Raw genomic sequence first — 71,558 nt, 5'->3', positions numbered from 1 at the left:
GAAATGCCAGACCATGCAAAAGCTCTTCCCCCAAAATGCATCCTGATTATATTCAAGTCAGCAAACCCTCAACCTCGGAAGAGCCGCTGTTCAGCAATGAAAACTCAATCTCTCCACCTGGCTGTCTGGATGCCCCCTGTCGATGTGGGCGGCTACCCTTTTATCCACTTTCAACAAAGTTCTCAGGTAACTGAAATGCACAGGGGCATCCAGTGTATGTACTACACTAGTGTCCAGTACTGGCAGTACCCACTGATCACTTCCTAGCAGAAAATCAATCTCAAGCCAAGAGTTGCCACATTTGCGCATGAAACGCAGTCAGACCAAGTTGTTCGCATCCATAGGAACACTGAGGTCCACCCTCAAGGATCAAGGCGTATATGCAGCTCCTTCAGCTGTTATTTCCTTCCAGTTGCATCTTCCTTTCTGCTCTGTTTTACCTTTCTCTTTTTTCGTTTGTCCCTCTTGGTATTTGTACTTTGTACTGTCGAGGCAACGAACTGAAATAATAAAAACCAAACCAAACCAAGCTATGGGAGGTGAGTAGATCACACGCACCACAAAGTGATCTCAGAAAATCACATTCACTGCATCCATCCATCTCGCCAGGCCACGGGTTCCCAGTCCCAAGGACCTAAATCTCAAGCCAAGGGAATCACAAAAAAAAAGGATACGCTAGGAATGCGTGCATCGGACCTAAAGCAATAGAGATGTTAAGGATATTCTTAGAAAGCAAGCAACTAGTTCATTCAATTGGCTAGCTTACCGGTATCTAGAGCTACATCTGATGACTGACTCGATAGCCTTGGCGCCGAAACCTTTTGCGGAGGCTCGACCGATGCTTCATCCGCATCCAAGTTGCTGCTCCGTGCACGTTTGGCAGGATACGTTGTGACCGGTGTCGCCGCAGGTCTTGTAACATAGACTGCACTTGGGGGATAAGGCGCATGAGGATACATCCTAGGCATAGTAACATGTGGATGTGGATGGTGAGCTGGCCCCTCTCCGTAAAAGGGCGGGCCATGCCGACTTGGTGGATGATCGTTTGCCCGATGGTGAGGCATCTGCGGATCGCTAGCCCGATGATGAGGCATATGTGGATCGTTTGCCCGATGGTGAGGCATCTGTGGATGTGTATGCGACGGTACATGCAGGGGCGGACGTTGTGGAATATAGGGCTGCTGGATGTAATCTGGAGGCTTCACCTGTTGCGGTATGTAAGGTTGGCCCTGGCCGCTGGTTGCTTGACCATCAGGCATCAAGACGTATAAGCTACTGTGCGCAGCCTGCGGCTGTGGTGATGTTTGATGAATAAGATGATGATGACCTGAATGGGGATGGGCTAAATAGTAGTTTTTAGATTCACTCGCTTTTCTTCTTTCCGCTCTCCTTTTTCTATTGTACTCGGAGTGACGTAGGTTTTCTCTCTGGATAGTTTGGCATTTGCCGCACTGGCAATCCTTCCACGGACAGCTTCCTCTGTGCTCCGATGTGGAAAGTTCCTCTTTGCCGTGTGTTCGGCATCGCTGGCATATCCTTGGCTTCTTGCTCGGCCGGGGTATAGAATGCTCCATTCTCGTCTCAGTTCCCACTCGCAATTCAGCTTTGTGGGGCACTAACAAACACTGAGAACTAACTCATATAATACCATTTGATTAGATGTTTGTCGAAAGCAGCATTCGACTCGTGTTGACCGTGTAGCGAGAAGAGCAGATGAAGGGAAACGGAATATCAAGAAACTGCGCTCGAATCCACCGGTAACATAGAGAACCCGGTCGCACTGATCTTCACCACCACTCAAACCAACTTGACATGTCACCAAACTGTCGAGGTCGACACTGAATACTGCAGACACAACACCAGGTCGAGAGGAATCCAAGTTTGATCTAGCTGAACAAGCGGCAGCAAACTCGTAGGTGATTGTGTCCCTGCTAAGTGGTTCCTGCGAGAGGTTTGGTGGATCAATGTTGGATTCGTAGCTCTTCGTAAACAAACTTACACGCTATTGCCGGTTAGCATTGGAATCTGTTTGCCCGTTACCTCCTCGCTGGTGGCACTATGCCACTAATGTATCAGCGCGTAGCTCTTTCCGAATGATGTTCACTTTGGGTAAGAGGCTCACGTTCAGTTTGGAAGATACGCCGACACGTACACATCGACACTACTGGGTGGTTGGCAGCCTGCTCGCGATGAGTACCGCGCGGTTCATGCACTCAGCTAGCTGCAGACAGCTCCCACTGCTAGCTGCGTAGCGCTGCAGCGCAGGTACACATATTTTCTAGAATACGTACACAGACCCGAGGTAGTGTAACGTGGACGTGGGTATCGATCCCGTTCAGATGATAGGTATGGCCGAGGGCTGCGGATGAACGACTTCGTCACAGCAAGCACAGTAAGCAATACGGGGGATGAGTGCGTCGTTTAGTCCTCTCTCGAGGATCTCCGCTCAATGACAAACGGTCCCACCACAGCACTAAACTTCTAAAAGATGCCGTTTGATTATCGGGTTGTTGGAGTCGCTCTCTCTGTTTCAGCTCAGCAGGTAAACCTGCGAAAAAGAGCGTGACTTACAAGCCGATGGAAGAGTTACTGACTAGCTGCTAGTATCGAGCACGTGGCACTGGTAGATTTGTGGTCGGTTTGCTAGCTAAGCTAGCCACCACCTCTCACAGTTACACTCCCCGCTCGCGCGGGCGTCGGAATCTCTGCGAACACGGCCGTTTCACACTCTGGCAGTTCCACGAGTCACACGGCACACTGCCAAGTGCCGAGTATTACGAGTAATGTCTGCATGTACACATGGACTAAAAGTGAGATGATATTGACGACGACGATCATTCACTCATAACTCCCCACTGATCTAGCAAGTGTGCTAGCTAGCTGCAGCTCATGGTCCTGCTCCGTCACAGACCGTACGGTACGGGTTCGATACGTAATGTTGTTAAAATGTGACACTGGCTTGCAAATGCAGTGACGGTGTGAATATTCAGCTGCCACTGACGCTGCTCCGATCCTCACCTCCTCCGTGGGATGTATTTCCTCAGAGTAAGAGATGCACTCTGGCCAGCCGCCGGCGCCACACCGATCCACCGTTGCCTCACCGCAATAATTATGTTTCCACAATCCTACTCCCCACTAGTAGTAGTACTTTAGTAGTAGTGCCACTGTAGTCCTAGCATGCTGTGCTGGATCGGTACGGCTCACACTCAGTGTTGAATTGTTGGCTCGTTGCAGGTAACAGTTCGTTTGGTATGCTTCCCCCCAGTCACCACCACGCATTGGTTCGTGATACCTGTACTAGTACCACTACTACCAGTAGATCTACAGAGTACAGTAGCTAGACAGCAATCAGCGCCACTTGTGATCAGTAACCAGAAGCTCGATGCCTGGCAGGTGTCCGAGGCGATGGGGTCGTATTTGTCCACTAACTTACTTGCAATTGTGGCTGAGCAGAATTATTCCAGAGAGCTGGCAGTTGCTAATCTGAAGTCGTGAAGACTGAACTGAGCCCTTTCCGAGCAGTTCTCCGCTCTCTGGGTAGATCTGCACCGTGATCAGTGGAATGTCGATCATACACGTACGTAAGCTGACTGTGTGTGCCTCAACACGACAGCCAGTTTGGCGAAATGATTAGATGTCGAGTAGATCTACTCGTACACGTCTGATTGCCTCCGAAAACAAGGTTACAAACTCACATGCTCGTGATCGTGAGCCTAGCCGTGGTACACGTGGTATGCACAAAGTGTAAAAATATGTTGTGGGTGAGAGATGGCAGTAATACCATGAATACCGCTATTCGATCACTATCACTACTGTCAGTACTAATGCATCTTGCCCTCTTGAATTTTTGGGTTGTGACTTGGATTTCTATTTTCTAAGCAGAAGATTTGCAGACGATTTGCTATCGCCGCCCTTGCTCTATCAGGTTTCAGTCGGTGCCATGCGCCGCGCGCCAGTTGAGTGCAGTAACCACGGCAGTGCCTAAAAGTGATACATTAATAATATTAATTTTATTATTTTCACTCGCACTGGCCGACGCCCAATCCCGGACTAGTCGACTGGTGGCGCGCTGCCTACGCTGATCATAGTACACGTCCATACGCTCTCACTCTCTCTGTCATACAGTTAGGCCCTGTGTTGCTCTCCACGCCCAAGCCACTCTCTGCAAGTATATTTACAGAATGTAGCCCAAGCCTCGGCTGAGCTCAGGTTCATGTTCAAGACAAGAGCCGTCATTGTACACGGTTGTCTCCTAATCATGCTAATGACATCAGTACAGGCACTACGTGTACCCATTCATATCATCACTGGCTTGTGCATTCAAAAAAGCACCTTCTGGCTTTAGACTCTTACGTTTTAGTACTCCGTACAGTGACTGCATGCTAGCTAACTCACTGTGGTATTTCACTCACAAAAGCTTGGTGGGTACTACTAGGCTAGTGTAGTACTGCACCCTGCTGGGCCTAGCCTAGGGCCCAGTAGGGGAGCTCCTACATTTCCGAATCCCTGGCTCATGTGTAGATCTACCACACACTGCACCCCGCCAAAAGGCAAAACCATCAAAACTCTTCAGTCATATTGTAATGATGTGAAGACTGGAAGAGGCTAGCCGGCTACAGTTCAACACGGTACACCTGACCCCAGTCCCCAGACCAGCGTCTATCATAGTAACTGTTACATGTATGATCTAATGCCAGTAATGGTACACTTGCTTTTCTTCCACCTCCTCCTTGGATATTTCCATCCACCCAAACCTTGAGATCAGACATCTCCACATCCATTCGTAAGAAACACAACTAAGTTACTTCCTAGCAAACAGTGCAAACATACCTCATTGTAGTCAAGAGCTAGTCAAGATTGAATCAGAGGAAAAATAAGTCACTGAGCGGTGCGTACATGTACGTGCGTTAGATAGGCTTTGGCAGCCTTTGCACCTACATGTACATTTTATTTATTTATTTATTCAACATCTTATGCATGGCTTCCGATGGCAGCCAAAACGAGAAGATGTGGGTGATAGCCAACCATGGTAAAAGAAGGAGAAGGTTATATACATGAAAATATACATGAACAAAGGTTACATGAATGTACATGTACATGTACACTATAATTATGGGATCAACGGATTTATAACATGATCAGTAGGATCATATACACGAGCATGGAGTAGCGACAATTTACATGGCTGTACTCTAAGTACATTGCTTTCTCATTGAACACGATTGACGAGAAAGTCAGTTTTCGCACTCAACTTGTGGTACTCAGACAACTCAACTGGTGTTACTCAGACACGAGGAGAGACATGGCGGCCCGCGGAAGCGGCAAATGTGTTCTCCCAGCTTGCAGTTACACACCGCGCAGGCCACGCACACATCACACATACATACACCTTTGGACGCCCATTGTTTCGTGCAATGATAGCATCTGTGAAGTTGCAGTATCTTCTGTATTGGAACGACTGAGTGCACACACACGTACGCACACACTTGCACCATGTACGCTGCTTTGCAAGAGAGGCAGCAAATCTGCGAAAGTACTGGATCAGTGGATGTACAATCCACAGAATTTTCCCTTCTACTAGCAACGTTAGCGACAAGATCTGAATGAGACAGATCAAGACTAGCGCCAGATAACTGCCCAACCCACACAACTGGCGACGCCATTTGAATCGATCCCCAATGCACAGGAACACACACACATACAATTGTGTGCCCAAGGCGAAGACAGATTAGGCGGCGTTCCGACCATGAAGTCAGTTATAGCACTCCGACCCACGATGAGGTCGAAATGGAACTTGTTCCCATTACATGTAGGGGAGGAAGTTGGACAACTTCCACTGTGGTCTGCGCTCCTAAACACTAACTAATTGTAACTCGAACTAATTTCAATTCGAACTTCAATGCGACACCTTGGAGGCGAACTTTACGGCTTTAGAGTTTAGTACCCAATGCATTGCAGAAAACAAGCTTGTAAGTGTCATGGATAGGGGTGCTAGGAAGTACACAAAGTGACTTGGTCGTGATGTTGGCCTCTCGTCCGCTATTCGTCGTGCTGCGATTGGTAAAGCTCTCATCAAATCTACACGACTGCTTGCGCTGCGAGGAATCAAAACCCGATCATAAAGTGTTGGTGTCAATGTCACATGGTCACAAACATGGACTTCTTTGTGAAGTACTTTCATCAAGTGATGTTTGTGTGAGCGGGATCGTGTTTGTGTGAGCGGGATCGTGTTTGGTAGCAGTGCACTGTTTGTCACTGTTGTTCAGTGTTCGTTGGGATGCCTGCTAGAAAAATACCATCAAACCGCTCAAGCTAATACAGGCACATGTATAATCAGTCAGAGATGGATGAGTGGTCATTGGTATCAGAGAAAGGATCCAGAAAATATGGTCTGTTCTTTCTTCTTGGTTTGGAGAATCCCTTTTACTCAGAGGTTCGATAATTCCAGTATCGCGTTCTGCATAGCGCAACGATAGACATTGTAGGCACAGTTAGTTGTAGTATTGCTGGGTGTAATAATTGCATGCCATGCACCCAGGCCAGCAGATGATGAGGGGGAGGTGAGGGAAGTGATGAAACACATTTTGTGCCATAGTGGCAATGGACTGCAGACATCTGCAGTGATCCCAAACTTCAAACGACTAGACTTTGAAAGCTCAGCTGAGCGAGTGCCTGCGGGCTGCAGTGCAGGTCTTTCACACCGGGAGCAGACGCCTGTTACGGGCCGCACACTACCACCGAGCGCGCTAGCGAAGGCTGGTTGACTCATGGCGGGATTGGTGTGACAGGCCACACGGTTTGCGCGTGTCAGGTCACGCATATTAGTGATCACCTAAAGACACGAAGCAGATTGTCTTTGGGTCACCCTCGTGTCACGGGCCTGTCACGGTGTCGCGCCTAACTTGAATCTTTTGACGCTTCTGCTTCTGCACAAGTAGGCCTAACCCGGCTATCTGCGCTGTGGTAAGATCTGCAGCATGAAACGGAATGCTGCTCATGCAGTATCGTCTACTAGTATCGGTTGTGCTCGGCGGTTTTCAGCCAGCAGCAAGTCGGCGAGCAAAGCGACCAACCCAGAGCGCCATCTGCTCTTTCCTATTTTTTCTTTTGACTTCGCGTATACCAACTTTGTAACCAAGTACTAGTAGTACACCAGGTTCCAGCGCCACTGTACTCAGTGGTACTGGGCGCTAGCTGCTCGCATGTACAACAATTAATGGGAGTTGCAAGTCACATGCATGTAGCTGCAGAACTAAGTACTGTACATACATCAGGTACATGTATGATAAACTGTCTGAAGTCCTTGCTCAGGTGCTGCAATTAATTGTGCTCAATAGTCAATACCCTAACAAGGGCAGAGCGTACTACATAAGGCAGAACAACAGAGACCAAAACTTGGCAAAACTTAAAGCTTTCTCGTTTATACTCCGAGTTTCGTGTTCAAAAACACCCATCAGACGAACACACGTGCATGACGTAATAAACGTTAAGGTGGCAGTCTGGGTTCGCGGCCCGACCGCATGAACACAGCCGTAACTTCCATAATAATTGATGAATTTTGCTCAAATCTTGACCACATACCCAGTGTATTTCACTAAGTCCAATGAAGTATAAATCAAGCTCACACATGGGAATCCGCAGACACAATAGTCAAATCTGCGATTATGCCGTACCACCAATACCTTAGACGCAATATGCAAACGCAGAAAGAAGCTGGGTAGAAACTGAGTGCTCCACAGGATTTCCTTCACATATACCTAGGTGCTAAGTGGAGCGGAATTTTGAAATCATATTCAGAACAAAGTACTCAAGCTGTCAAACAAAAATCATGCAATCGCGCAAAATTTAGGTCCTCGATCAGTAGCACTTTACTCAAAGCTACTAGACAAATATAAAAATCCATGACACTTAGCACCTTGATAAATGCTCACAGTTTCCAAAAATGTATGGTTTACGGGGTCTGTGACTTACAGGTTCTTCGCTACGCTGTCTAAGAGGTACGGGACTCAGTGGAAAATGGAGAAAAAAAGTGCTCTGTGCAAGTACAGATGGAGGTATGTCTGTCCAACTAGAACTTACTAGAACTTAGTCGAAGCCACCAGCTTCATATGTCAAACCTTCTTCCTCTTGCTGCTCATCCTGGATGCCTTTCCTGATCCTCCTTCGCTTCTTTCGTGACCTCTTCCCTTCTTCTGACTTCTTTCTGGCAGCATGTGCCTGTCTCTCACGGTCTAGCAGCTTGATGAGACGTGTCGTATGGTGTCCAGTAGGGAGGCCCATCTCGTCCAGAACGCGTTTCACTGCCACACCTCCATCATTGAACCAGGCCACGGCCAGGTAGACGCACATCTGGACAGTGGGAGCGGATGCAAAGCCTGTCTTTGGACACAACTGCCACACGAGTCCATTGAACGCTTCGTTGCGATTCTGCGTAGCACCCTTCTGGCAGCGCTCGAGCAAACTCCGGTCGGACAACCGAATGTAGACCGGCTTCAGTTCCTTCCATACTGCCTCTGGCAGGATATTGTGGTGGGCGTAGACATCACCACCTGCCTGTTGCTGCTGCCATCTACACCAGCTGTTAATTCCAGGCGGACAATACTGGTGCTGAGGTTTACTGTCGCTGGATGCACGATGCATGAGGGATGCCCATATGGCCCTGGCCATGGCTTGCAAGTCTCCGCTGTTGTTCCGCACAGCCATGCCATAGTAGGCTTGCAGCTTGTCGATCATGGCATCCGTGAGGCGACCACGTCCGCCTATAGTGCGCCCATCAGCAAGCTTCTTGCCCGCAAGGTTTTTCTTCAGCTTTCTTAGGCTGGTACCGATGCGTTTTTGAACGTGGCCGACACATTCCTCCTTGACTACAGGCACCTCGGGCCCATACGGACAAGCGTCACGCACAGCCTTAAAACTCTTGGTATCTCCATCACCAATGTAGGTGGTGTACCTCAGCTTGCGGCTCTCAAAGGACCTGGCCCACAGAGTCTTGGCGGCTGCACTCTCCATGGCAGGAGCTGATACAGTGGTGTTGACTGAGCAATCGTGTTCGGCAATCTGTCGATCATAGTCATCTTTGGTTAGCTCTCCCTTCTCTTTTCTAGACGCCAAGTGCGTGCACTTGTGGCAAAACTTTGAAAGCACTTCGCAGTCCACCACTTTGCCGACATCATATGCAATTATAGTGAAGGCTCCGAAGAGCGATGCGAATCCTCGGCGCATCCAGGTACCGTCATAGGAAGCAGCGATATCGCTACCCCCATCTGCTGCGGACACTGCTTTCTCAGCTGCCTCAGTCATGCTACGCTCAGCGACGTTCTTGGACGCGGAATGCAGGCCTTTAGCATGGCTGTAAAATGTCGACCGACTCATAGGTGATGGCATATTCAGTGCACCCGCCAGCTTTACCATTGATTGACGTCCACGGCCAATCAGTCGCATTCCGAATACTGCTCGTCTGTTCACCTCCCAGACCCGATTGAACTTCTTGGACATAAATTCGCTTGCTATGTCGCCGCAGTTAACACAGGAAAGCTCCAGGCATGATGCAAGGCCTCCCCGTTGCGATTCGCTGATCGTGACTGCGCCATTACAGCCACTGCAACAAACTGCAGCTGACAAAAGCTGCTGAAGGCACTCGAGATCAATCAGGCGAAATCCATGCGCCCCTTCCTCACACTCTTCATCCAAGTCACTGTCGGAGGAACTGCTGTCGACTTCACCGCCACTTCCATCACTATCGCTGTTTGAAGACGTGGCTTCAGCTGACACTTCAAGGTCGTCATCAGACAGTGGCAAGTCAGGAATTTGTTTTGCAGGCGAAATTTCACCAGAGGGAGCCTTCGGCGCCTGAGACACTCCATAGAACGTTCTTTTCCTTTTCTTAGATCGTCCGGGCTTTCCCTTGGCTCTAGACTTCCCCATAGTAGCCAACGAAGGGGTTAGCTCCAAGAAACAATTACTCCAAAACAATTACTCCAAAAGTAACTAGTTTCAACAGCAGAGCGATCAGCTGAGATCATGAGAGTCGAAATTTGAATTTTTTTGAATTTGCGCATGCGCAAAAGTTATCTTGGTTGCCATGGTGACAAACATCGTGCGCGGCTGTCAGTCTGCAGCGCAGAGGAGTACCAGGAGTCGCTCCAGAAAATTTTAATGAAATCGCTCAAAGATTGACGGTAAAAATCGGAATAGTGTGCAAACCTAAATTTTGTAGAAATTTGCTGATATTTCAGTATTTCAAAAACAATTGTGCAGACTTTGCGCGGCTATATCTCCGGAAGGAAGCACCCGATTACGCTCAAATTTTCAGGATAAACCCTTTGGACCATACACAAGACGCTGCCAGTGAAAAAATACAGAAAATCGAAACTTTGTTTTTTGACCCTCTGAACCCAGACTGCCACCTTTTAAACGCCTAGTCTTGTATCGGCAGAACTCAAAGCAATGTTGCACAATGACTTGTACACATGAAGTACATCACTACATGATATACATGTATGATGGGTGCCAGGGTCTTCCATCAATCCATGTACGTCATGTGCATGATGTAGTCATAGGAATTAGGATGATACATGTACAGACATGTTTTTATGACCTGATGTTTGTTTTTTATATTTGTAGTTCTATTGTTGACATCTTTTGTCTTTTCTTTGGGTTAAAAGGTTAACTTCATCCTCGTTTTCTTATTGCCTTGTATTGGAATTTGCCCATAAAAGTGGCTACGGTGTGATAATGCATTTTTATATTTCGTGTTTTAATAAAAGTGGCTAGGGTGTGATAATGCATTTTTATATTTCGTGTTTTAACATTATTTTCAGAAAATTGCTCTTACAATACCTTGAAGTATACTTGTGAAGACAAAAACTTTCAAGATGTTTGTAATGAGCCTGAAGTGTGTCCTTTTTATGAGTATTATCGCATTTTTGTCTCAGAGGAAACTGTTTACAATACCTTGCGTTTTATATTCATAATATTGTTGCCCGTAAAAGCGGCTTGGTCACATGATACATGTACATGTAATGATGTAATGATGTACATGTACAGTGGTGGACAAAAGTTTTGACCCACCATGCAGATTTTTCGAATTCTGAAGGTTTGGGCTGTAAGCTACAAAATATTTGGTCGAGGACCTCTGAATCAGGCTGAATAGTGAAGTAGAAATGAAAAATGCTGAAACACGGAGTCATCTGGGGACTACTGTGGTCAAGTATATGTAAAAGGTGGGTCAAAACTTATGGCCAACGCCCGCACTATCATAAACCGCCAATAGGATACACGGAATAGTGTGATTTCTAAAAAGTATTCAACTAAACTAAAGTCTAGAAGTCAGTCCCGGCCTATTCCAGATACATCCACCACTTTGTAACCCCTCCCTTGGCCTTGATGATCGCTTGCATACACTGCCGCATTGAATCGACGATCTTCTTGCGCTCGTGAGGAGAAATCAACTTCTATGCCTCCCGGCACACTCGCCACAGCTCATACTGGTTTCTGGGGGTGATTTCGACATCGTGCTGCCTCAGCCCAGCAATTTTGCAGAGATTCTCAGTTGGATTGAGGTCAGGTGGCTGCAGGGGCCATGTCAGGACGGTGATGCCGTTCACCGTCCGCCGCGCCTCCGTTCTGTTTGCGGAGCGTTTGCGGCCATAAGACACCACCCACACCACCCACAAGCTGCATCATGCTCAGCAACATCATGTTTTCGGATGATGCGAGGTACTGGTCCGCATTCATCGTATCCATCACCCGGCAAATGCGCGTTACGCCGTTGCTGGCCATGGCTCACATACATTGATATTGCCGTCGCGGCGCTTCACAGTTTTGCGGGTGCATGTGCCAGCCAGAGCCTATCCTGTCCACCTCCTGACGTAAACTGCATCACCAGAGCCCTTGAGGTTGATTTTAGACTCATCAGTCCACAGAAATTACCACCAGTCATCACTGCTCCAGTCCTTGTGCGTCTATACAAATTTAAGGCGTTTTGCCTTAGTCACAGCACTGATGAAGGGCCATTTGATGGCCATACAGCCACGTAGGCCTGCTCTCTGCAACTTGCGTCTCACAGAACGCACAGAAATCGCGTTATCACCGTCGCTCACCATCTCAGCTCGCAGGCAGTGACGGATTTGAGGCGATTCGCCATTGACTTCATGATATGGTGGCGATCTTGTCTTGCACTGGTCTCTCTTGGTCGGTCTGATCGTGGTGAAATGTAGTCAATTTTTGTTTCCTGACAATTCTACGTATCGTAGAATTACTCAAATCCAACAGAGGAGCGATACCACGCCAAAAGAGACCGTCAACACTCAGCTTCACGACCATTTCCCTCACATCCTTGCTAATCTGACCTCGGTTCACTATCCTGGCTGAAAATACCATCTCCGTCGTCAAAATAATCAAGTTTGATATCGCAAACTCTCAAAGACTGAAGTCAAGTGTTGATTTTCAACTTTCCCGGCACGTGCATCAGCCTGACAACTTTTTTGAAACCGTACGGTACGGTAGAGTAAAATTTGGTCACGTGGCCATAAGTTTTGACCCACCCAAATGTGTGGTGATCCATCACAAATCTCAGTTGACAACGGATTCTTGCAAATTTTAGTGTCCTTGCCAAGTTTCAATCGGCTTTGGCCTCAAAGGAGTCAAAAACGACGTGTTTAGGAGCCAGGCTGAGCTGTACTGACGATTCCATGGGGTGGGTCAAAACTTTTGGCCGCCACTGTAGGTACTAGATAGTAGTAGTAGTAGTAGTAGTTGTAGTAGCTAGGGAGTGACCATGTCCAAGAACTACCAATATTTAATATTGGACACTGATCTTGCGCAGGCTATAAAGCGTCGTTCAGCCCTCTCCACTCAACTCATTGCGTCTGCAAACATTCTGGGGCGGCTTGGCTGCTACATACAGCGTACATGTACATGTACATGTACATGTGTATCATGTGACTGTTACGTGGTAGGTTTCATGGTATCTATTGTCTTGAAGTAACCATGGTAACGTTAGTTAGTTGAACGATTGTGGGGAAAACCCTACCATAACTGCATAACTGTACTCTGTGCAGCCATCCAAGTCAGAAGACGATGTTTCACACAGCATGTGCCTATGGCTATGACTCAGTATGACTCAGTATGAGGCTATGTGCTCCAAAACGGAAAGAACTCACAGTCACATACTCACAGTATTAAATCATTTTAAAATGCATTGTATACAAGTAGGCAACAACGCTATGACCAAGTCGCATACAGTGATAGGTAGATCAGGAAAAGATCTTCATCATGCACTCATACAGTCATGACATTGTCACGAACTAGCAGGGAGTCGTAAAATACCGTATTTTACGACTCCCTGCTAGTTCGTGACAATACATGTAGTGTAATCGTGTAGTGCATGTACATGTACGTCCCCGCAGAGTCACGCGTCTGCACAGCACTGGTGTCAGTGATGGACAGTGATGCCGCTGCGTGCTTCTGCTGCCGATTATGGTCTTGACATTGGATAACTACAGACAGTGCACTAGTGATACATGATTGTACTACTGGTACATTGTATTAGTACATGTCCTTGAAAGTACTGTACCACTCCAAATAATTGACCAATCGCATTTCGCGCCCACACCCCCGCTGCGTACAATCGTGTATTGGACTTAAAACTCAGTATGGAACGCCGTACATGTACTTTCACTTGAGTCACGTAAGCACGTAAAGCACACTGTGCATGTGGTGTACGTGCACCCTGCTACACTGTATTGGGTGGTGAATCGGTGAAGAGCGGAGCAATGTTCGCGCGCTGCGCACGCAGTCTTCCGCGAGAAAACTGCGTTCCTGGTGCTTGTGATAAGCAGTTTTGGGCTGCACGCAGGTCGTGTGTGGCCTCTTCACTGATTCAGTAAACTAGCAAAGGCTTGTCGACCGTCGTGCCGACAAGGCCTGTGAACATCTTGAGCAAGTTGTTGTACCGCCGAGGAATGCATTAAAAGATTGGTAGTTGGCGCGCGCTCTTGTCACCTGTGACCAAGCGTTCCTTGAACATCATCGCCATCACGGCCTATCGCTGCCAGATGGAGTCCGTTCGAATTTGCGGTTTCTGGCACACAGGCTCCGTGGCGTCACCGGCAAATGCTCCAGTTGATCTAGAGCTTGCATGCTCAAGCTGTCGGCGAGACACAACCAACACTGACAACAGCAGATCACCAGCGCCGTTTTCAGCAAGAGAAGCAGATGCTGCAGGGCGCAATCAGTACATGTATCATAATGTACTACATGTACTGATGTAGTACTAACATACTGGCTATGACTAGTATGACTATGAGTGTGCATCCGTGTGGTGTGTTTAGTAGTTTATAGTAAACTTTATACTGTCTTACTCTTGGCTTGAAAAGGCTCTCTCTCAATCGACTGGGCTAGACCGGCTAAACACTGTTCCATCTACAAGTAGGAGATTAGTGTGGTAATTCCGTGATGGCCTCCACAATGGAGTCAGTTTTTTAAAGCTTTCGCGCGATTGGATGCCTTCCATTGTCCTGCGTATGCCCCATCCTTCCATTGTCCTGCGTATGCCCCAGGCGCTCAACTATACATGACTGTACATACATGTACGTGTACATGTACATTGTATAGAAAAAAGAATAATATCGTTTTAATGGTACTACATTTTAAGCTCACACCGGCCGTAGCGTGCGTGATCGAAGTGCAGTACGATGCTGATCTAACTTCAGTGGAAAATCGATAGAAAGACAGTACAAGTGTCGCCTTAGCACCGAACCCAATGATGACCAATACACATGCCTGGCTGCAAGGCACTAGTGTTCGGCAAACACTGGATGAGTCTGGAGGACTGTATCGAATACTCGCCACTGATAACCATGGATAAGGAAAAGCTCCATCGTGTAGGAAGTAGGCACAATCTTGTCATTCGATTCTCACACTTAGTCCCAGGATTTACGCGCCATCGAAGATTCCTTTTGTCGGCTTTGTCGAGTGGCGACCAAACTACTAAGTAAGTTAGTTCATACCTGACATTGCTACTCACTCTTTCCAGAGTCCAGACCTCACGTTCACGATATTCACATGCTCGTGATAATGATTAGTTAGTTAGGAAAGGCTTCGTCACATAACAGTTACAGCCTGCCTGGTCACTTCAGCCGTCATCCTGCTGTATCAGGCGTCGAAACGATTTATAATTATTGAGAAGTACTCGTACACCCTCTTATCAGCACAAAGAGTTGCAAGAGTTAACGAAATTGCCATGATCAATTCCTGACCGCGCCGAAATGCCGAAAACCAACAGTGCTGCTCGGCCATGGCCCATGGCGTTGGTGGTGACCCACAATTTCCTGTCGCCTATACTATCGATCTTGATGTGTATAACCCGCATTATCATAAAGCCGCATTACTGTACTACACATACACACAGGATGTTCCGCCAGCCTCGGAGGCAGAGAGGCTCAGATTCTAAGCTGAAGCCAGGAACTTGAGGAAGGTCGTACAACATGGTACAAGCGGACCTAATGTTGATTGATGCAAGGAGGCAATGTACTGCTACTCTCTCTGGATTGATGTGTAGCTCAGACTGAATGCACCGTGTGTACATGTACGTGATTTAGAAACAGCCGGTAAATGTCGACGGAAACCGGCCTAGTGCCTAGCGCCTAGTAGTAGTAGATCTACTAGTAGTGGTAGGCTGAGTATGTCAGGTATCACCATGATATCACAGATCCATACTATACTAGTAGTAGTACTGGTACTTGTGGAGAGGGTGAGTGCATGCGTCTTTCGTGAAGTACTTCAGATACAAGTATCTGGGTACACTCGGCGCGAGAAGGAGCACAAGTTTTTTCTGCGCCTCGGGAACGACATCATGTCGAGTGATATCTGAATCGAAGAGAGATGGCTACGATGCGTGCCTGACTACTAATTAATAGGCAATTTACCATCCTGGCCTGGAGGGCATAGGGGCGAGTGGACGCGACTGTTCTGAGCTCACAGGCCGACACGCTTGGCTAACAGACATGTGAGGAAAGCTGCATGAGCACGTACCACCGTGTACGTGTAGTTCCTCTCTCCACGCTGCATGTGAAGAGGGCGCAAGAATTCGCCTCTCCGAGGCCCGAAACGGCTTGTGAGCGATGTCTGCTCCTGCCACCCACCTTGTTTAGAAACCAATTGATGCCATTGTCACGTGGGCCTAGGTAGAATGGTTTACAAGCAGCAAACTAACCTGTTACTTTCAAGACGCTGCTGGCACTACGAACAAAGCGCTACTCTAATCGTTTCAATCATTCTTCTGGTGGTAACGGGGACACACACAACATATGGCCGCACACTTCTACCTTTGTGGTCAGTCGTCACCTGGACTAGCGGCCTAGTTCCGCGCGAGTGTGCAAATCCGCACACGATATACGCTGTGTGTGTGCCACTAGCACTGTAACACAGCTCCTCCAATCCACTGCTACATGCCGCCAGACACCAATAACTAGGAAGTAAAACGCAGCGTAATGGATGCGTGATTCTTCACAGAACAGTAGCGGTATGTCATCCACCACGGTCACGACTCTCAGCAAGACACGCGTGGGGATACCGATGGTGTCCGAAAGAGGTTACAAGTAACAACGTTAGTTACTTTGTTTCCTATTCCTGATGTGGTTGTGTTCACTGACGCCGCACAGCACACTAGGAACAGACTGTCAGTCACGATCGAGCACTTCAGTTTACAGACTAGGTGACTTTCGTGTACAAATGACTGTGTTTTCAAGAGGTACACACCGGCCACAGACGTCTACTGCGAGTCCGAAACGTCACTGTGTACTGTGCTTGAGTACGGACGGGAATTACTCTTTGTATTGCATTTTTATCCATTGTGTTAGTTTTTGCACCAACCTCTTCTTCACATTGTGTTAGTTTTTGCACCAACCTCTTCTTCACATTGTGTTAGTTTTTGCACCAACCTCTTCTTCACATTGTGTTAGTTTTTGCACCAATCTCTTCTTCACATTGTGTTAGTTTTTGCGGGTAAAAGAGGCTTGGATCACTCTTCGTCTGTTTGTGCGCCTTCCTCCCAACCAATACCCTAGCACTTAGTGACCATGTGGCGGGACAAACTGGTTTCCGAAATCATGCGTAGATGCTACAACTATACATGTACTCTCTCCAGCACTAGTGCACTGTAGACGGTGGTCGCGAGGTCAGTAAGGCCACTGGCACTGGGGCACTGCCACGTTGGTCCTTGTCTTATTCATGCAACGGGCTGAGGTGTTTGTGAGAAAGAGAACGGCGCTTGTCCGCAGACTCTCACTCCTAGCACATGGACAAGTGCACGCCCGTGAAACCAAGCGGATTCCTGCATTGACCGGACAAAATGTTCATGCACCAAAAAAGGTGCTGTGTGCACCCCTGGATCAAGCGGAATCCTGTCATATCAGGACAGTTTCTGCTGCACCAATGCAGGGTAAAGACAGGGAGATGTCGATGATACTGCCTACCTCCCAAGTCCCAGCCTACCTCGAAGCACACGCTTGGACGTGGTGCCGGGTGCAAAAACTTGACAAAATCTAGACAAAGGTGCGATATGCACCGAAGCATGTCTCCAAGATCACGCGTTCACAGTTCAAGTTCTCACTCTCACTCAGGCACACAGCAGGTGCTTTGTCACGTCACACCTAGTACCTGTGACTCAGCTACTCGACTGGCGCGAGCGTACGTACTTCCTACGTGCCCTCTTTCAACCGCAAGCGACATGTATATCCGTTAGAGGTGTTACCAGGCACGCAGGGTCGTGTACATGTACATGTAAGTACATGGCAGACGCACCGCAAAGGCCAAACTGACGCAGTGACCCACACTGACTGCAGGACAGCATCCTTGGAGTACGAGTAAGGACATGTAAGTACGTAGTTGTAGTGTATCGACCGTCATGTGAAAGCGTGTACATGATCACCGCAAGCGAGCGCGTCGAGGTAGGGAATGCATGTTTCTTCGCTTTTTGTCACACGCCGTGCAGTCAGATGGCCGCTTGTCGCAAGTACCTTGCCACTTTCCGTGACCCGTGGCAGTGTGCGATCTGAGCTTGCAGCAGATCATGATAGTCAGCCGCCCTTTCCAGATGCGGCTTGCCCTGCAGGCGCGGTGCAAGTCAGGACCAGACAGTACCGGGCATGCAGATCAGATAGTGATACGCTGTATGTACTGTGTTGGCGTGTACACGTACATCATGGCTGACCTGATAATGCGACTACTTTGTGCGTGATGAATGGTGTACACTGTCTGTACATCCAGCAGTGGACCACAACAGTCACCAGGCGTGTTCCCACATGTTACTAAACAAGTAACAAACGACACCCCGTACACCATTCATTGTATGCTATACCGTCAGTATGAGATTTCCTGCATAGGGATTTGGGGCGAGTACAAAGAGCTACTTAGAAGGGACACCTAGTTAGATAATAATAATATGGAAGTATACACACGTCATGTACAATCAAGTACAATGTACATGCAAGTAACAAGTGTTCAGAAGTGAACATAACAGCGTGAAGAGCAAGGATAACGTCGTTACGTTTCTCACTGAGCACTAGCTTGAGGCCATTGTGCAACCGCGGCTGCATTTTCCAAGCCTTGTAGGGCCAACACAAGCACAATCACGCACAGAACCACTTCTGCACAGGCGCCAGTTGCAGGCAATCTACAGTAACCACTCACTGAGTCTGTTTATCTCCGACTGGATGTTCCAACTCAGCCTCTCCGCTTTGGCATCGGGGAAAAGGAAGAGCTCGGCGAAGGAACTTTGTCCATGTCTCTGACATCGCTTGCACATAATATCATTGTGGTACATGTACTGCACTGAATGGTGATGTCTAGCCTGTAGACTCTACCCTACACTACTACAGTCTTGAGAGTTGAGCCAGTCTTGAGGAGCTCGGAGGAAAGAGAAAGCGGATTTTAGAAGGCAGACAGTTCCTCGGCCAGTGCCTACGCAGACATAACTTCGGAAACACGGGCTGAAAGGATGGATGTGATGTCTGCCAAGAACGTTACCATCGGTTGTGAACTGTTCCAATACAGCATGGGTGGCAGACATTGCAGAACTATTAGTGCTGATACTAGTAGTCTACTGGCTTTGTACACGGATACAAGTAGTTATTCACTATTGGTGGTACAAATGTAGTTGTGTTTGTGCCTCTGCTAACATAGCTAGACATGCAAAACCAGTGGGTGAGTCGTAACAGTAAAGGGCTTTGTTCACGGCTTCTGCTCAATGACATCATGTACATATGGCGGCATTTGCACCTTTTACGAGGGGTCGGCGGAGAAAGACAGAGACATGAGCGTCAATGTCGGGCCTGCATGACGCAGCTTTAGGAAATGCTTGTCGTTCATGTTGCAAAGAAAACAAGCATTGTGCGTTCCGTTCTGTGCCCTACCATTGATTGATCCGTCGCTGATGATCGTTCGGCAGGTCCCATGAACAAGCTTTACTGAACTACTGCATTGTACGAAAATACTCCACGTCGTTGAAGAAGGCCTCGACAAGCTTGCATTTGTTAGCTAGAGCAAAGACAAAATAGAATCTGTATGATTCTGAACAGCGGTTATGTCAGGCTTGTCCCACTTCTCTCCCAAATCGCTCCTAAAAAGGCTCAAATGTGAATTCTCCATCTTACCGTTTACAACAATCTGGCATTCAATCGACCTAGGATTTGATCCGTTTGGAAAACGGTCTGACTGAGAATGCCCCAGCCCCCCCCCCCCCCCCCCCATTATCAACGCCCTCCCTTCCAACCCCCCCCCCCAAAACACACACTTTTCCTCGCGCTCTAACGACCGTTGACAGCAAGGAACGCGTGTACTGCCAACGATGTTACAAGCCATGTATTTCGGCAAAAGACAAAAAGTAGTTCTACATTCGACATGATTAGATCAGACTCAAGACTCAACAAAGGGTTTTTTCGTTGTTTTGGCATGCGGTGACCATCATAATCACAGAGCTGCCGTACAACTAACTATCAGTATTACTTCAATAAGCGATAATGTAATGGCTGGTGTTGGCAGACTTTGAGATTGTACTGGAGCCGATGAACAGCCCACAATATGGCTGACAAGAGCGAAAATGGTGGGACACATTGGCAAAGCGGTCCCGACACTCGCCCGACCGTGTTCGGGCTTGCTTCTAAACTGATCCCGCTCGTTCAACTTACAAAATGTGTGCGTTCTAAAACTGGATAGGATGGATCGGTCAGGCAGCGGACGGTCTGGAGATATACTGCACTCGCCTGTTCCGCTCGTTTCCGATACGAGGCAATCAGCTAGGGGTTGCTGATCATCAATCCCCTGGCACACTGGTCGGAATTATAATGTCGATATGTGCCCGGCGGCGAACTACATTCACCAACAATATGCAGCCAGCGCGACAGCATGCAGCCACTGCGGAACTTCTGAACCATTTCCGGCCGTGCTGGAAAGTTTGCTAGCCCCGATATCACACTTGAACTGATCAAGTACACGCCGCTTGTTGCATTCACGTGGCAGCGTATCCTTACCGGGACTGGAGCCACGACAACCTGGAGGAATAATAATTGGATCAATCCAGAAATGTTCAATCTTCTACTCATTCTCCGGTAGGTGATTGACAAAAATTTAATACATTGCACCAGTGTACTGGTTGTATGTGTAATGATTGTGCGCGGCCAGCCAAATGATTGTAATAATTATTGCAATATGCATGTACATGTATGTGAAGTTTGCTAGCCCCGATATCACACTTGAACTGATCAAGTACACGCCGCTTGTTGCATTCACGTGGCAGCGTATCCTTACCGGGACTGGAGCCACGACAACCTGGAGGAATAATAATTGGATCAATCCAGAAATGTTCAATCTTCTACTCATTCTCCGGTAGGTGATTGACAAAAATTTAATACATTGCACCAGTGTACTGGTTGTATGTGTAATGATTGTGCGCGGCCAGCCAAATGATTGTAATAATTATTGCAATATGCATGTACATGTATGTGATGCGTGTAACCCGTGGGCGCTGCATGCACTGTTCCATGATTTATGACTATGCATTAATTTTGACGCCTGGGGGTTTCACTGATATTGCTGCCAGTCTGACTGTGACACAAGACACTGTGAAAAGGCAGCTCAGGAAGCAAGGCTCACCAAGACTCTTCTATCACACGGTCTGACGCAGGGCACTCCTTGTAAGTGAGTGAACTGAGAAACATGAAAACCAATAGCCAATACACAGTCCACAGATGGATTGAAAAGACCATAGATGCATAACCACCTCAGAGTTAGACACTAGCCACTAACACTGCAACAGACCATGGGACATGATGTTGTTTGTCCACATCACAAATACCGAAATAATTAAAACACCCATGAGTCATGTAAGTGAAGGCATTCAAGAGGAGTAGTGAATACAGCCTCAGCTGGATGCCAGATGCAGATGGGGTGGTCAGGGAAAGTCCGGAAATTCCTCCACTATCTGACACAGCTGTACAGCCTTGCGTGTCAGTTCATTCAAGCTTACACAATATTAGTAGTCTACATTCACTCAAGCTTACACAATGTCGTCCAGAAACACATGTATCTGCCCTGAGGACTCAGTTTCCTGGTCCTTTTCAGACCTCAGGCTACATTTAAGATGGTCATGGCTAGCCATCCAACAGCTGTACATGTTCCATGACCAGGAACAGTGGCAACCTATGGTGCCATATGTTGCTCTCTCACTTACTCCCTTACTCACTCACTCTTTCTGTCTCTCACTTACTCTCTCTCTCTCTCTCTCTCTCTCTCTCTCTCTCTCTCTCTCTCTCTCTCTCTCTCTCTCTCTCTCTCTCTCTCTCTCTCTCTCTCTCTCTCTCTCTCTCTCTCTCTCTCTCTCTCTCTCTCTCTCTCTCTCTCTCTCTCTCTCTCTCTCTCTCTCTCTCTCTCTCTCCCTCTATCTCTCTCTCTCTCTCTCTCTATCTATCTATCTATCTATCTATCTATCTATCTATCTATCTACAAAGGAGTAATTTTGGCAATTGCCGGCAAAGTGCTCAATGCACAAAGTGCACTGCGTTTCACACGGAAAAGAGAAATAGGTCCAGTTTGGATTAGTCTTAGGTTTTTATTGTCAGTCGTCTGATGATTGCAGTGGCATGAAACTTTGAGTCACGACAAATCCAAACTGGACCTATTTCTCTTTTCCGTATCTATCTACCGTATCTATCTACCGTATTTCCTCACTTGTACTGCAGGTACATGCCGGGCGCCACCTCACTTCCTGTGTTGATATCTGACCTTGAGTATACCCATTTTTAGGAGCCATCTGCTGCAGACATATGCAATTGGCTATAAATGGCAAAACGGGTTGTGTCGAAATCAAGTTCCAAGATGCACAAAAATAAATGTCCTGCCCACAGTGCTTCCTGAGCGGCAGGAAGTTCAAGAAAAAGGGGAAATCGAGTTACTCATGTCGATCATATGAACTTTTGGCGCATACGAATTATCATTATTATTTCCTTGCAGCTGCATTCCTGACGATGGGCCTTGCCCGAAATTCGGATGATTTAATTTTTCGATAGAAATGTCAGCACCGGGCCGACGCAATCCACACAGCGGCACAGTCAAGTAAAACCAGTTGTGTAACTGAACGTTTTCGTTCCCTTCTCATCATGGATAAGTATGGGGAATAATGGAAAATGCAACACAGCAACTTATAGAATCAAAGTCCGATAGCATACACGTATACATGTATAACGTAGATCAAAACCTCACACTACATATGTGAAAGGAAATTCAGTAGAAAAGGTCAAAAACAGGGTGAAGGTGAAGAGATGACATTTGATTTGACGTTTTCCATTGCCTCCGGAGAAGGACATAGAAACGTTCTGTTAGAAACGAATTTTTGTATCACTGGATTATTTACATTGCAAGCAGTTCGGACTATCCAGTTTGCATCGGACCGCGTTTTGTGGAAGGTGCCTGGAAATGAGTAGTTGCAATCCAATATTAAAAACCATTGAAAGTGGAAGCACCCCAGAACTTCTTCAGCAAGAACTCCGAGTATTGTTTTTAAGACGGTGTATTTTCTTTTCCAGATTTTGGCCTCGGATCTGCAGTCCCGGTTTGGCTGCAAATTAGTACTGACTAGTTTATGACCCTGTGAAGTGCATACTAGTAGTAAAGATTCTCAGTACACTGGTATTCAACGTGTTTTTGGAGCTGTACAGACTAGCTGTATACAGAGCTGTATTACACCATCATGGTGACTGCCCTCTATAATAACGAGAGAGCTTGGAAGCTCAGGGCCCTACGCTATGCTTTTTTGCCTTGATGACCTAGACAAAAAAAAAAGCATAGGGATGTTATAAATTCTTTAAAAAAATCCTTTTTTAAGACATAACCTGGGATTCGAACCCGCACTATCGCGCGCCCTGCATGCATCCCCCGATACACTTTGCATACATACTAATTCTTCCAAGTTGTTTCACATTGTGATCTTGCATTTGAAAGCCCTATTTGAATATGCATTGTGGCCAGCCGTCTTTGATGGCACGGTACGGTAGGGGATAGGTACGGGACAGGTACGATCGAGGATAATACGACACCGTCTCCCGTACCGTACCATCAAACACAGCTGGCCACATACAGCTGCCCGCAATATTCAAGTAGGGCTTTCAAACGCAAGATAATAACGTGAAGCAACTTGGAAGAATGGGTATGAATGCGAAGTGTATGGGGGAATACATGTAGGGCGATAGTGCGGGTTCGAATCCCAGGATATGCCTGAAAAAATAGGAGAATTCAAAAATTTATAACATCCTATGCTTTTTGCCGTCAGATACGGATAGCGCCAGGCGTGACACAAACAAACACACAAAAAACACCAAATTAAAGCTGTGTGGACCCTGGCTAGCGCCAGACGTTACTGAAGTAACGTCTTCTGCATAGCTACGGGAATAATAATAATAATGTAGGCTGTCGACCACTACACGCCGGTGTAGACTGATCAATTAAAATGTTACGGTTCGCTTGCGACTCGGCTAGACTGAGTTTTCAGCATCTGTAGGAACGCCACCACCCTGCACTGTGACGATCTAAGGCGCAGATGCAGCTCCGAAAGCGGTGGGCGGTGAGTAGATCAGCTCCTACCAGCGAAGTACACTGATAGTTATTAGCTTAGTATGCAATCTGTGGATAGTATCGGTTTCGTCGACTCCGGACCATAAGTACGGCAGAGAGAAACCAAGCCTTTTTTAAATGTACCCAGGCAGCATATTTCGTATCGTATTGTAGCATCGTTTTACTGGGGCATGTCCAACACTGAGACCCTGAGGTATACACGCTGAGTTCAAGGTGATATGAAATGGGGGTATTAGTAATTCGAAGGGGTTTGCCTGAAGTGTTGAGCGCCAATGAATGCAGCAGACATGCGCCCAGCTTGGGAGTATACAGTGGGTATAGAGAGGGAATTGCTGCTTGGTCTTGGGGCCACTCGGAATTGGAACATTCCGCAAAGCTTGAGTTAGCACGACAATATGTTTTCTTTCGAAAATCACATACACTGAGGGTGTGTGGCAAATAGCAACGAGCAGTACAATCGTGCACTGTAAATCAATTATATTTCGCATTCGTCTTAATTTTGCAAATTCCGTATGACTCCAGTCACTTACGAAATTGAAACGCTTACTAAAATTATGTCACACTTACTGAACAGTACTGTTTGCATGCACGTATTAACCCCCGATCGATGGCACTAACGAAACTTACATGACTACAAAGTGTTGTTTTTCTCGGTTTACGAAGATAATGCGCTTGCAAAATATAGACTGATTTACTGATTTACAGTATAAGTATGAACAATGAGCTGCCATGCCAGATGTAGTTTTTTGGGAGTGATTGAAGCCATTCCACGATCATTTGTTATTTGAAAGCTCTGTGTGCTCTGTATTAACATTGTGCATGTACCCTTCCAGCAGGTCTGCCGATTTGTGTCCTTTTCGCGTGCAGTGCCAAGTCCCCAACAGAAACACAACCTGTTGTCCCTGCCCTTTTGGCACGTGTGTGCCCCTTTTGGCACGTGCAGGTTGCGCATGCGTGCATGCTTATCGTGCGCATCCTGGTTGTTTTCGGTGCCTTCTTCCTGAGACTCTCCTTGGAACAACAGTGATAATCTGTCCTCTGAGTGTGGCGTACGTGTGATGGATGAATAAGAGAGTAGTCGGAAGGGCTATCGTGCGAGGGAATAAAACCCCCCCGACGACAATTCTTCTAATTTTGTTTTGATTGCTTCCATCCACAGGAGTGGATGTTTTTTTTTTTGATGGGGGATAGTGTTGTACATGTGGCTGCGCTTGTGTCTCTTCGTTGTACATGCGGTTGCACGTGTAGCTCTTTGTCGTACATGTGGCTGCTTTTGTGTCTCTTTGTTGTACATGCTGCTGAGTCGTGGTACATGCTGCTGCGCTGTTTTTGACTCCTGCGTACATGCGGCTGCACCGTCTTCTGTCCCCGGTGGTACACACTTGCTCGTCTTGTCCCCGTTGTACGCCTTCAATCTAATATATTCTGTTGTCTAGTCTTGTCTCAGTGTCAGTCGTCAGTCGTTCGTTGTCAGTGTTAGTTGTCTGATAACCATGAGTTCTCCATCGCCTACTGAAGCGAGGTAGAAGAAAAAGCTTTCTAACAATTTGTAGTGGTCCTTTGTTGTGTGGCGTGGCGAGGAGCGTGGAGGAAGTTCGTTCACGGTTCTCAAACCCGAGACGACACAACCCGTCATGTATCGGCTTCTGGAAGATACTAGAGAGAAGACGTACAGGTAAATATGATCTGCTTCCAATGTGACTGCTACTGCCAACAGCATTTCCTTCTAATCGGGTGATATTGCTGTCATCATTAGCCAACACACAGGGGCGTGACAGGCAGTGCGGCCGGTCCGGCTTTGGCTGGACCACTTTTTTGCCCAGCCACGAAAAAAGTGAGCAGAATGCAGGATTTTGGACCCTACTATCAAAACCTTTCCCGCGAGATTCCCCCCGGACCCCCGGACCCCCCCCCCCCCTCCTGCCGGACCACCTCCAATGGCGGTGCTACGCGCCTGATACATAGCCTTTCTTTTCATTTTCACATGACATCAGCCAAATAGCTTCACTAGTGGCACAGTAGCCTGTGAGTGGTCTGGATACATGTATTGTGTGTTCGACTCTATCTCTCACAGTCAGGGAGTTGGTATTTAACCCTCTCTACTCTAATACTCTAATGCCTGTGTTGGCTTAATTGATAACCCTGTGCAGATTTCGGTGAATGTAAAGCAACCTGATTTGCTTGGAGACTGATGGCAATACGCAGTCGCAAGGGACTTTTCAAGACACTTTTAGGTAAGAAATAGTGGTTGCGACTTGGGCGTTGATTTTTTTAGGAATGGGTTTGCTCCCACACTGGAGCTCGTGCTATTCCGCCAACTTGACTTGACACTTGACTGACTCACGACTGCCATCCAGAGCACAAGAGAAGTCCATCGAACCTTCGACTCGACTTTTATGTAAGAGCAAGAATTTAGCCACCATTGGACAAGCATTGAGTAGTGGCCCTCTGCTGGCCTTGCAGAGCTCGCCATTGCACTGATTATTGAGCTTTCCCATGTTGCGTGACTATAGTCTTTGGAAGTTTCCACAGTGGCCAGGGGCGGATCCAGACCCCAAAGCTGAGCGGTGCGAGGATGAAACTTACATATTTTCTTTTGCAGTAGTAAACCAAAGACATAGTATGTTATGTGTGTTACTGTATAATATCATAATTACACATAGCACCAACATGAGTACAGTGGTCCCTCTATAATCCGGCACCATTTGTGCCACGAAAATCTGCTGGATTAGGGAGGGTGCTGGATTAACAAATCTGATTTACTGCTGCAATGTACATGAAGAGGACATTTTGGCTACTGAAAATTGTGCTGGTTTATCGAGGGTGCTGGATTATAAAGTGCCGGATTAGAGAGGGACGACTGTAGTATGATTAGTTGCACATTGAATGTCAAAATTTGGAAGAGTTTTTATGCAAATCGCCCAATGTCAAAAGGATGATGGCTCTCACAACGACGCTTAGCAGCAGGCTCCATGGTCTCACCAGCTGGTCCACCAGCTGTGTCCGACATCTCCGCGCAGCATGCACAGAAACGGAGTCGGAACAAGCAGTGAGAATTTGAAAGAAGCTAACACGACAACTGAAACATGCAACGTCAAAAGTAAAGAACTTCGAAGTGAGTTTGTTGCCGGTGAAAAAGTAACAGTTAGTTCCAAAAAAGTTCTATTCCAAATGTGCAGCCCTGGCGCGAGCACGTGTCCAGAACGATCACGTGATTGCACACAAATCATCCGCGCAGCGAGCCTGGGCCTGGCCTGGCCTGACTTTTTTTTTTTTTTTTTTTGGAAAAATCCTGACGGGTTCATTTGCACCCTTCGCACCCCCTGGATCCGCCCCTGGTGGCCATCAGTAAACTACCACCTAGATCATCCTCTCATTGGTGAGGTGCAGGGTCACGTGCAGTTCACTGTCAGATTACCTCTTTGATCCGTTAGCAAACTTCTGCCGGATTTCAGAGAGTGTGTGCTATATGGACATAACAAGTTAATCCAGGGGTGGAGGAGTGCGAGAGCCATAATCCAGGGGTGGAGGGGTGAGAGCCAAAATCGCAAGACAACCCACACTGTACACATACATATGAAGTGTCGCTGAAGCCGAGACCACAGGTCGGCCGTGACCTCAGGTCGGCGAAGATGCTCCAGTTTCACCTCCACAGTTGCGTCTGCAGCCACCTCCATCATGCAGTATTCTGTTCTCGAGGTTCGTGGTTCAAGTTCTTGTAAAAAAATGTACATGCATGCGATTTTCGTCGTCCAGCATAGCAAGCTGTGTTCATTTCAGAGGGAGGGGAGGTGGTCCGAGTACGAAAGGAACGATGTTCGTTTCCGACAAAAAACGTTTGCGACGACCCCTCATTGCCGCACTTTTTACCTGCTGGTACGTGGACACCTAGACATACCTTGTGACTTGTGTGCATTGTTATACTGTCTTTTAGGCACTATCGTGAGGCAGAGTCAAAATTGCAGGATCTGGATGGCTTTAGAGGCAATAAGCAAGTGAGAAACTGGCTGAATGGAAAATGGCTCTCAATCCCAGAGGCACGTTTGTGGTGATTAATCCTGAGGGTCGAGTAAACTCCTACGCTGTACATACTGTATAAGTACAAATTTTCGTTCACGGAATCTTTCGTTAGATCACTCCACCAGCAGGTTCGTTATGTACTGAATTTCGTTTTTGGTCAAGGTCTGTCACCCCGAATGTTGAAAAAACTTGTAGTTTGGTACAAACTTTAGTTATTTCGTGCACCCTAACGAATATAGCGAAAGTTATTGCCAAATGAAACTTTGTACTTATACAGTAGCATCAGAAATCAGGATTGTCGGATATGCCACTCTGAGTTCACGCTGAGCAACCATCAGGCAGCATAATAACGTGGAACGGGGAAATATGCCCTAGCATGTATTGTGAATTTGTAAGAGCAGTCAGTGGTTAGTAATGCGGGCATGATGGTGGGCACTGATCAGGTAGTGAATGGCAGTATAGTATTATAGTGGTGTACTACGACACAAAGAAAACGGTGGGAAATAGAAATGAAGCTACAGTCGCTGTTTTGGATGTTGTGTGATATTGTGTACTCTTTTTCAGCGGTGGGTGAGGGCGTGGATTATCAGCACGATGTATTTTTGAACAATGGAGCCGAAGCGCAAAACAAGGTAAGCTTCGGTGCACTGGTTTTAAATGTCAGTCAAAGAATCACTTATAGAGTACCGTTTACTCTATGAGTAGCGAGTATGTGCCATGACACTGGTGATCAGGTAGATGGATAATTACGACTAGTGTTCCAAGTAGAAATAGCTTCACTGGCTTCCAGAGGAAGTTTATTACGTTTTTTTGATTGTTTAAAAAAAACTTTTTAGTTTTAGACATGTTCCATTTCTGAAATGCAGTATGTGTCTCGTGTCATTTGACTAAGGTCCTGAAATGCTCATTCCTCAACACCAACAAAGGGAAGAAGTGGACACTTAGTGAGACGTTTACAGTTATCGTTGAAAGGCTTCTTCTGGAGGAGCAAAAGCGGAAGCTCGCGGTGATGAATTTCAGCCAACTGAGCTCTTTCCGAAGGTAACTGACTAAAGTAGTGGAAAAGCGAAGAGCCAGGCTTCATTTCAGTGTTCACTGTATCTAAAAAAAACTTCAATACAGTGTACCACAGAGTGGAACACCCTAACATATCTGTGCAATCTGCTCTTCCAATCATGCACCTACTGATACGAAGATTTGGAATTGCAAAAGATCACAAATCCTGCATCGCTCCTGATGTGCCCCTTATTGCATGCTTTCAGCTAGCACAGCTACATACCAAAGCACCTCCACGACAGGCCCAAACGAGTAGTCCTTCACTGTATGAAGCGTAATCAGTCTTCTGGGCAATACTTGCCAGGCATGTCCTTGTGAACACGATGTGTACATTATGCATTGCCTCTGTGCCTTACACACTATGTTTGATGTCCATTTTGATTCTTTTTTTGAATGCATCATATGGGTAGAAGTCGGCTGTGTACTTGCATTTGGTGTGCCGTCCTGACCGTCTTAGTGTGTATGATAAGTCGCATTTCTCTGTACTTCGTCGTGCCCGCTATGTCAATCAGTTGACCGTCCTTGAAGCTATTTGTACTTCAACTATTCGTATGCCTAAGCCTGATTTGTACAAAAAAAGACATTTCGCTTATGCTCGTTCTCTTCATAGCTTGAATCGACTGTCGTCTCCTGGCAGATTGTATTGTTGTTTACCCCTCGTTTTCTTCTCTATTCTTGATGTAGGAGATATTGAAGCTGCTGGGGGCAGCATGTTCAAAGTCAAGTCCTCACAGTGTAAGCTTGACTGCACCATCTTGCTCCTGCGAGGATTGGAGCATCCATGGTTTGCCCTGCAAGCACACGTTTGCAATTTTCAGACATACACCTGGGTACAGCTGGGACTCTCTTCCAGCATCGTCACGGTATTAAGTAGTTCCAAGCTCATGTTAGACCTCAGGTTAGGGAATGCCGAGGCTCAGCCGCAGATGGGAGGAGACGGTTGGAGTACTTCACAACACGGGAGCTGAAAATGCACCGGAGCCAGGCACTGTTTCGGACAAGCTACCAGTCCACCAGGTATGTTCACCTCAGTAGTTGTTCAGCAATATACATGGAAAGAGTGGAATAGAACCCTTTGACTGATAACCTTAACTATTGAGTGGGCCTGCCACTATCGGATTCGGTTTTCATACCCTATATTTAAAAAAAATTCAAGGGTTCAATGTAGGAAAATCCATGCACATCTGGGTAGTCCTCATACACTGTGCCTAGCACAAAGAATTTCAAAGAATTACACACACACACACACACACACACACACACACACTCACATGCACACACACACACACACACACACACACACACACACACACACACTTGTACTTGCTCACTGCCAAAACTGGTCACGTGGGTCTCCCCGGGAGAGGGGAGAGAGACTCAAAAGGAATCTTGGAAAGATGACTCAATTGGCCATTGAACCACCCAACGGCCGGCACCCCCTGAAATCCCCAAACTAGGGTGGACTTGAAATCATCCCACTTATGGGCTCACCATACCTCAGTAAGTGGGTGAGGACAAGGTGCAGAAAAAGGATTGGCGGCATCAGGGTATCCGTCCCGGGATCCAACTGCAGGTACCCCTGCCCCCAGTGAAGGTATTACTTGGTACTAGTGTGGGTGGCTAAATCAGAGTGGATCTGATAAAAGCTTCACTAGCACCATTGATTACACAAGAGTTAATCTAGCCAGAAGCAGTCCATGGTTAACAGGTATTTATACTTCAAACAGAAAGTATATGAACCCTGAAACCAACAAAGGTGGTAGGTACAACAATACACCTTCAAGCAGCCGAGTCCGTCACGTGGCAACAGGCCCAACACTATCTGGCATACGTGTACCCACCAACCAAACTAGCTGGCACACACTCACACTCACATACACCACACACACACTCACACACACTCACATACACACACACACACACACACACACACACACACACACACAAGTCAATGCAGTGCACTGACTGTCACTGGCTGGTATATTAATACCAAGCCGCAAGAACAATAAAGCAAATCCACCTCCACTACACGCGCTCTCAGTTCTTTTTTTGGAATATCTTTATAGACCTCACAGCAGAGGTACCAGCATCATTCACAGCGTTTGCGAAACACGCTCAAGGACAGCTCGAAACATAAACAGAAAAGAAGAAGACGTGTCCAACTAATGAGTTCGGCTTGATCTAGCCTTCAGTAGTGGTCCACATAGCTGCGCGGCTTGACATTGACTCACATGATCCCTAGTTTAACTTGTTTTCAATTTCGACAGCAGGTTACAAGGCGGGGACGCACTGTGCTCCTGACTGCAACCATAACATGTTTTAAACTATCAAGCAAGGCTTCTATATATCCCATGTCCTCTAGTTGTAGGGCATTGCCTATAGTGTTGGAGCTTGGACTTCAAGACTATTACTTGTACGATAGACCATCTTATATTGACGTGGTTCGTGGCATCTCCCTCGTGATGCCGTGAATCAGTTTTGAATCAGTGGAGAACAGCATGTACAAGGGGCTTGTTTTGCGCTAAAAATGGATACGGAACGGTGGAATAAACACTCGGATGAAGTTTATGTCCAAAACTTGCGTGAAGTCAGTGGGGCTTATGAGGCATCCTTTTTTGGCTTTACCCAGAACACGAGCGCCAGTGCCTGCACCAGTGCCTGCGCCAGTGCCTGCGCCAGTGCCTGCGCCAGTGCCTGCGCCAAGGCCTGCGCCAGTGCCTGCACCAGTGCCTGCACCAGTGCCTGCGCCAGTGCCTGCGCCAGTGCCTGCGCCAGTGCCTGCGCCAGTGCCTGCGCCAAGGCCTGCGCCAGTGCCTGCACCAGTGCCTGCGCCAGTGCCTGCGCCAGTGCCTGCGCCAGTGCCTGCGCCAGTGCCTGCGCCAGTGCCTGCGCCAGTGCCTGCGCCAAGGCCTGTCTCTGGTGTGGTAAATACAATGTCATATGTTTGTATACTCTTGCACAATTTTTTCTCTGCCTGTTCTCAGCCACTATTTGGGGCCGGTCCTCGTTAGCGGGGCAGTGCTATAGACCGTCCGTAGGCAAAGGGGTGTGTATACTAGTAGGAAATTTTCTTATAACCAGTATCATGCAATTTGGGAGTTCCTCGGTTACGTACTGAAAATGCAGAAGAGCTCTCCTCCACAGCGCGTGTTAGAAATTCAGCAACGGCGAGCCTGCGCGGTCGACTGGGTCGACCCAGGACAACTCTCCTCTCTGGCCTTTCTCAGGACTGCCTAGCCCGACTCGGCATTCGCCTGAGCATGCTTGGAGGCCTTAATTAATCAGCTGCGGCAGTTGGCAGGGGATAAGTCACGGTGGAATAGCACCCCGTGGCACTCATCTTCCTCTGCCGAGCCGCGTCCTTGACGTATGATAGGCGAATATGCAAAATATTGCGCGGCCGCATAATTTGCGAGGGGGGGGGGGCAGTGCAGTCAGTCTAATGCACTTAGGGCGAGTTTGGTTGGTACAACCTAGAACAGGATTCACCAGAACAGCGCGTTTGGTTGCGACTGCACTTGTTCTAGGTCGGCCGGAACACATGTTCTGCTTGCTCCGGCCTCGAGGCTGGAGCAGACCGAGTAGTTTCACTTTTTCACAGAAAAACCTGGTGGAACATCGATTTTGGTACAGTGGTCCCTTTATAATCCAGCACCATGTGTGCTAAGGAAACTCTGCTGGATTAGGGGGGTGCTGGATTAGGGAGGTGCTGGATTAGGAGGGTGCTGGATTGGGGGGGGGGGGGTGCTGGATTAGGGAGGGTGCTGGATTAGGGAGGGTGCTGGATTAGGGAGGGTGCTGGATTAGGAGGGTGCTGGATTAGGAGGGTGCTGGATTAGGGAGGTGCTGGATTAGGGGGGGGGGGGGGTGCTGGATTAGGGAGGGTGCTGGATTAGGGAGGGTGCTGGATTAGGGAGGTGCTGGATTAGGGAGGGTGCTGGATTAGGGAGGTGCTGGATTATCCGATCTATTTCCTGCTGCAGTGTGCATGAAGAGGACTTTTTCGGTACTGAAAATGGTGCTGGTTTATAAAGTGCCGGGTTAAAGAGGGACGACTGTGCAATATGATCTTGTGCATATGCTTTTGGGCTGGACTTGCAGCTTGGCATGCACTCGTTGTACCGTACAAAGTAACCATGGTGACTCGTACACATTTTGAAGAATGCAAGTTTGGCGTCCTTTTCACAAAAAATGTGCTGTGTTTCTGGAGTACTGTTTGGTTGGCATGACACTGCTCCATGTGCACCAGCTGTTCGATCCTGTTCTAGATCGTACCAACCAAACACACCCCACATTTAAAGTGGTAAACATTTCGGCTATATTCGGCACCGACTCAAAACGTCGAAATTAAAACGCTGGCGAAATTTTCACATCGGCTTTGGTGATGTACAGTGCGTATCGGTTATAGTGTGGTCGTATACAAGAATATACTGCTTACAAGAATGAACACTCATTTTTTCATAATCATAACACATATTTTATGTGTATATTTATTCTTACAAGCAGTATTATCGCATAGTATAATATATCGGCCCTAAGAATGGATTTTGTGTAGCAAAATATGCCAGATTAGTGCAAAGTGTATCGCCTGTAGTAATAACATCTGTGCTCTGTGCATACTCAATACAATAATATTCAACACAAAAAGAGAGTTATGTCCAAGGGAGCATTGGAGAATCACTTTTCTGTCCAGTCGGACTCTTTCTTCCGACTTCTCTCTTATCCGCTGCTCCGCAGCGAGTCTGATTGATCCGTATGTATCATGTGTACGTGTCCACATGCCAAACGTGCGCGCATACATGTACATGTATATCAAGAGTTCATAACCCCCATGAACTCTTGTGTATAATATTATGTATGATATGCCACACGTGATTTATCGTGTGTAAGAAATATCGGAAATAAGAATCAAATGTCGCTTTTCAAACACCCACGCTATAACCGATACCTACTGTACATGGTATTTCCCAGTGTCGAGAATAAATCGCTGCTGAAATGCTAAAAATGTGAAATGCCGAAATTTTGCAGCGCCGGAATCTTGAATATTTACAGCAACTCCATTGGAGCCTCGTCAGGATCATAGCAAATCTCTGCGCACACGGCCGCACTTTGTCCGTGGCAAATCTTCAATCTCTCCAAATTCTCTCCCAGGAGGGCATCATCAGGGAAACGGTTACTCTGGCCCACATGCACATGCACAGGCATCAAGAACAGTATAACTGTGTAAATAACATGATACCTAACAAGGATGCCATTTCAGTGTCAACACTAGGATTAATGGTGTAGACTACGTCACATATACATATACAACGCCCTACCTACAAGAATTTTAAAAGCTACCAAATGTACATGCAGTAGATTGGTCCTGTTCAGACAGGTTGATGTAATAATGCCAGTGTCATTGCAATGGCTAGGGTCTTGAAACAGGTCCTGCTGAATAAGTCGAATAAATTAGAATAAGGGTATAGTGCCAAGCGGAATTTAAAAAAATCAGCCGGGCCACATGAAGAAGCCAGCATCAAGTGCGAACAATACATCGGCAGGGATAAAACAACTAAGAGATAAAACAGGTTCAATGCATGCACATGTTGGAGTAAAGGATACCTACTTGCCAGTTTGTCTAGGGGAAAGACTACTGCTATTACGCAGTGTGTAGCATGCACTCAGGTGTCCAGCACCACAAACTGTCTAAACACATACCACAGCTGCCTACCGAGAACAGCATGGGGAAATCAAAACAAGGAGAAAACCGACGCGACGCAAGAATCATTCGACCAGTTGTCAATCTATTTGGGGACTTGATGTGATTCCCACTCCAGCCATCCGCCAAGGTAGTGACGAGCCCTGTATCACACACAGCCAAACGCACGTACGCGCATGTACATATATATACGTACACATCCACCCACACGCACGCACGCACGCACACACACACACACACACACACACACACACACACACACACACACATGCATACATGCACACACATGTATGCGTGGGTTCAGCTGGATGAGAATGCACCAGGAATTACAGCGCGTATCCCGGTTTGCGGACGGCATGCGCAGCTTCCGATCACAAGTGATCGAATACTCACAGCCAGGCGTTTTATAGTTTTATCACGCCAAAATAGCTTTCAAACGGTGCTGCTGCAGTGTATCAGTACAAATTTGCAGCAAAGAGATGGACTACCAGATCACCAACAGCTAACTGTTCGTAGGCTCACAGAAAGGATTGTATCATTCCAAATGCTGCAGCTGCAGTGTATCAGTACAAATGCTGCAGCTGCAGTGTATCAGTACAAATCAGCAGCAAAGACATAACTACAAATCGGCAAACAGCTAACTGTTAGTGGACACTTACTGTGTGTATCCACATGCGTGTGCATCCCGCAGGGCCTGGCGACTGCGTATGCCGGCACGGCAGTGGAATATCACGTTGGTGTCGTTCTCGTCTGGCTTTGAGACGCCGTAGCGCTGCTCGAATTGACGCGGACTTAGATTGAACGCATCCGGAACAGTACCCACTGCTCGCACAGCATTAAAACGAGCACAAAAAAACATGACAACAAACAGTTTCGGCTTTTAGCAAAAAATGTTAAACAGTGGTGCTGCCCCCCCCCCTCCCCATTGCCCTGCCCCCAGCTCTGCAGACCTTCCTTCCACAGCCTTGGACAAAACACTCAACCACTTCAGAAAAATTGCTTGAGTGCACCAATCTACACTTTAATTAACGTCGAGTCAATGGCTAGACATTTGTTTGGGAGCGAAAGGGCACAGTAAAGAAGAGTCCAGTCTGTGCACCAAAAATGCTGTAGCTTCCCATGAATGTCAGAGAATGTCCCCAGGCACTTGAAAGTACCAGGCGCATCATTTTTTTTCCGGTTGCTATTGTGGAGGGCTATATCAGGAATTTGTCTGCAGATCACTCAAATGCCAAGACGGTCTCCAAGCTGCATAAGGCCAGCCACTTTCATCCTGTGATACACACCTGCAGTGCAAACTGGTAAGTAATAAATGACATTGGCCGCCAGAAACAGAAGCAAACATCAGCGTTGTCACCGGTTGGCAACCCCGATGGTTCTGACCAGCAGGCAAGCCTCGCAAACTCGACAAGCCACACACACGGCGTCCCACAGGGCAGTGTTTTAGAAACAGTGCAACGCATCGCAGACACCAGGCAATCGCGGTGACCTGACAAACAAGGGCAAGATACACACGGTGTGGTATCGTCCTCGACATGCCTGATGGGCTTTGGCACTTGGCCTGTGAATCTAGTCGTATCACATTCACCGATGAGGGACACCACATCTGCCCCTTTGACTATCACACGGGTGATAGCGGCTCAACATACACTGTACGAGTACGTTCCAGAGTGGGCAGTGGAGAAGCGGTATGCCAATACGGTACGGGACGGGAATTCACTTTTTTTCTGGCTGTACAGTCAGGGGCGTAGCTGGTCCCCCTTTTAGGGGGGGGGGGGGGGGTGGTGCACGGCTGCATAAGTGTAGGATGGCTGGTGCATGTCATTCATGGTCATTACGTGCATGCTGAACCTAGGTCGAAAAAAAAAATTTGGGGGGGGGTGCACGTGCCCCGCGTCCCGTGCGGGCTACCGACCTGGTACTCAATATTGGTGAAGAATTGGATATCCTTATAGACAGCTCACGCTATCTGGCTAAACACGTAATATAGTATTACATTGTCGTGGTGATTACATGTATGGACACTTTTTTTTTCTATTTCATCCGGATCCCCATGTCAAAATGCTGAGTAATTTGTACACTTGTGATGTTCTTGGCCACCATATCCCTCAGATGACTACTATACTTACGTGGGATATGGACAGCCCGATCGTCAATTTTTCCAGTCTCTTGCAATTCGTGCCTCTCGCGCACATCGATCAAGAATATATTCCCAGCGGAGAGCATCTGCTTCAAATCGCTGTGTGACACATCTCTCCAAGGTTCAGTGGCGTCACTGGTTGGCTCGGAGCAGTACGTCCGCCATGAGATATAGCACAGGCTGCCAGAGCTACTCCGGCTTACAGTATGAGAATACTGATGAGCGTAGCCTCTCGTGGAACTCCATTGCGCTGGAGCAGCATGTGTAGCAATATAACTTCTACCAGATACGGCCAAGATGTTTGATGGACGCGAGGAAAGAAGTAACGATCGACAACTTCGGTAGGCCATCGTAACGTATGGAGAAGAGAAAGCAAGGTTTAGATCTACCTGCGAAGAGCCACGAGGGGAACAATGCACAAACTCAACTCTCAGCCAATCCAAAGGAGTTACTGATTTCAATTATTTCATTTTCAAAAAAGCAGGAAAGAAGCTCTCGATCGTTCTTTCGATCTACGTGCACGTGATCACACATAGAGTGACTTCATCATCGTGCACGTGAGCATGAGGGAATGCAAGTCCCCCCCCCCCCCCGGGGCCAAGTGTCCTGACTGTACACCTGACCCGATCAAGTCAGTGCATCCGAATAAACAATCCACATACCGGGTACATGCATATCCATGTCTGATGATCCATGTAGATATGTCCACGTGGCTTGCAATACAAAGACAAGTCAAAGGTACTCATGAGCATATCCACTCGTTGTCTGTTTGATGATTGGCCACTTTGCCATCTACATGAAGTAACTCCGAGTGGCAACAATACAAAGTTCCCTGCCATTGTGAACTAACTAACTAACTTGTGTGGCTGGTTTGTTTCATGCATGTTTGCTACATGTACATGTATGTGGATAAAGATATGGAGCAAGGAAGTGCATGCCCGCACAAGCCTTGTGTGGTTCTGCCACATTCACTGCTTTTCGAGAAGAACCCGCCTAGCCCGGGGGGGGGGGGGGGGGAGGGGGGGCTACTCATCACTGCACTACATAATCATTGTTGTGCCAGTGAGTTGTGTAATGCTTGCAGCCCCATTCAGCCATTCCTCCTCCTCCTTCTCCTCCTCCTCCTCCTCCTCCTCCTCCTCCTCCTCCTCCTCCTCTCTCTCTCTCTCTCTCTCTCTCTCTCTCTCTCTCTCTCTCTCTCTCTCTCTCTCTCTCTCTCTCTCTCTCTCTCTCTCTCTCTCTCTCTCTCTCTCTCTCTCTCTCTCTCTCTCTCTCTCTCTCTCTCTCTCTCTCTCTCTCTCTCTCTCTCTCTCTCTCTTCGTATCAAAAAGAAGAAAAAAATGCATAACTAGCCCTTGTCAGATAGTGCTCGAACACTTGGCGGATTCTGCTCGAAAATAGGCTCCGGCGGATTATGCTCGCGAAACTTCAAAAATTGGAATTATTGACTAGGAAGGTGTGGATCAGGCTTCCTCGTTCTGGCTGCATTGGTGGAGCGGGGGGGGGGGGGGGGGGGGAGGGGGGCAAATACTGGGGCAGAGGAATTTGAACTGGATAGAGTGGCTGTCGAGGCGGTCAGTATTATTTATTATTATTAAAAGCATGTCCGGGTAGGTGGCGGGGGTGCCACTTTCGCTTATGCCATTCAGGATTGATGTCTGAAGAGTAATACGATACAATGAAATGACAGAAGTGACGTCAACAAAAGCCGTTAGCAACAACACAAATATGACTAATGGAAAACTTCATCCAAAGTATAAAATAAAATAGAATATGCATACAACATGTCTGGTCAGTCCTGTTAGGTGGGGCGGGCTCCACACCATGCCTGTCGGTCCGCTGCCATTGTGCGGACTGCGTCAACATCTAGCGGCTGGTGGAGGGTAAGTCCATGCCATGATAACAGTTCCGTCTGCAAGACCGTTACCAAAGTCGTCCGAGGTCGACCCCTGAAGCGTTCAGTGCCCTCGTCGTTGGCCAGGCGGTCAGTAAGGAAACGATTTGAAGTAGTCGGAGGGTGTGGGTTGAAGGGGAGAGCGTTGGGATTTAGGCTGCATGTACTGCTCATTTACCTACACTGTCAGAGGAGAAGCGCCATTCGCGAACGGAGGCAGGCCAGAAATTATGACGTTGGACAGTGGTGAAGTGCTCTTCAGGAATCACAACATGGGCATAAGCAAGTCCAAAATAGTGAGTTTCAGCCACAGAGCATTTGATGACGTGGACGTCTTTGCTTGCGCACCCCGAAGACTACAACTGGTGAAATTTTAATTTTTGCCTTAAAGGGGAAGTATACCCTAAAATCACATTTTCACCAGTTGTAGTCTTCGGGGTGCTGAGTCGAATGGTCTTGGTCCGAGGAAGCTGAGACGCTCCCTTCCTACTTGAATCCCAATCGAACTCGCGCACTTCCACCGAAACTGGGTGACTGCGCCCTACTAGATGGGGATTTGTATGCAAAATGTCACTAAAAGCGCCATTTCGTTCTTATAAAAGCACGGATGACCGCGATTGGCCCATATGTTGTAGTCTTTTGGACGCTGAGTCGACTGGTTTTGGTCCGAAAAGGCTGCGATGCAGCGTTCCTCCTTTATTCCCAATCGAACATGGTTGAACAAGCGGTCACGTGCTCCTGCGTACACCAGTCACCTGGTCACCGTGCCTGCAGGGTACAACTTACTAGCCTGTTTGACCTTTTTTGGGTGCAGTCCTGTCACTCGAGTTGAACCTTGGTGTGAAAGTTGTCGCCTGCTGGCGCGGTGACCAGGTGATTTGGGCAACCAGGACCACGTGACCGCTTCTTCAACCATGTTCGATTGGGAATAAAGGAGGAACGCTGCATCGCAGCCTTTTCGGACCAAAACCAGTCGACTCAGCGTCCAAAAGACTACAACATATGGGCCAATCGCGGTCATGACCGTGCTTTTATAAGAACAAAATGGCGCTTTTAGTGAGATTTTGCATACAAATCCCCATCCAGTAGGGCGCAGTCACCCAGTTTCGGTGGAAGTGCGCGAGTTCGATTGGGATTCACATAGGAAGGGAGCGTCGCAGCGTCCTCGGACCAAGACCATTCGACTCAGCACCCCGAAGACTACAACCGGTGAAAATTTGATTTTAGGGTATACTTCCCCTTTAACTTCCCCTTTAATCCATTGTGTTAATTTTTGCCCGTAAAAGAGGCTTGATAATACATAAATATTAAAATAGTCAAACGGATAGAAAAAAAGAAGAGAAAGCAAGTACCATGTACGTACTGATAATAATACATAAATTATATTTAATCATTCAACATCTACCTTCACTGATGAGCTATGTATTAGCGAAACAGCTGTCTGAAGGAGTTTATCAATATCGTCTACCTGCATGGTTTCAGCCCGCGCGCGCCCCGAGCCTAGTCTAGCTAGACCCGGCGCCCTGCCTTTTATTTTTCGAAACCTAGGTCGAAATTTTTGAGGGGGGGGGGGGCGCGCGCCCCCCGCGCCCCCCCCCCCCCCCTAAACCCGCCACTGGCTGTTCAGCTGTGGGAACATTGCAATGGCGCTTCGAAACGTCGGGGGTCCGAACTTCCCGGGTCCCAGTTGACGTGCGATGAGTTGTCGTGGCAGCGAAGTGACGGGTTTCGAAATGTGTCCGCGACGAGACGGTTCTCGACGATATGACCTCTTCGAACTGACGCTCGTCGAAATGTCCCGCACCTAAGTGACGTAGAACCCAGCTGCAGTGGATTCTTCAACTAAAACTTCATTCTCCCGAGTCAAGCTCGGTATGAAAACATCCCAGAAGAAGCCTGATGAGTCTGATGAGTTCAGCGGGGATTACTAGTATGCCACTGTATTGCTGAGCCATCTGCTAATGACTGCTATGCGCCATGCACTACCGGATGCACCATTTACCAGCCTGCTATGTCGGATACCTATCCGCTAACCACGCATCGACTAGGCGCCAGGCGCGAGCTGATGGTGATGGTTTTGAGAAGGCATCTGTGCCGGAATAGCTAATTGCAGCCTAGAGAGCCGCGTATGTGGGCAGGCGTGTATTTACCGCCATATTGCCGGGTGTGCCACCATTTGATTTTGAATCAACCCTAGTAAGTACAGCTGCAGTGGAGTCTTACTTCAACAGTCAACACCCATCTTGGTTGTGCTAAGACTAAAGTAAGATTTAATGTAACCCTTGGACTTGGTTGTACGAGTGCCGTTTCCACGCGCGTGTTGTAAAGAAATGACGTACGATGTAGGAGCGGCACATGTACAACAATGATACATTTCAACAGACATAACTAACTAATTACTTCGTAGATCTACGGGCAGTTTTAGTGCCTGAAAGCCAGCCCCCTATAACCGAAACATCTTGCCACGCCATTGAAGTGTCATGGTCACTGCGGAGCATAGATCTACGACACGAATGGGTTGAGTTTTCATTCGTAGGACTTGAAACGAGTGGAGCAGGTGAGCACTCCTTCCAGAAGAAGTCTTTGTCCACTTTGGAGTTTGGTGAACACGTCGTTTCGTCACTGCACAAGTAAAACGAATAAGGAGTAAAGAAAATGAGAAAATGTCACAAGTCGTACCCATAATGCAGCGCCGAGTCTGTGTGCGTCGAGCCTACGACTCGCACGCTCCACAGTCCAAGGAAATCTTCATGGCATTGTGTATTATTACTATTACTTATTAGTACTATTAGTATTACTAGGACTGTTGGAGCGTAAAACTACCGGTTAGCACGTTCCCGGATGTACTAGTCACACTTCAGGTTTTAGCACCTGTATTGCGCTGTAAGTGTACAGCGCCACGCTAAGTGTTACATCTGCCCCTTACTGGCCTTAGCCTTAGGTCGCGCTGAACCAATGCTTGCACTTCAAATTATTTCCAGAGGCCTTGGCGAGGCTGTTGTTGCATATCTCAGGGGTTTGCGCTCGATATCAGTGGAAAGAAGGTGGCTGCTTCCAGCCCACAGGGCCATAGTCGTGCATAGTCGTGCGTTGTTGAGGACGGATACTTCAAGTGACGTACTTGACAGCCAGTGAAGTGACAAGTACTGTTATACTTGTACTGTTGTAGTCATGCACAACGTGGTTGGAGCTGCTAACCATTATTAGTACTGGTCACAACTATTTCCTAAACGACTAATTTGTGTGCAGCTTTGTCAGTATCATTCAATGATGAAGACGTGGAAGGCACCTACATGACTGTATGTGCCCATTCGAGCCTGTGCTTCAGAGCTTCAGTGCCAGTGCTTTGTGCAATGCTACATCGCGCAGCAATGATTATGTACATTAGCCACCAAACAGTCAGCAGATGACTGTACCAGGAACTTGTAATGTATATCGCGGAGGAACAAAGAGGCGAGGTCTTGTGCACTTCTGTCTGGGAGTGGAATACGTTGCTTGTTGCTGCTGTCCTGCTCGTCAGCAGCGAGTGCCATTTCTTGCCTTGAAACGTCGGAAGGTGCACGGTTTGCTTCAAGACCTCACACCGTTCACTACGACTAGGACTCCGTGGGGTACTCGCATCGTCTTCATTTCCTTATCTAGTTTCAGATCCAAGACTACATTGTACACTATACTGTACTGCAGTCCGTGGTTGACGGAATGAGCCACTGAAGACTATCTTCGTGTCCTCTTGTCAGAAGTACTGTCTAGGCGGAAGACCATCTGCAGCAGAATGGTCCCTCTCAGGGAAGCGAGAGTGAGATTGTTCCGCAGGTCGCGGTGCATTGCACTGTGTTTCCAGTACAGATACAGGTATGTCACCACTACAACAGTACAAGCAGGTAATACTACACGGTCGGCTCCGACTGGACCGACCGGATGCTGTGACCGCGGTATGCGGCGCCGCGTGTAAATAATTGCAAAACGTGTACTGTACACTGTTAATTATTTGGTTTGTAAGTGTGTTTGTGTCGGAGGACCCTTGGCCTTGGGTAGGTCATTGAATACTTTGTACTGTACGGCTACAAACATAGTTTTTATTGAAGTGTACTGGAAAGCAATGAAAGGAATAAATCAATGAATGTCCATCCGCATGGGCTCATTTAAATTCAACTGTTGATCACGTATGGATGTTGAGAAGGGAAATTATCATGGAAAGCAAAACAAAATTATCATTGCGAGAATAATTTATTCTCGCAATGAAATATTCTGTTTTACACCTCCGACAAAGGAAAAATCGTTTTACATGTAAATGTACATTGACGGTGTTTTTCAGCATACCTGACCTCCATACCGTAATTATGTTAGGAGCAATTTGACCAGCCAGAAAGCAAAAAAATGAGCGTTTTAAATTAATGATCGAGATTTAGTCCATTACTAGTTGTGTGTGGAGTTATCCAAAGGCATTGGTTCTGGTTCTGTGCTTGATGTTCTCACTTGCAGTGCTTTGCTACAGCTAGCCATGGCCAGTGCTCTGTGCGCTGTCAGCATCCCAGCACAGGATTGGGCCGACACGAATGATAGCTGCACAGCATCGTGGCCCAGGGAAGACCCTGGCAATTTCTGTAAGCTTCACACATACTAGTGTGACACTACCAGTCTTTGTGGCATGCATATTCATACTACAACTAGAGTTCCAAAAAAAATTTCACGGTTCGCGTGAAAGCCGGGTTTTCCGCATCCGTAGGAACGCCACCACCCTTCAAGGATCAAGGCGCAGATGCAGCTCCTAAAGCGGTGGGAGGTGAGTAGATCAGCTCACCAGCAAGTGGTCAAAGACCGAAAATCCCATTCACTGCATCCATGTTTTCCTCGTGCCAGGCCACGAGTTCCCAATTAACTGTGGGTCGCAGCACGGCTGGAAAAAATCCTTCCGCTTCCAAGCAGGACTTTTCCCCTGGTACATAGAAATCACAGAAGGAGAACCCGTTTAGTAGAACACAGCTTCATCGTTCGTGAAAAACTTCATTTCAACGCTTTCAAAATGATTGACATTAATAATTATTTTCAGGTGAGACCACATTTATACATACATGTACCTTAAAAATGGCACAATAGTCGTGCAGCTTGGCTACTGCAATGGGATTTTGATATCAATTGGAAATACTTTGTTTTCTACTGTGACTTTCAACTACATTGTAAATGTTCTGGTTTGCTTTCAGGCTATCAAGAGATGTGCAGGACAGGCGAGCATATGATAAATCTCCGTGGCCTAGACATTACTGATCTGGCCTGCAGTGAAATAATATCAGATCAGCTGTTGACGGTGGAAGACGCCGGCTGCCCCGCCGGGCACACGCCTGGTCCACCACGCATGGACTTCTACGACACTGGCGTGTTTGTGGAGTACGGTGTACTCACTCCTCATTTCAGCATTGCTGTGCGCTGGAGAGATCCTGACGGTATGTCCCATTAATGTTCATAATAAATCAATATTTTCACTAGTTAGAGGGAAAGAGACAAACGGGAAAAGTCTGAAGAAAAAATTGACTGTCACCACCAGGACTCGAACCAGGGACCCTCGCTTGTAGCTAGCGATGCTCTAACCACTGAGCTATGGTGTAGTTGTCATCCCAGCAGAGACTGTTCAACATTTTCTTCAGACTTCGTAACTCACACTTCCTGTGAATCCACACAGGCGGGTGGGACGCAGCCCTCACTGTACCCACACACTTCACGTACACTCTAGCACGCGGGGATTAATTAATTAATAATAATACTAATATTAACTGGTTTGAGGGAAAGAGACAAACGGGAAAAGTCTGAAGAAAAAATTAAATGTCACCACCAGGACTCGAACCAGGGACCTTCGCTTGTAGCCAGCGATGCTCTAACCACTGAGCTATGGTGTGGTCGTCATCCCAGCAGAGGCCGTTCAACATTTTCCTCAGACTTCGTAACTCACACTTCCTATGAATCCACACAGGCGGGTGGGACGCAGCCCTCACTGTAACCCACACACTTCACGTACAAACTAGCACGCGGGGAGCCCCAAGTCATAAAATATTAACTGGTTTGAGGGAAAGAGACTAATAATACTAATAATAATGATAAAACACAGTTCGCAAGTAGTCCAAATGAAACATATGGGGTTAATGCATATGTCCTATGTATGTCCGTCCCATTGCTCTGCTTACTTCATACTTTAATTTGAAATGTAGTTAACCAGATTGCGCTCTGGGTCATTGGATGTAATTGCCTGTGCCCCCGGGGCACTACTGCACTTGCAGGTGGAGGGTCCTTCCTTACTCCAATGTGTGCGTGTAGTACATCTTCCGGCTATGCCAGAAGAGATGCAGGGACGCATTAGATGTACCAGGCAGTTCTCCTCAAGCAATATCTAATCTTCTTTTGTCACACGGCAGCAGGCTGCCGAAGAGAACTCTTCAACTTGAGCAATGGGGCCACAGCTAATTATTTCCTTCCATTTGCTTCTTGTTCAGATGATACTAACTTGATTGGGTACAGATTGGAGCTTAAGTCTTTTGCGGGAAATATCCTGGAGTCATTCTACTTCTCCAAGGTCAGAGACATTATGCTACTAGTGTGTCGAGTTTTCTTGTTGCCTAGCCAGTGAGTAGTTCGACATGCACACGGGTGGCAGATTTGCCCAATCATCCGATCTGTACTGTTGGGTATTTGTACAATGAAAATCATTCTTGAGTGCCAAGCTCCATCAGCCTGGTTGATTTTAGATAGGCGGCGATGTTTGCATTGTTCAAGTGTTGTACGATCATGTACATGTGCACGTGTGTGGGATTGTAATCCAAATCACTTGTTTCATTGCAAAGCATACCCTCCTATGATTATAGCGTTAGCGTACAAGTATCATGGCAGACACGGAAATGGAAGGATACCTGTTACTAGTATAAGTTTTTTTGGAGACGAAATGCAGTCACACTCAAGAAAAGAACAAATTTCAGGCTCCTCACAGTCAATATTTTGAAACATTATCCATATGTAATTTTATTGCTTTCTAATCAGGTGGAACATGGGCACAGAAATAAACTGAACAAGCGCCCGCAATGCTTTTTATGCAAAAGAAATGAGATTGAAATAGCGCAAAGAGGAGCAGCCAAACATGGCAAATGTGCATAACCTCATACACATGCATGTAGAAACATGTGTCTATTGTTGTCGCAATCGTGTGACATCACAGACTTGTTTGGTTCCTTCGTACTTGCACCTATTTGTCCGATTCCTTATAAGTACATGAGGTTATGCATCTTACCACGTTGTTTCTGGTTCCTCTTCTTAGCACTGTTCCTATCACATCTCTGCTGTATAGAATTTATTGCAGGTGCTTTTTAGTTAGTTTCTTTTTGCATGTGTTCCACCTGATGAGAAGGCAATGAAAGTCCTTGTGTAAAGGTTTTCAAGAATGTTGATTGTGAAGAGTCTGAAACTAGCTCTATCAGTTATCAGCGGGGCTATATTATGTTACAGTAAAACCTGTTAAGGTGAACACTCTGATATGGTGATCACCTGTCCTAGAGGACCACTGCCACTAGAACCAGGGGATGCTATTTCCAATTTTCCAGTCAAATGACCCTGGATAATGAGACCAGCTGTACACAGGGACCACATTTGTAGGCCCCCCGAGCGGTCGGCTCATACTGGTAGGTTTCACCGTATAATTATGTATCGTAACTAGTCGAACTGCCTGTAAGTTATACAAGTGCTACTGCATGTTTTGATTACCTATTGCAGGAGACAACTGCATCACCGGCATATCCCAGACTGAACACAATGGAGATTGTTCCTCACACTGGACTTTGCGCCAACAATGATCTATGGCCGTGCATTGTCACCAAGCTGCTAGCGTCTGGTCAGCTCATTGGACAGTCCACTGAAGCAGAATACAAAATTGTGGTCAGTATGGCCTTAAAAGGTTTCGAGCCTGACCATGCTTCATCAGTTATTACTGCTCTTACTGAACCCATTCCTTTCAGTGTTGAGTCCAATAGTAGATTGCTAGATCAGCTGCCCACCTGAGACAGTGAGTGCTTTCCTGAAATCCCTCTTTATCAATTCGCAGTCCAGGGGCGTCGGAAGGTATTTTAGTGTGGTACGGTCAGCCATCTGAAGTACAATTTGCTCATGGAGGAGGGATGGCTGAGCCGAAAAGTTTGGAAATTTTGAGCCCAAATCAGTGTATTTTATTGATTCACGGGGTATCTGGGGCAAATAGTGGTACGGTCAACGCCGTAGTGACCGTACCGTGTGCGACGCCCCTGCAGTCTGCTTTGTGTTGTTCTTCAGCAGTCAGTTGATTGCGACGGACACTGATGTTGGGAATGTGTGCTAATCTCCTAGGTAACTTCATTGCCTCTGAAAGATGCTACAGACAGCCGTGGGCACTCCGTGGAGAGCACTCTCAACATTCCCTGTAAGACACGTTTTGAGTTTTGAGAGGCGTTGAAACTGCAGTGCATTGTGACCCATTCATCCGTGCTTGTGACCCATCAAGTCTCTAAGGAATATCCACACTGATAATCAAGTATCATGATGAGGTTACAGACTAGGTCAAGCCACCACTGTTGAATACTGTGCACTCTAAGTGTTGTGATACTCCGGTATGCTCCCGTGCTCTAGTGCTCCTGAATTGGTCAACACCTTTATTGCTAGATCCTACCAACACAGGCTAGGACTTAACAGCTTGTCCACTGGGCCATCTCCTGGGGAGCCGTGCTACCACACAATCTCAGCCAGGCCATCCCTTAAAGCCCTCGAACCATAAATGTCACAGTTGCTACTACATGGCTTAGTAGAATCACCTGGCAGCCCCAGCATTAACGTTATTATTATATATTATAGGCTACTCAGGGGCGAATCCAGGAGGGGTTCCCTAAATTTCCTAAATGTACTACTGGCAACCGTATGCATGTGCATGTACATGTATCAGCTATTCAGTTTTGACTATACTGGAACCCCCTGTAGAGATCGCTGGATCCGCCGCTGCTACTTCGAAGTATTTATAGCCTTGCTTTTAACAACTGTGTCGCTGACAACAGGCTGCATGCAATGTAACTTGAAGTCTTTTGTTGATTGCGTTCACAGCATGTGAGGATATGGGATGCCTGCGCGATGTCAGAGTATCTGAACCATCATGCCAGAACCCCTCTCACCGTAAGGGAATATCTGATCTGCAGTCGTGGCTACTACTCAAGTAGTAGCCATGACTGCAGATTGGTACTCATCTATAATTATTTGAAACGAATGGATGGACAGTGGGTCACTATGATTACTAAACCAGTTGTGTTTGTTTGACAAAGGCAATATCGTATTTTCCGGAGTATACTGCGCACTTTAGATGTGCTATTTTCGGCCCTAAATCGCAGGTGCGCACTATGCTCCGATTTTGAAATGCATGTACTTCAATGAAGATTGAAGTGCGCACCCCCAATGAAGATTGGGGGTGCGCGTTATACAAAGGTGCGCACTATACTCCGGAAAATACGGTATGTGGTGTGGGGGACTGTGGTTTGCCTTCTTATCTACAAATGGATAGGCTCTGACTTGTGGCAGCCTGGGTATGACCGTGTACAGGCTCCGTGACTTGCGGCAGGGGTATGACTCACTGTACAGGCTCCGTGACTTGCGGCAGGGGTATGACTCACTGTACAGGCTCTGTGACTTGTGGCAGCCTGGGTATGACTGTACAGGCTCTGTGACTTGTGGCAGCCTGGGTGTGACTGTACATGGCCATGCCCATTCCTATGATGCAATGAATCCAGACCACTCCCTGCAGTACAACATTGCGACAATGCGGCCGTGAATATATTTACTACACTGCTATCCACAGTGTGTGTGTGTGTGTGTGTGTGTGTGTGTGTGTGTGTGTGTGTGTGTGTGTGTGTGTGTGTGTGTGTGTGTGTATGTATGTGTGTACAATGGATTTGTTTCTTGTTGGTGTGTTTTTATGTTTCTGTTCTGTAGCTGTAGTCCAGATGTCTGATCACTTGTGCAAGTGCTGTAAGTCTGTCTGTATCCGGGCCTCAATGGACAGTCCAGGTGGACTTGCCCTGGCTATGTTCTGTCCCACTGGCTCTATCATCAGAGAGTTACTCTGCTGCATATTGGACCTATCAGGCCTACAAGTACAGTACTAAGGCCTTTGTCATTTGTGACCCACAGAAAGATGGCCATTGTTTGTCTTCTTTTGCACTTTGACATTTATAATTTTTTTTGTCAAAAACTTGTCTGGAATGTGCTGTAATATTAAAGCACCAATCCGACCTTGTTCAATGATGAAATGTCAAACCCAGTCTTTGCATCGTGCGTTGTTCTCCTGCAGCTTTTAAGGAACCGATTTCTTTTGCTAACATTTCCGTGACCATTATGAATGCGACAACGGGCAGTGCATATGTCAGCGTGTTCTTGCAGTGGGTGGCTCCTATACAGTGTACACTGCGAGTAGTTGTCTACAGGCATGGCCAGAGACTGCGCTGCAGGTCAACTCAGCGTAACTGTCGTGACCAGCTCATACTCAATGTAAGTAACTTCAGTGTCCGATGTAAGATTGCATGTACATCAGGGGCGTAGCACCCGCTACGACTGGTACGACCATGGCCGTACCACTTTTCGAAAAGTTTGGTCCGTCCGGAACGTGCAAAACCGTAATAAAAAAATCAGGATCCATCCAGATGCATATAATTATGCCCACATATGACCTTTTTCTAGACTCGTACTCGTACTCGTAGATCTGTTATGCATCTGCAGTCGCACTGAGTACTGTACTCAACTCGACTGCACAGTCAGTGTGCCAGAAGTTCCCAGAACGCAGGATTTTGTGTCTTTTTTTACAAAATTTTCACGGGGGACGTCCCCCGGACCCCCCTCCAACAGGGCTTTCGGCCGCGCCCACCTTCGGTCGTACCACTTCCAAAACCCCTCCTACGCCCCTGTACATGTATACTGTACAAACCTGCTATCACTTGTCTCTGGTTCTGTTTGGTGAAGAAGAAAACTCTACAGTGGGCACTAACAGTAATAAAGCATTGCCCGTACCATACATCTATATCTCCTTTAGTCCTGTACGTGTACACATGCGGGCCTAGCGTGTTCTTCGAAGTAGCAGTCTTATTGATCTATTAACATGCGTTCCTCCATTGGATGTAAATGTGAGAAGTCTTGTTCTGGTGTTTTCGTTATCTCTGTCTCAGAGTACGAATGTGACCTCATTTCCACAGGCAGTATATCACATACTCCGCATCGGGCACACACTGCACGATGGTGACCATTTGAAACTGATGGTAAGATGGAATGGTCATGGTCCACATTATTGTATGGGTGACTCAAAGAACTGAATAACTATAGGTATGGTCCTGTTTGGTGGCCATCCAACGGAAGGTTGCGCATGTTGAGGTTAGGGGTTAGGTAAACATAGAAAGGTATCCTTTCCAAGTTTCCAAGCGGCTTGTATATCGGTAGGTAACTTGGACTTTATCTCAAATTCTTTGCCATTGTCGAGCCACCACGATCCCAGCCGGGAATTCTGTGCATTTTGCTAAGGCCCAACATACTGGTTGACTTTGCCTTTCCTTTTCAACATGCAGTACAGAGACCTACTCAACAAAGTGTTGATGGTTGGCTGCAATGGAGTCTTCGTATCCTGGGAAATTTTGTGCATGAATAGCCTTTCATCTGAATCCTACTTTTCATGAGCCATAGAATCTATGCTACTACGTTGTGCTTGCTTGCAGGTTGAGACAGTGGACACGTCACGAATACACACCATAGCCAGTCACGTGTACAGTTCACCCACTGCCTTGGCGCAGTCACCATCAGCACAATCCAAGGCTGCTTTTGACCAAGCTGCATCGACTAGCAATGCAACCCGGCCTTACATTGATGTAACCTCCACGGGTGACAGGGATACCAGCTCCAGTGTGGAACCTGAAACATATTCCGATCAGACAATCATCGTCTATGCGGGTAAGGTTCTGGTCATAAATCCAGCACGAAAATGGCCTTGGCACAACTATACCGAGAGGTGCTGACCCAATCAGCCAACTTGACCGTGACTATTCTCATGTACGACCGAGAGTTGTTATTCACAAGGTTGACAGTAGGTCTCGGTTTAAGTGTTTTAAAACTCCAACCGGTTTGTGATATGTTTATTTGTGTGCTGTTCAGGAATTGCTGCAAGCATCTCTCTTATCATATTGATCTGCATCATCTTGGTCATTTCCCTGAACTATCAATCTGGCCGCCGCAAAGGACACGTGTCATGTAAGAACAGAATGTGGTGCATGTATTCCATTTCTTGTTCTGCCATGCTGCACACTTGAAAAGCTTTGGTACACACCTGGTCAGAGACTGTTATTGAAAAGGTCGAAGAGTGTGTAAAGTTTGAGCATGGACAAGTATGTACATTAGGATGCGTGTGATGTGTGTGTGCGTGTGCGTGTGTGTGTGTGTGCGTGTGTGTGTGTGTGTGTGTGTGTGCGCGTGTGTGCGTGCGTGCGTGCGTGCGGGCGTGTGCGCGTGTGCGTGTGTGCGTGTGTGTGTGTGTGTGTGTGCATGGTCTGTAATCAAACATTTGATAGTTAGTAACGTGTAAATACTGTACCTGGCAGGCAGTGGCAGCGCATCAGGAAATGCAACAGATTCACCAGTGCATGTTCTAACGTTCTTTCTTGTAGGTAATCGCTAGGTGCCATTCCCAATCCATTTCGTTCGGGGTAGTACGGTGACAGATATGTGTGTTTTCATACCCACTTTAGGCTGCAGATGTGCAAGGAGGGTGGTACAGGATGTTACGCTAGCCGGCACAGAGGTATAGTGATTATGCACTGTTCACTGTTTACACGCATATCATGTCCAAGAGCTGCTAGAAAAACAAGTTTGGAGCTGTAGTTTCTATCTGTAGAATTTTTGGTAATCTTGTAAGCAGATGTGAGTAGGGTAGTAATGAAGTCCAGAAGAAATTTACACAATCTGTAGAAAAATAGCTGCAACCAATGAAGCAAGTTGCAAAATACATACCTTGACTGGTGTGAGAGCTATTGCAACTGACCCGCTCATCAATAATCTTTATTATATTGTTTCGAAAGTCTGAAAGGTAATATTTCGGTAACACACCCTTTAAGTTACTTCAGGTACTCTTAGGAAAAGTTGTGTTCGCAGTGGTGTTCAACCAGTCCAACGCTGATGTGGTGTTGGGTTTTGCAGGATCTCAGCGAGCAGTGCAGACTACCGATAAACAACAAGCGTGTGTACATCAGCTATTCACGTATGACGGACCGTATCAAGGAGAACACGCTTCACTTGTATCATGCCCTGAGACAGGAAGGTGTGAATGTCATCTTGGATGCTTACCACCAACAGGAAATCCTCGAGATTGGCATGGAACCCTGGATATCTCACCAAGTGACCTGCTCAAAGTTTGTTATTGTGATTTTGGACGAAGGTCATCCCCTCAACTTGACCCAGTTGGTAAAGGAAGAGCTTTTGAGGACTACAGATTGTGATGAACTGCAGCGTGCATTGGTTGAATGCAGCCTCATACAAAGCGCAATGTTTACAGGTCAGATGAATTTCATCGTTCCAGTTCTCATTGGATCGACTTCAGTGGGACAAGTAGCCTCTGTGCCGCATACACTGCGAGAGAAAACTTTGTACCGGCTACCCGCAGATTTTAATGCTCAGAGTGAAACTTTCCGCAGTTTGCTAGGACGCCTGCACGGCCCAGTTGTTGCCTAGCTACCACCACCCCCCACACCTGCTCTCTCAACCCCAGATTTCTGGCCATATTATTTTTAATTTCAAATTGGCATGGGATGATATCATGTAGAGTGGTGGACATGACCTTAATTGACTAATTTATTCTCCGAGTATCCTGCAACTTCTTGATTATTATAGAGATTGAGACCTTGATTAGTTGATATTGAATCTTGATTCTAACAAAATCACCATTGCATGAAGGGTGAACTTGTCATGTACATAGATGGCAGTTAGCCTGTGTTTCAAATTCAAACTCGAAAATCTTCAAAAATCATCATTAAATTTTCGCCTCAACACCAAATGGGGCTTGTTGAATTTGTCAATTGTCAAGCTCAGTTTCAAGTCGGAAATGAACAGGCAGACTGGACAACTCAATAAGACATTGTTCAAGATTCTGCAATGAAAACCAGCAAATATTCTCCATGGCTTAGTGAAGACCACGTGATCAAGAAATTTTCACACTATAAATCGAAATACATGTACTCCTCCTAGTTCTGTTGATTGAAGTTGACCATTCATTCATTGCTGGTCAATTGGCACTCTGCAGGCTGATGCGTGTAGTACCAGTAGGCTTGACTGGAAGAAAACATCTCCATTGATACTCCGCTCTCTGATCAGTCACCATGATCACGTCACATACTTCTGGCTGCGACGACGACTTGCATGAGCTGTACAACCCCAGTTTGCCATCATGATGTATAAACACTGTTATTGTGTATGCAGCAGAACCTGACAGCTGAGGCGGAGACACACTGGCCCTGGGATATCCGCAGTCCTGTTCTTTTGGCCAATTCCTTTGTCTCTGCAGATGATTCCAAATCATACAGATAGGATATTGCATGGCCAAGTCATCTCGTGTTAGTGAACAATTCTGATGCTTCTGCAAATCACCGAAGACAGGTTTCAGCACAGTACAACCAGCCGAAATAGTGCTAATACTACTAATGTCACTACATAGCAAAGTAGACTCAGCTTGGTTCGACTTGCTGACGAATTTGAAACGGTAGCAGGGTTGTTCTGAGTAGAGGAGAAGGAACCATGACCTAAGGATGTGTGTTGGTGAATGTCTATTGCTCTGTTGCCACTTGATGCATGTCGGGGATTTCCCGGTCTACCGCCACAAACCACCAAATCATCCAGAGCATCAGCCGTTAGGGATCGAGACTGTGATGTGTGTTCGCGTCTGAGCAGTCCGTAATACCGAGCCAGGCTCTCGGACACGACGCGTGTGTCGCAGCGACGAGGCACGCAGATACTCTGCGTGTTGATGCGCTGCTGGTGGAACTTAGTGTAGCGGTGACACACTTGGCCGTCGTGTCGTATTCTGCACTCCTCATTATAAGTATTCCTAGACCGTGAAATACCTCGACAGTCTCTCAGGCACTGATTGGCAAATGCGGAACATCTCGTTCTCAGAAATGATTCGACGCAGTCGCCTTTCTCCTCTGCGCTCAGCCTGGGACAGTACATTGCTAAGTCACCCGAGGTCACTGCACGATTCAGACACTGATCGCGCTTTTTCTCAATGCATCTTATGACGCCTTGTACGCAACCCAGCAATGGTCCAAAGGTCGATACATCTTCACCAAACACGGCATGTGAGGACAGCGTGCACTGCAGTTTTCCGCCAATGGCGCTGTTTGTTGCGAGTGCTGCTCGACTGTGAAACTGCCTACGCGTCCTGGGCACACTCCATGCTGTGCCACTCTGCTGCGGGTGCTGGATCTGGGTGCGTGAAGCGACAGCTGCTGACATGCGCCTGCGACTTCGACTTCGACGTGGCAAGACCGAGTGCCCGGTGTAAAACTTCAGCATTCGTTGCCAGGTGTCGTCGGCTTTGGAACGCCTTACTGCGCGCTTCAAGTAAGCTTGATCTCGAGCTGGTGCTGCACTGCTTAGAGCTACGAGAAGAATCAAATCATCCAGGCTAGGACTTAGCTTGAGGCTGGCTTCACTAGGTTCTGCTGCAGAAGCAATATGCCGCTGGATTGCAGCAGGTTGCATGAGTTTCTGAGGGGAACCTCCACGAGCGGCTGCTTCTTCCGATACACTTCTGTCAACGGCTGTGGAAACCGTCCAAGCTACATGTATGTGAACGAGCAGCACGAAGGCTGTGGCGCCGTGTATGCAACGGACCTGCGACATGGAAGCAGTGATCAGTATTAGCCGCTCCAACATCACAGCTCGCCAATGGCACAACGCCTTAATGTAAGGACTTCTGGGGTGCCTCCTTCTTGAGACAGGAACGGGAGGCGATCTGCCACTTCCACTCTAATACACTGTGGTTCAGCCTGGAGAAAAGAGCAGGAAAAAGCACAGATGGAGAACAGCAGGATGATTAAGGGTCATGTTTAGATTCTAAGATTGATGATTGATAAAAAATCTAACTTGAACCAGCCAGGTCCCAGGAACACAATGCAATTAACGACTAGACATCAGATTCGTTCGAATGTCTACTGAGATATCTACGCTTTTCCTGATAGCACATTGAAGTCCATCTTCCGCAGTCCAATACATTACTGCCCGCCCAGCAAAGTAAAGATTTCAGGCACTGCGAGATCATGATTGTTGCCACATTCCAGGCGCAGAATCGGCCATACGATCTATGTAAATCAAAACCAATAGGTTTCGCTCCGGCGGTTCCTAAACCACTCCACGGCAGCTCACTACCCTCAAGCATGAGCCTGCATTTCTACACCATGTCTCTTAGCGCAGTGCTCGTGCAAAGATACTTCGAGGTACACTTGAGATTCCGTGTTAGGTAGAAGTGGCTACATGAGACAGTGGCGTTGCATGGTTGGATGCTCTGCATTCGTGTAATATCATTCGTGCGCGGGAAGGATACGGGAAGTATAAGAAGACCTTTTGTCCTTGTCCTTCTATCCGTCCTTCGAAGTGCTACGATCCTGTTAGAGTCGGCGTCAAGCCACTGTCAGAGAGAGTATGCAGTGTCTCCGTCCTGACCTGGCCTCATCACAACCACCGCGTACTCAGTAGCTATCACAGTAGTCAGTGTGATTGACACATGGGATCTCAGCGCCATAACTGGCATAAGCGGTCAGATGTTCCGTCCTTCTGACGTGTAGACTTGGCATTCGGCGCCGAATTGGAGAAGTGGTGTCATGGCGTCCCAGCACTAATTTTTTCTTACTTTCAGCTTACCGTAATTCCGCGCATATAAGCCCACGGGCCTATATCCGGATATAAGCCCACCTCCGTTTATAAGCCCATGGGCTAAATAAGAAACGTGTTTTACTAGCTATGTTATCCCCAAAATGCATTATTTCACATAAGCCCATGGGCTTACATGTATATGCGCGGAATTACGATATGCTTATCACAGTGGTACATTGACCTCCATCAATGCACAACAGGGATGAAAGAAAGATGGCGATTAATGAAGGCAGTAGATATGCGCCTAAACGGACTCTAAACATACACACATGTACATACATGCACATGGACGATAGTGACTCGCCTGCCCCGATGTTGTTGGTTGCATGCTTTCAAGAGAAAAGTAAAGTGAAAACATGGTGTTGTTTGCTGTGAGTCATAATAGATAATACCCTCTGATTGTTCGGGGAAGAACTCACAGAATATGAAACCTGAAGTGCACTTGCAATGACACTGTATGCTTGCGGCCTAGTATTATACCCTTCTCTATGTGCACAACTGACAATGCACTGTAAAAATCGGGCATTGTCCTCTGTAGACTGAGGTTGGCGCGTTGCACTCCCCTCAAATTGCTTGCAGTCTACAGGAATGTAATGCTTGATCGTTTTTAAAACTCCCACTGGTGCAATCGAGGATAACGGAGCAATTTGCGAACTAAAACTTGGAGAGCAAGGCATTTTCTTTACCTTTTCCAGGGGGCGTCTGAAGTACATGTACATGGTCGGACTAAAATCAAAGAAAGTCATACATATACACAATCATACAGGTAGATCACACAGGTAGATCATAGATTTGTGGATTTGTGGATTACCCGCTGAGTGGATAAACAGGTTTTCCACACTGTCCTGTGGGATCCTATGTTCGGTCAGAGCCAAAGCGCGTAGATTATTGCTACAAATCTGTGCATCAAATGATCGCGCCACGCAATGGGTTTTGTCACGATGCCAGAACAGACGAGCCGCGTGTCCAGCTGCCGAAAGGCGTTCCCTCTCCTCTATTCCTGGGTTTATCTCCTCACAACATTACACTGGGCTTGTAGGGGCAAGTGCCGTTCCATTCCCGTTATGCATTCTTGCTATAATGGAAGACCTTGTTCGTGAAATTAGGGTTACAAATGTCTTACCAACAGCGGGTGATGTCCACACGCGACTATACAGTGACATCACTCAGCGAGTACAGTATGTAGTCTTGACTGCAGTCGTAGTCGTACTGGATCAGCGTGCACTTGTGTTGCTGCTGCTGCACATCCATTCCGAACTTCATTTCTTCTACATACTTGTAGCAACCACGATCCAGCATAGCAGGTTACTGCATGTCCACCAGTTCTCCGACAACCTTTCACCGCGCAAGAGACAAGGCAAGAAAGCAGGGATCCCCGGGAGTGATCCGCGGCAATTCGTCGAGTACTTATGATGCCTTCGCGTTTTGTTCAACGCCAAGGCTGTGATGGTGGTGTCTCACTTGGGGCGAAAGTGAAACCGAAAGCGACACCAGTAGCAGACGGACTGACACCACAGCATTCGGCTCCTCTCAGTTTTACATGCTGTCCTGTCGGGCCAATCGGTCTGTGCCAGCTACCTATGTAAGGATGTGTCACTGCTGAGTGGGGGCTATTTCAGTGGATACCTGCAACTCTACAAGTACAAGCGCTGGGGGTGTCTCTGGATCGCTTGAAGTAGATGCGGTACTACTGGCGAAGCTCACGAGTGATTTAAAGCACACACCATTGTCGCGTAGTTACGTATCGACGGAACTACAGTACGCGGAGCAGGTACAATAACTGCTCAGTAGCATGGCTAGAACCTTGCAGCGACCATGTGACTAGGCAAGCGCTGAATAATGTTCTAGTTGTCAATCCACACTGGGACTGGAAGTAACTGAGCATCGCTCGATTACCGCATAGCGGCCACTCAATCGAATACTGGCCTCGTCGCTATTGCAACCAGGCACAACAGCAAGTGCACGCCCGTATAGTGCTCCAAGAGGAATCCAAAAGACCTTACCTACTCGCATTGCCTGTTAGCAGGTGTCGTCAGACGTCTCAACAAACGAGCGTGTACAGGGTCAGAGCAGGAAGGTAATGTGCCGTGCGGTTGGCAGCGGCAAGAGCGTATTTCAATACAGGCCAACTACTGCATTGGCAAGTCGGAGACCGGCGGCTGATCAGTACAGGCAGTATTTTGACATTTAGACAGCAACCTGACGAGGAGGCTTCTTCCTGCTACGTTCCAGCTCTGGAAGCGTCTACCCAAGCTACTGATTATTATGATGACTCTAGTATGGGGATAGGATTTCAGAAAGGAATGAGAGGGAACTCTCTTCCTTCGCATCACCAGGAAAGGGCAACCTAGGTTTTTCAAAAGAAGCGATACTGTCCGCGCGGAAGCTTATAACGGAGATGGACAGGAGTGTGTGAACGTTTAGCCAGAGGCAAGATGCGAATAACAGGTTAGAGGATTCGGCAGGGCATGATGAGTTCTATCATTACCCGATGAACACTTTTTTGCTTGGTTGGATGCATGTGTGACCTGAAGGAGAAACTAGGGAAAGGTGAGACTTGATCACGCGTTTAGTGTGTGTGTGCTCATGGTCTTGCTGCCGTTTCCGCAATCTTCAAGGCAATCATCTTCTCACCAAAGATGGATGGTGTGAGAAATTTGATAATCGTGTAGAGTTTCACCACAGTGAGAATATCAGCTTTATCCAAAAGCTCCAGGGGATGAAAAGGGACAAGTGTGAAGAGACAATGTACTGTTACCGCAAGGACTTGAAACCAGGCACCTTTGCTTGTGATCAGCAATGTTCTACCCAGCTCCCAGCTATGGTGTACGAGTCGTCTTCCCAGCAGAGACTGTTCAACAGTCTCTTCAGACTTTGAACCTAACGCACCCAGTGCAACTACTCAGGCTTTTTTTCTTTTTTTTTCTACAAAATCCACATATCTCCAGACACTGGGGTGAATGATGGAGTGTGGTGGTGGGGCCCATTAAGCTCCGCCGACCAGAAGTCTCGGCTTCATAGGTCCATGGACGCACCAAAGGGATATTGGGTAGGGAGGATTAAATTGAAAAAGAAAACAGAAGAAAGAAAATGGAAAGATTGTATTGCTCAGTGAGCAAAAGAATAAGTTGAGTATTGATGTGAACGCTGTTAGACTTCTAAATTCAAGAGGAGACTGTCTGTGAGGAGAGATTACATGTATGTCCAAGCAGCTGGTGTAACTCATACCTCATTGCACCCACATCTCACGCACAAACTAGCAGTACGCGGGGGGTAGCTAGTCCCGATGCATCGCAGTATTCATTAGTTTGAGGGAATGAAATATTAGAAACAACAAAAAACAAAAGTTGAGATCGTTCACTCAATTTCGTACATACTGCCATTCCCGAACAAGCTCTCAGCTGCACAATATGAATGAACGGGCTGTCAAATATTTCTGCCATTGGGCGTGAACAGGGCAATTATTGAGTGAGTAAGGGGAAGCAAGGATTAACTATTAAAGGCAGAGGAATGCTCTAGAACCCATACATCATGCAATTGGCAAGACAACCAAACAGTCTTCAGTTGGAAGGTGAAGAAATGGACAACAGAGCAAAAGAAAAGAAAACTATTACGACGAGTTGAGATATGTGTGCGTGACAACTTGACAAGTGCAAGTGCCAAGAGAGAGAGAGAGAGAGAGAGAGAAAGAGAGAGAGAGAGAGAGAAAGAGAGAGAGAGAGAGAGAGAGAGAGAGTGAGAGAGAGTGAGAGAGAGAGAGAGAGAGAGAAAGAGAGAGTGTGTGTGTCTGTGTGTGTGTGTGTGTGTGTGTGTGTGTGTGTGTGTGTGTGTGTGTGTGTGTGTGTATGTGTGATGTTCCAGGTGATAATTCCAATTGCATAAAGCGTGGGTTCTAGATTATTCCTGGCTTTATACCTTTTCATGCTCGCCTCCCATTCCTCAGCAATGTCCTGAGATGCCCAATGGGAGAAATATTGGCAAATCCTTTCAATCATTTTGTACCGTGACAGCTGAGAGCCTGTTCGGAAGTGGAAGTGTTTACGTGTACAAGTGGAAGGAAAACGCTTCAGTGGAGTTGGAGACTTCTGAGGAAATATTTCGTACAAAAAGTCTAACAATCTCTTCCCACCCATTCTGACCACAAGTCTAGAAACATGGTACAACGACACGAATAAGTACATGTACACATGTTCATGATACATGGATATGCATTTAGTTGACTCTCTCTTCTTCTTCGTAAGTAAAGAGGTTTCATGACCCATTGGCTTCCATCCCAGGGACATACAGCGGCCACCAGAATTCACTCCTGCACACTTGCCTGCACGTCGTGAATGTCTACAACTATCAGGAGTATGAAGTATCCAGGTTGCAGGTAGCCCATAGAATAATATGTTGTGCTTGAGATCACAATGCTAATGTATTGTTAGTCATGTCACATGCATGATCTTTACATGACATGTACCGGGCCTGGTACAGAATTATACATGTACTTTTACATATACATGTACATAATTGTACATGTCATGTACATTGTACACCGTTGTACATCGTATGCAGGCCTGTCGACGCAGGATGGTGCTGGGCATCGGCCATTGAGAACTGAATTTCGTCTGTTTTACGTGGAATTTCTTGGAGTTTCCCAATGTATTGTACTTGAATAAAATTCTATTTTACCTTTCATGGTATCTCAATTTTTTTCACGTCTACATGACTTTATTTTGCCCGTAAAAGAGGCCGTTACCCCCGAAAAAAATCCTCCGGTACATACGCATGTACATGTATACCTAAAATTTCATTATAAAACATCTAGAATTCATTGGCAGGATGATGAAGTCATACTTGAGAAAGGCAGTACTGCATGACTCAGTAGTACTGTAGTACGCGATGTCCTGTTCCAAGGCCATATATGGCCATGTACATGTACATGGCCATATATGGCCATGTACATGACTTTGTACATGTACATGGTTGTATGCTCTTTACTTGCACACAATTATAATGTTGATCCAAAGCAGACATACGCATCGCCCATATTGCCGTCTACTGTCCTTACCAGATGTTTGCATCCGACAGTTGCTACCCTATACTAGATTGCTCGAGATGGCATGCCATGGACATTAACTTTTAGAAGCATCTACCATCACGCTTGCCTGGTCTTGTTTAGAAGCGTGAAGGAGCATTTTTCGGTCTCTCACTCGCACAGTGACACTGTGTGCTTCCAAACGTGCATTCGTGGAGCTTCCGACATACAATGTACTATACTATGTCATATAACACATACATGACTAATGTCTGGTAGCAACGTTACGTGCCTGATGGTTATGCTATGACCGACAGCGTGAAGCTAGCAACAATAATTGACATTTGGAAGGCCTAGGAGCAGTCGGTGAAGCCTTTGACGGCAAACAGTAGATTGTATAAATGTGGTTTCACGTAGGTCATGGGACACTGCGGGATTGGAAACGACTTTTGCACACTAAAGTACGGAGAATCACTGACCTGCACAATGGCTGTAATTGCTGACCTGCCAGTATGCAGGATATTGAATACAGGCGTCAGGATGAAATTGAAAGTTCTCTCCCTAACGCTTCCCAATGCTTCCTCGGCGATGTCGACTCATTCACCGCGGTTCTGCCTCCTTCTCGCGGTGTTCAAGCAGATAATAATTATTATCGAGCTCATTGAGCCCAAGAGAAGCAAAATTATTATTGCTAGACTCGGGCTTCGACTTGGACTAAATTGTTCTGCTACGTTTAGCATAGGGATTTACCGAGGGATACCAGGCTGATGACTAAGGAGTAGGAGTTAGGCAGCTGGGAAAACTGTGACCAACAATAACACATAAACAGCTACGTGAGGTACATGTACATGACTGTACATAGTCATTGCACAGTGTCCACATGTAATGTGCATGACACATGTATCTCATGTCACTGATCCCCATGATGCGCTACTATTAGTATTAGTATTACTGAGTACCGGTATGTGCATGACTCGACTGTCGTGTTGTTCCGTGTGTCCATCATTCTGAATAACAGCTGCTGCTCAAATACGCACGTACGCGTATACATGTATGGGACGTGCCTTGCCTTTGCAGTAGTATACTAGTAGTAACCCATCGGAAGGCCCGAAGAGTCGATGATAACTGAGTAGATGAACCGGAGATGAAGACGTTATCACTGACGCCACGACCAGTATGGAGAATCATGTGTCGTGACCATGGTGACTCGGACTGCATGTGGTATACCTTGGCTGTACTACTAGTATTACATCCTAGCGCATTTACAATGTAGCTTGGTTAAAGCATAATCACAATAATTATAATATCAGCAGTAGCTTCGATATCTTCCCACTCTACTAGGCCGTCAGGAAGTGCTACATCATCAGTACATGCTCGAGTACGTTCGTACCTCGACTTGCGCAGTGCAGGCAAAGCACGAACAGAAGTTTCTAGAATGACTCATTCAGGGTGACAGCCAAAGGAGTGTCGTCATATTGAGTACAATGTACATTGTACATTATTCCAACAGAGAGGGCTAGGGGGGCAACAATAAATCAAAAGAAGAAAAAAAGAATAGCTCAACAATTGGGTCGTGAATGAGTTTCAGTTCACTATGATCTGGTAGTACATCAGAATCAGAATCGACTGGCACAGGACCACCTTTTCTTTCAAGTCTAGTCATTGTTTAGTATCATGTAAATTGATACGAGTTTAGAGTAACTCTCCATCACTGTAACATGATACTATATACAGTCAGAAAGTGCAATAACTAGGCACAAAACTGACAGAGTACTGAAACATTCGACGTCCTGACACCTAGCTTTAACACATCTCCGTAGCGCTAACCGACAGCCTTCCAACTTGGAAGGTTCAAGGTTATGGAAAAGACCAAAGAGGGGAAGGCAAGCGCAACGAAAACGAGCAAAAGCCACAGTCCCAACGGAACAAAGAATGTCGATTGTTACTGGACGATGACGAGACCAGTACGATATTTGACAAAGCGGTCTAACTACAATTCGAAGCAGCAAAGCAGCACACCACCCAACTTGGGTGGGTCATAAATATCAAAGATAAGTAAAGAAAGGGAAGCTTTGCGAAAACGAATTGTACAAGCCGAAAGCCAAACTCCTACAGTACTCCTCATGCATGACATTGTGATGGACTAGTTGACTACAAAACAAGTTGTTTCACACGACGTACGTTTCGCCGTATGGTTCGTGACGGCTCATCAGGTGTGCAATTTGAAACTCGGATGTTGAGCCATAAATAAATGTGGAAGAGAAAAGGACATATGGATACGAGTTTAGAGTAACTCTCCATCACTGTAACATGATACTATATACAGTCAGAAAGTGCAATAACTAGGCACAAAACTGACAGAGTACTGAAACATTCGACGTCCTGACACCTAGCTTTAACACATCTCCGTAGCGCTAACCGACAGCCTTCCAACTTGGAAGGTTCAAGGTTATGGAAAAGACCAAAGAGGGGAAGGCAAGCGCAACGAAAACGAGCAAAAGCCACAGTCCCAACGGAACAAAGAATGTCGATTGTTACTGGACGATGACGAGACCAGTACGATATTTGACAAAGCGGTCTAACTACAATTCGAAGCAGCAAAGCAGCACACCACCCAACTTGGGTGGGTCATAAATATCAAAGATAAGTAAAGAAAGGGAAGCTTTGCGAAAACGAATTGTACAAGCCGAAAGCCAAACTCCTACAGTACTCCTCATGCATGACATTGTGATGGACTAGTTGACTACAAAACAAGTTGTTTCACACGACGTACGTTTCGCCGTATGGTTCGTGACGGCTCATCAGGTGTGCAATTTGAAACTCGGATGTTGAGCTACGGAGATGTGTTAAAGCTAGGTGTCAGGACGTCGAATGTTTCAGTACTCTGTCAGTTTTGTGCCTAGTTATTGCACTTTCTGACTGTATATAGTATCATGTTACAGTGATGGAGAGTTACTCTAAACTCGTATCCATATGTCCTTTTCTCTTCCACATTTATTTATGGCTCAACATCCGAGTTTCAAATTGCACACCTGATGAGCCGTCACGAACCATACGGCGAAACGTACGTCGTGTGAAACAACTTGTTTTGTAGTCAACTAGTCCATCACAATGTCATGCATGAGGAGTACTGTAGGAGTTTGGCTTTCGGCTTGTACAATTCGTTTTCGCAAAGCTTCCCTTTCTTTACTTATCTTTGATATTTATGACCCACCCAAGTTGGGTGGTGTGCTGCTTTGCTGCTTCGAATTGTAGTTAGACCGCTTTGTCAAATATCGTACTGGTCTCGTCATCGTCCAGTAACAATCGACATTCTTTGTTCCGTTGGGACTGTGGCTTTTGCTCGTTTTCGTTGCGCTTGCCTTCCCCTCTTTGGTCTTTTCCATAACCTTGAACCTTCCAAGTTGGAAGGCTGTCGGTTAGCGCTACGGAGATGTGTTAAAGCTAGGTGTCAGGACGTCGAATGTTTCAGTACTCTGTCAGTTTTGTGCCTAGTTATTGCACTTTCTGACTGTATATAGTATCATGTTACAGTGATGGAGAGTTACTCTAAACTCGTATCCATATGTCCTTTTCTCTTCCACATTTATTTATGGCTCAACATCCGAGTTTCAAATTGCACACCTGATGAGCCGTCACGAACCATACGGCGAAACGTACGTCGTGTGAAACAACTTGTTTTGTAGTCAACTAGTCCATCACAATGTCATGCATGAGGAGTACTGTAGGAGTTTGGCTTTCGGCTTGTACAATTCGTTTTCGCAAAGCTTCCCTTTCTTTACTTATCTTTGATATTTATGACCCACCCAAGTTGGGTGGTGTGCTGCTTTGCTGCTTCGAATTGTAGTTAGACCGCTTTGTCAAATATCGTACTGGTCTCGTCATCGTCCAGTAACAATCGACATTCTTTGTTCCGTTGGGACTGTGGCTTTTGCTCGTTTTCGTTGCGCTTGCCTTCCCCTCTTTGGTCTTTTCCATAACCTTGAACCTTCCAAGTTGGAAGGCTGTCGGTTAGCGCTACGGAGATGTGTTAAAGCTAGGTGTCAGGACGTCGAATGTTTCAGTACTCTGTCAGTTTTGTGCCTAGTTATTGCACTTTCTGACTGTATATAGTATCATGTTACAGTGATGGAGAGTTACTCTAAACTCGTATCCATATGTCCTTTTCTCTTCCACATTTATTTATGGCTCAACATCCGAGTTTCAAATCATGTAAATTGTAAAATTAATTGTAAAGCCTAAAACGTAAAAAGGCATGCAGTGGACGTGATTTGTTGCCCTATCATGTACATGTACATGTACATGTACAGTACATGACATTGTACAAAATAAAATACAGTGCCAGTGGTTCAAGGACGCCATGCTCGACACGTACATGTACGTACGTGTACATGTACCTCCCTTCCTGCGCCCAGCGTCCACCTGCCGTCGCAACATGCCATGTGCTTTGTATACCTCATCGGCGCAAAAACGAAGGAATGTGCCGAAACTGTTGAAGCATGAAAATAGTACTGTACTACGTTCCTATTGTTCATCCGTTGAAGTAGTTAGTTGTGCCACTACTACTACATGTAGCAGTAGTACATCCTGACCTACAGTGCAGTGTAAATGGGTACATACTGCAACGTTAGTACCTGTGTGTTGTACATTGTACAATCATGCAAGTCTTGTTGTTTCATTGTTGAGCATAAAGAGCATTGTCATAGCGGTGTCCCACTAGCACTCAACCTCTGCTCATTAAAAACTCAATAACTTTCCACTCATCGCTTTGGATCTAAAACTCACAGCTTGCATGAACGAAGCGGTTGACTGAGTTACAGAATTGTGTATGGTACATGTACGTGTACTTTACTTTTACATGAGTGCATGTACATGTACATGTGTGTGTGTGTGTGTGTGTGTGTGTGTGTGTGTGTGTGTGTGTGTGTGTGTGTGTGTGTGTGTGTGTGTGTGTGTGTGTGTGTGTGTGTGTGTGTGTGTGTGTGTGTGTGTGTGTGTGTGTGTGTGTGTGTGTGTGTGTGTGTGTGTGTGTGTGTGTGTGTGTGTGTGTGTGTGTGTGTGTGTGTGTGTGTGTGTGTGTGTGTGTGTGTGTGTGTGTGTGTGTGTGTGTGTGTGTGTGTGTGTGTGTGTGTGTGTGTGTGTGTGTGTGTGTGTGTGTGTGTGTGTGTGTGTGTGTGTGTGTGTGTGTGTGTGTGTGTGTGTGTGTGTGTGTGTGTGTGTGTGTGTGTGTGTGTGTGTGTGTGTGTGTGTGTGTGTGTGTGTGTGTGTGTGTGTGTGTGTGTGTGTGTGTGTGTGTGTGTGTGTGTGTGTGTGTGTGTGTGTGTGTGTGTGTGTGTGTGTGTGTGTGTGTGTGTGTGTGTGTGTGTGTGTGTGTGTGTGTGTGTGTGTGTGTGTGTGTGTGTGTGTGTGTGTGTGTGTGTGTGTGTGTGTGTGTGTGTGTGTGTGTGTGTGTGTGTGTGTGTGTGTGTGTGTGTGTGTGTGTGTGTGTGTGTGTGTGTGTGTGTGTGTGTGTGTGTGTGTGTGTGTGTGTGTGTGTGTGTGTGTGTGTGTGTGTGTGTGTGTGTGTGTGTGTGTGTGTGTGTGTGTGTGTGTGTGTGTGTGTGTGTGTGTGTGTGTGTGTGTGTGTGTGTGTGTGTGTGTGTGTGTGTGTGTGTGTGTGTGTGTGTGTGTGTGTGTGTGTGTGTGTGTGTGTGTGTGTGTGTGTGTGTGTGTGTGTGTGTGTGTGTGTGTGTGTGTGTGTGTGTGTGTGTGTGTGTGTGTGTGTGTGTGTGTGTGTGTGTGTGTGTGTGTGTGTGTGTGTGTGTGTGTGTGTGTGTGTGTGTGTGTGTGTGTGTGTGTGTGTGTGTGTGTGTGTGTGTGTGTGTGTGTGTGTGTGTGTGTGTGTGTGTGTGTGTGTGTGTGTGTGTGTGTGTGTGTGTGTGTGTGTGTGTGTGTGTGTGTGTGTGTGTGTGTGTGTGTGTGTGTGTGTGTGTGTGTGTGTGTGTGTGTGTGTGTGTGTGTGTGTGTGTGTGTGTGTGTGTGTGTGTGTGTGTGTGTGTGTGTGTGTGTGTGTGTGTGTGTGTGTGTGTGTGTGTGTGTGTGTGTGTGTGTGTGTGTGTGTGTGTGTGTGTGTGTGTGTGTGTGTGTGTGTGTGTGTGTGTGTGTGTGTGTGTGTGTGTGTGTGTGTGTGTGTGTGTGTGTGTGTGTGTGTGTGTGTGTGTGTGTGTGTGTGTGTGTGTGTGTGTGTGTGTGTGTGTGTGTGTGTGTGTGTGTGTGTGTGTGTGTGTGTGTGTGTGTGTGTGTGTGTGTGTGTGTGTGTGTGTGTGTGTGTGTGTGTGTGTGTGTGTGTGTGTGTGTGTGTGTAGCCTCGAGGTGCGTCTCTCTACAGAACTACCCCTCCCCATTATTGCTTAGAACTAATAGAAGAGACCAACAGTACCAATGGCGACAAACGAAGGCATGGACCTGGCTTTGGTTGGCTATGAGGAGCTCATCAAGATCGGCGAGCAAATGTCTGTGGATAAAGCCTCGAGCCTCTCCCGGCCGGATCTGGTGAGCGAGCTGAGGAAGCGTGGAGTGGGCGTGTTGGCGCAGAGTTCGCTACCCACATCGGAGCTCCAACTTGCAATTGTAAGCCTTACTGACTCAATTAGCTGCATGTCACAGGAAATTGTCTCCTTGAGACAGGATAGAGCCGACAAAATCCTGAGTCTGGAATTAGAAGTGCAACAACTCAGGCGGGAAGTTCAGGGGCTCCAACAACCGGAAATCTGTGTACGCCCTCTCGTACAGGAAGCACAGCAAAATTTGGCAATGTCCGGCGGGAAGTTGTACAGCACCGCCGTAGGAGACTTGAATCCCCCACGTGCACGCACCCATATTTCCTCTGGTCCTCTGCAGTACACACAGGGTAGTACGGGTTCTAGTACTCACCATATGACCCCCGCTCACACCACCTCCAGCCATTTGTCGCAGCCTGTTTTGTCAATGCATGGCACCAGACCACACCCACCTGAGCAATCCAACCCAGGGTCGAGTGCTGCAGGTGCAGAGTGGTCGGAAGTCACACGCCGTAGGGTTACGTCACGCTACGTGAAACCACAGCCCAGGGCAGCCGACCCGCGTGTGCTAACAGGGCCTGAACGTACAAAGAAGCTTGTTCTGTACGTTGGAAATGTCAGTCCGGGTTGCAGGGCAGAGTCAATAACAGCGTGGTGCAAGGCCCGCCAAGTTGACGTACTGAACTGTTCGATTTCAGAAAACACGTACCTGGGTACTAGCCATGCTCGCGTAACCGTGGCAGCATCGGACGAGGACAAAGTTCTCGACTCCAAATTCTGGCCGGCCACCATCCAGCACACAGTGCGAAAGTGGCGCTTTGCTGATGCCCAAGGTAACAAGTCGTCTTCTACTTCGCGGCGAGGCAGTGATGATCAATCCTGAACTGTCATGCTAACAAACCAACATACACAACGATGCAGCAACAACGACTAAATCCCAACGCCCCTGTATTCACCCCACGATCGAAACCAGCAACAACGACTAAATCCCAACGCCCCTGTATTCACCCCACGATCGAAACTAGCCCGCCTGCTCTACCCCGCTCAGCCCTCCTCTGGCCGACCCGCACACATTGCATGTCCAGCGCTAAATCCATCAGCGTTCCCTTTTTTCCCTAAATCCCAGCGTGATTTAACCCTAGTATCTCTGAATTGTCGCTCTGTTGTCAACAAGTTGTCTGAGCTCTGCGTTATTGCCGAATGTGCTAAGCCTGACATAATCTGCCTAACAGAGACGTGGCTCTGTCCCTCGAACCCGCTCTCACTGTCAGGCTATATCTGCATCCGCAGAGATCGACCTCCGGAAGACAATCGGTCAGCACATTGTAGCCGTGGGTATGGGGGTGTTGCCGTACTTGTCCGTTCGGACTCCTTTCCGTACGTCTCCCCTCGTGCTGACCTTCAACGCCCTGGCTGCGAGTCTGTGTGGCTTGAACTTGGCTCCCCCTCTACTCAATCTCAGAATCCCATCTTACTATGCTGCATGTATCGACCACCCTCACAGAGCACAATGCAATTGTCGTACTTTTGTGACATGTTTGTTGAGGCATTACAGTCAGTCTGTTTAGATTCTTATGATCTGCTAGTGACTGGCGATTTCAACGCCCACAACTCAAGCTGGTGTCCCACCGATTCTACCTCGAAGGCTGGTGATCTCCTTAGCACAGTATTTGCTGCTCTTGGGCTCCACCAGATGGTTGACTTCCCCACTCATTCCTCGCCTAATGGCTCTGTTTCGTGTCTGGACTTGGTGATCACCAACCGACCACGCCTCGTGCGCTCAATTGATCAAGCACCTCCCTTGGGTATGTCTGACCATATACAGATTGTTTGCACTTTATGTTACGCCCCTATTTCGAACTACTTCCCCAACTCTGCCACTGGTCCTCCCTCTTCACTGTATCGCTTCAAACAAGTACCTTCGCACCTTTGGCAATTAATCAACGCTGATTTAGCTGGCTACAACTGGTCCTCTCTGAACTCGTACACTGATGTTAATGACGCACTTCATCACTTTGATTGTGAGCTCCAGTCCGCCTTCCGTCGGCACCTCACTTCATTCGGAGCCACCCACACTGTGACATCTCCACGACCCCGCATGCAATCTCCACCATGGGTTACTGCTGAGCTCAGGTCTGCTGTAAAACGCAAGCGTGATCTATATAGTGTGTACAAAAAATATCCGACAGCAGTAAATCATGCAGCTTATAACCGACAAAGGAATGCTGTAAAGCACCTGTCTCGGCAAGCACATCGTCAATATATACGCTCCATCCAAGCATCACTAACGTCACCGAATCGACCTACACTCTTTCAGTTTGTGCGAGCACAGCGGCACACTTCCGGCCGTGTCATGCCCCAAACGATGATAGCATCCGACGGTACGGTCGCCACGTCCCCCAAGAGCATAGCTGATGTTCTGAACACTCAGTTCACCTCATTTGGGCTACCTGATGATCCTTCGTGGCGCATTCCCCCTTTGTCCCAGTCGCCTTTCATATCTGTTCCGTTCCGTACAATCACTGTCACTACGTTTCAAGTTCGGAAATATCTGAAGCGCCTGAAATGTGGAAAGTCTCCCGGCTCAGATGGGATCCCGAATGAAGTGCTGCAGTCTCTTGCACCATCAATAGCCTATCCTCTCGCCATTATTTTTAATATGTCATTTCGAACTGGTACATTCCCACAGGATTGGAAATCCGCCATCGTGACACCGCTTTACAAGAATAAAGGCTCCCGTGCTTGCCCGGCAAACTACCGCCCCATCTCTCTGCTGCGCACAGTTTCCAAACTTTGTGAGCGTATTGTATTCGATTCCCTCTACCTGCACATCGCTCCGGCTCTCTCACCAGCTCAGTCGGGATTCTGCCGTGGTGACTCAACTCAATACCAGGTGACTCGACTTGTCCAAGACATAGCGACAAAGAGGAACTGTGGGGAGCACGTGGGAATGGTGTTTTTCGACTTGGCTAAGGCATTCGACACCGTTTGGCATCGTGGCTTACTTGCCAAGTTGAAGGTCACCTTCCGGGTGGAGGATGCTGCCTTGCGTTGGATATCCTCGTATCTGTCTGCTCGTTCTCAGGCTGTTCGCTTGTTCTATTTCTTGTCTGATCCCCTCCCTGTAACGTCTGGAGTGCCCCAAGGTTCCATTCTGGGTCCTTTGTTATTCTTGCTTTACGTTAATGACCTACCTTCAGTTGTCCCCGATGTTAGTTTGTATGCGGATGACACTGGCCTTATCTGTTCTGATTCCTCCCCTGCACAATTACTCCTTACCATGCAGCATCGCATCAACAGCACTGTCATGTGGATGCAAACGTGGAAACTCCAGCCCAATTTAGACAAGACAGAAGCCATGTATATTTCTTCATCCCCTCCTGATCAACCATTATTCTTCCCTGACTCGACTATGCCTATCCGTGTTGTTACTCAGCACAAACATCTAGGTGTGATGTTTGACTGCAAACTCTCTTGGGCTGCACATGTCAACTGTGTATGCAAGCGAACCAGTTCAGCCTTAGGGGTACTACAACCACATTGCACTCATTTGCCCATCCAGTGTAAACTATTATTTTATCAGTGCTATATTCTCCCTTTATTCGACTATTGCGATACCGCTTGGTGTGGCCTTTCTGACACAACTCTGAGCCAATTAGAAGTCCACCATAGATTTATACTTAAAATTCTTTACAACAAGGATCGATGTTTTCCTTCGGATGCCCTTTATCGACTTGCACACACTTCTCCTCTCTCCGTTCGTCATAAGCACCATCTCTGTACACTGGTTCATAAGATATTTCTTCATAAAACCCCTTCACACATGATGAAGTACAATTGGTTTTCGACAAGCTCAACCCGTAACGCGCTCACCCTGCCTCTTGTTAAGTCAGCCCAGTATCTAAAGTCCCCTTTGTTTTCCGGCTACTCTCATTGGTTATCATTACCATACGGTCTGAAAACTTGTTCTTCTATTGGTCAGTTTAAAGATCTACTATCACAACTGAACTAGACGCAATAATTATCATCGAAGAACATTCTCGAATACCTGGGTGATGCACGAATTTTGATAGTGCTCACTTCCGTTAATCGTTTTTCTTTGTAATTTTCCATTCATTTTC

General features: G+C 47.0%; 4 protein-coding genes across 6 annotated transcripts in view; 1 reads left to right on the top strand and 3 right to left on the bottom strand.

The window, feature by feature from the left end:
- Positions 1-3,596, bottom strand: part of LOC135809277 (uncharacterized) — a 7,188-nt gene extending 3,592 nt beyond the window's left edge. Inside the window, exon 1 of the mRNA XM_065322592.1 lies at positions 767-3,596. Within this exon, the coding sequence (XP_065178664.1) occupies positions 767-1,574 (808 nt within the window). The 5' untranslated portion in view covers positions 1,575-3,596. The remainder of the gene's footprint in view (positions 1-766) is intronic.
- An 18,565-nt stretch (positions 3,597-22,161) lies between these two features.
- LOC135809275 (uncharacterized) lies at positions 22,162-52,752 on the top strand. 2 transcript variants are annotated; one of them, XM_065322589.1, is made up of 18 exons: positions 22,162-25,801; positions 26,277-26,360; positions 28,711-28,778; positions 29,039-29,187; positions 29,887-30,219; positions 43,420-43,541; positions 44,139-44,378; positions 45,420-45,499; positions 46,687-46,848; positions 47,293-47,365; positions 48,037-48,105; positions 48,916-48,951; positions 49,274-49,470; positions 50,142-50,231; positions 50,682-50,913; positions 51,115-51,210; positions 51,705-51,757; positions 52,153-52,752. In XM_065322589.1, the coding sequence occupies exons 5-18, from the start codon at positions 30,173-30,175 to the stop codon at positions 52,681-52,683; spliced, it is 2,028 nt and encodes a 675-aa protein (XP_065178661.1). In that variant the 5' UTR covers positions 22,162-25,801; positions 26,277-26,360; positions 28,711-28,778; positions 29,039-29,187; positions 29,887-30,172; the 3' UTR covers positions 52,684-52,752. The 2 variants fall into 2 exon arrangements, with proteins under 2 accessions (XP_065178661.1, XP_065178660.1); XM_065322588.1 differs by lacking the exons at positions 22,162-25,801; positions 26,277-26,360; positions 28,711-28,778; positions 29,039-29,187; positions 29,887-30,219 and adding an exon at positions 41,923-42,789.
- On the bottom strand, positions 34,419-37,523 carry LOC135809274 (rhodanese domain-containing protein CG4456-like). The gene is made up of 3 exons (XM_065322586.1): positions 37,033-37,523; positions 35,563-35,725; positions 34,419-35,046 (listed from the first exon to the last, which is right to left on the bottom strand). Exons 1-3 carry the CDS (start codon positions 37,391-37,393, stop codon positions 34,989-34,991), a joined length of 582 nt encoding a protein of 193 aa, XP_065178658.1. The 5' UTR covers positions 37,394-37,523; the 3' UTR covers positions 34,419-34,988.
- Positions 52,753-52,967: 215 nt separating the features above from the next.
- LOC135809276 (uncharacterized) lies at positions 52,968-59,050 on the bottom strand. Of its 2 annotated transcripts, none has more exons than XM_065322590.1 (2): positions 57,002-59,050; positions 52,968-54,995 (listed from the first exon to the last, which is right to left on the bottom strand). In XM_065322590.1, exon 2 carries the CDS (start codon positions 54,880-54,882, stop codon positions 53,608-53,610), a length of 1,275 nt encoding a protein of 424 aa, XP_065178662.1. In that variant the 5' UTR covers positions 54,883-54,995; positions 57,002-59,050; the 3' UTR covers positions 52,968-53,607. The 2 variants fall into 2 exon arrangements, with proteins under 2 accessions (XP_065178662.1, XP_065178663.1); XM_065322591.1 differs by having other exon boundaries at positions 57,882-59,050.
- Positions 59,051-71,558: the final 12,508 nt, after the last annotated feature.

The sequence above is a fragment of the Sycon ciliatum genome, chromosome 2, assembly GCF_964019385.1.
Source record: "Sycon ciliatum chromosome 2, ocSycCili1.1, whole genome shotgun sequence".
NCBI lineage: Eukaryota > Metazoa > Porifera > Calcarea > Leucosolenida > Sycettidae > Sycon > Sycon ciliatum.
This window is presented reverse-complemented; position numbering and strand designations above follow the sequence as displayed.

Coding starts and splice junctions, on each gene's coding strand:
- LOC135809274 (XM_065322586.1), bottom strand. CDS start 37,393: ATGGCCTACCGAAGTTGTCGATCGTTACTTCTTTCCTCGCGTCCATCA. Junction 35,726..37,032: donor TCGGGCTGTCCATATCCCAC/GTAAGTATAGTA, acceptor CTGTGCGAGCAG/TGGGTACTGTTCCGGATGCG. Junction 35,047..35,562: donor CACGCATGTGGATACACACA/GTAAGTGTCCAC, acceptor TGTGTGATACAG/GGCTCGTCACTACCTTGGCG.
- LOC135809275 (XM_065322588.1), top strand. CDS start 42,710: ATGGTCCCTCTCAGGGAAGCGAGAGTGAGATTGTTCCGCAGGTCGCGG. Junction 48,106..48,915: donor ATGCCAGAACCCCTCTCACC/GTAAGGGAATAT, acceptor TCTGTTCTGTAG/CTGTAGTCCAGATGTCTGAT. Junction 51,758..52,152: donor TTACGCTAGCCGGCACAGAG/GTATAGTGATTA, acceptor TGGGTTTTGCAG/GATCTCAGCGAGCAGTGCAG.
- LOC135809276 (XM_065322590.1), bottom strand. CDS start 54,882: ATGTTGGAGCGGCTAATACTGATCACTGCTTCCATGTCGCAGGTCCGT.